At 33.0% G+C, this 72089-nt stretch overlaps 2 protein-coding genes across 6 annotated transcripts; both read left to right on the top strand.

Annotated features, from left to right (window-relative positions):
- The first annotated feature begins 6759 nt into the window (after positions 1 to 6759).
- LOC107904997 (protein ECERIFERUM 26-like) lies at positions 6760 to 10544 on the top strand. Of its 2 annotated transcripts, XM_041112600.1 has the most exons (3): positions 6760 to 7461; positions 8927 to 9704; positions 10233 to 10544. In XM_041112600.1, exons 1-3 carry the CDS (start codon positions 7144 to 7146, stop codon positions 10289 to 10291), a joined length of 1155 nt encoding a protein of 384 aa, XP_040968534.1. In that variant the 5' UTR covers positions 6760 to 7143; the 3' UTR covers positions 10292 to 10544. The 2 variants fall into 2 exon arrangements, with proteins under 2 accessions (XP_040968534.1, XP_040968533.1); XM_041112599.1 differs by lacking the exon at positions 10233 to 10544 and having other exon boundaries at positions 6765 to 7461; positions 8927 to 9997.
- Positions 10545 to 49279: 38735 nt separating this feature from the next.
- Positions 49280 to 55429, top strand: LOC107905444 (uncharacterized). 4 transcript variants are annotated; one of them, XM_016832204.2, is made up of 12 exons: positions 49282 to 49391; positions 49578 to 49799; positions 51671 to 52050; positions 52283 to 52441; positions 52817 to 52904; positions 53004 to 53101; positions 53329 to 53454; positions 53536 to 53679; positions 54246 to 54353; positions 54938 to 54989; positions 55073 to 55129; positions 55212 to 55355. In XM_016832204.2, exons 3-11 carry the CDS (start codon positions 51697 to 51699, stop codon positions 55096 to 55098), a joined length of 1155 nt encoding a protein of 384 aa, XP_016687693.1. In that variant the 5' UTR covers positions 49282 to 49391; positions 49578 to 49799; positions 51671 to 51696; the 3' UTR covers positions 55099 to 55129; positions 55212 to 55355. The 4 variants fall into 4 exon arrangements, with proteins under 4 accessions (XP_016687774.1, XP_016687693.1, XP_040968532.1 ...); XM_016832285.2 differs by lacking the exon at positions 55073 to 55129 and having other exon boundaries at positions 49280 to 49391; positions 55212 to 55429; XM_041112598.1 differs by lacking the exon at positions 55073 to 55129 and having other exon boundaries at positions 49284 to 49391; positions 53362 to 53454; positions 55212 to 55429.
- The last annotated feature ends 16660 nt before the right edge of the window (positions 55430 to 72089 follow it).

Here is a 72089-nt window from a genome sequence, read left to right as displayed (position 1 = left end):
ACGATCTGAAAAACTTAAAAATTATCAAAAACCGAGCTAAACTCTTACCTTGATTGAGTTTGATTGAATTCGAACCCTAGTTCTTTTCTTTTTTTTCTTTCTTATTTGTTGTTTCGGTGGATGAACAAATGAAATAACATGTATTTTAACTTTGGTTTTATTTAATATAAGTTTACTAACTAAATTACCTATATAACCTTATTATTATAACATTAAACTATTATCAACTATGGCCACTACCGTCCACCAATATTAAATATGGCCTATTTACCACTTTAAGGCTTCAATTTAGAAAGCCACTAACAATTCAACCCCTTTTAGAAATAGCCCCTAAATTTTCATTTTACGCGATTAAGTCCTTTTATTTAATCGGACACTCAAACAATAAAATTAAATCACGAAAATTTCATATATATAAATTCGCACAAAATAAACACAGAAAATAATTTTAAAATATTTTTCTAACTTAGATTCGTGGTCTTGAAACCACCGTTTCGATTAGGGTCTAAATCGGGCTGTTACAGATACCATGCCCACAATTGAAGAAGGAGTATGCAACCACTATTTTAGATTTTCCCAGTATCGTCACTCGACACATTTCTCAGTAAAATATTGCCAATGTTGTCGATCCCCAACTAAGTCATCCCGTTTCTCTCAAGTCAGCTAGTAGTAGTAGCCAATTCAAGTGTACCAAATTGCGAGATTTATCTGGCATTTGCAAACACCTGATCAACCTTAAGATGAATGTGCACGTGAATTGCTCCTTTCCAATGTCGCTCACTGAAGCCTCGATAATTTGGAAGTTGTCCTCCAACCATATCATCTCGATCTGGCTACCCCTAAACCTGTTCAGCACATTGCCCAATAGTTGCTCGCATGTTGCACTCCAATCGACACTAACAACTGGCCCCGCAACGACATCCCCATCGATCGGTAGATCAAGCTGTAAACTGACGTCCTCGAGTGTAATTGTACACTCTCCACATGGGAGATGGAACGTGTGCATCTCTGATCTCCATCTCTTGACCAAAGCACTGATGAATAGGGGATCCAATTTAGTCTCCCCGAGCATGCGAGTTACGTACAAAAAGCTTACATCTCGCAAGTGTCCATGAATGACCTCTAGTACACCTTCACTTAAGTTGTTTATGTACGTCTCCTAAATTCAATGTTTGGCTTGATTATATAAACATAAAAAATTATTAATCTGAACAATATAATAATTAACTATTTAAAATTAAATAATTTGATAATATTTTAATAACATCATAATAATTAAAGGATTAAAATGAAATAATTAAATAATATTTTCTTATCATTTGTAATTGAACGTCGGATATGTGTTGGTCTTCCAAATTAATAAACTGATATACCATTGAAGAATTAATAAAATAAAATCAAAGAATTAAGAAAAAAATTAAAAAGAAGTTTGGAATTGGGAATTTGGATTCAAAAATCAAGAATTAACAATTGAGAATAACAAATCAAGAATAAGAAAATTGAGAATCAAATTGTACAAATTGAGAGTTGAGAGTTGAGTTGAAAAAATGAGAATTTGAAGGTTTATATAGGGGAAAAAATGGTTGTTGGGGTCCCATAACCATTGGGATTTCTGCCTGTTGAGAAAACTTACCATTGGAGAGAAAACACGTCTTACAAGGTGTGTTTTCGTTGAACTGGCAAAGAAAACACACGATGTAGGACGCTTTTTTTGGATGGGGGAAAACTAGGGGTGAGCAAAATTCGATTCGACTCAAAAAAATCGAAAAAAAATTCAAATTTCAAGTTAAACGAATTGAGTTATTCGAGTTAATCGAGTTATTCAAGTCAACTCAAATTTTTTTTCGAATTTTGAGTTCGAATCTAGTTGAGTTTTCAAATTCGAATATCAAACTATAATATTTTACATTTTTACCCCAAATTCCCAAAATTTTTTATTTTTCCCTCAAAACTTTTACTCCTTCTCACTTTTCCTCCAAAACTTTTACTCCCCTCCTATCTCAACCCCCCATCTACCCAAAATCCATTTCCCACCAAAATTTTACTCTCCCATTTACTTTTCCTCAAAATTTTACTCCCAAAAACCCTGAAAACTTTTTATTTTCCCCCTAAATTTTTACTTCCTCCCACTTCCCCCAAAACTTTTACTTCATTCCCATCCCGCCCCAAATCTACCCCAAACTCATCCCCCCTATTTTTTTTAATATTTTCCTTCCAAAATTTTACTCCCCTATTTACTTTCCCTCAAACTTTTACTCTCCAAAACTTTTTTACTTTCCCCCTAAACTTTTACTTCTCATTCTTTACTCGCAAATAAAAAATCAAAATTATCTAAAAAAATCCCTAAACATAAGTAGTAATAATTTTATTTATATCTACTATTTATATTATTAAATTAAATTTCACATTTTATATTATTTATATTATTGAATTGTTTAGTCATATTGAATATTTATATTAAAATTGAATTATTAATGATGCCATAAAATATTCATGTTAAAATTTTATATTGGTATCAATTTCACATTTTATCTTTAAAATAACTTTTATTAAAAAAATCATATTTTTCTATTTAATATGTTTTTTAATTCCAAAATACATAGTGACAAGAATATGAAGATAATTGAAACAACTAAGAAAGCAAAGAAGCTAACCCGTATATAAAAGATTAAAATAAATTATGAGGTGATGAAAGGTAATAAAAAATTTGATTATAGTGGACAAATTTTATTACGATGGGTGACAGTGGTTACAAGGACCCAAAATTTTTTCTAAAATTTAACTTGAACAAATATATTCGATTCGATTCAATTCGAATTCCATCTCACTCGACTCGATTCGAGAAAATTTCAAATCAAATTAGGATGATAAAAAATGATTCGTTAACTCGATTAACTCGAAATTTTTTCATTTGATTCGATTCGATTCGATCGAACGCTCACCCCTAGGGAAAACACGTCCTATGTGGCGCATTTTCTCTGCCAATTCAGTGAAAATGCACCTTATAGGACACATTTTTCTTTCTCTTTCCAAAAAACAGTATAGATCGATAAACTTTTAAAAAATGGCATACTTTCTCAATTTTTTTTAGCACATTTAAATAAACTTGCCTTGTAGCTCTTCATTTACCAAAATAATAATAATAATAATAAATAAATTTTTTTTCTCATTTTCCTTTTATTTTTTTATTTTCAATTTTCAATTTTTTATATAATAACATTGTTATTATTTTTAAAAATATATATTTTTCACCATTCAGGAAATGAGTACCATGAAATTTTAGTATTCAAATAATATCAATTGAATATATTAAAAAATAAAACTATTCATTATATGTAATGATGGAATGATAAGTATTTATTTTAACAATTCATTAATTTGTTGGTTAAGTCTTAGTTCTATTGGCATGACATTGTTGTCAGTGCAAAAGAACGTGAGTTCGAATGTGCTGAAATACATTTAACTTCTTATTTAAAGGTCAAGGAAAGATTATGGGTAGTTCCAGATATTTTATAAAAAACAATTCATTAATATATTAGTGGAGATTGTACCAATAATAATAGTTGAGGCCTTGGTTCAATGGTATGATTGAAGTCTTGCTAAATTTTAGATCTTATGTTGGAGTTCCACCAAACGTAAATATCATATGTAAGTTATCCATCTAGATTTTATTCTAATTTAAGCACTATCATATTTGAATTTTATCTAAATTTAGTCTGATCTAAGTCTGAATGTTTGTTTTTACATCGTAATAATTGATTTTGGTTGTAGGCATAAAGATTTATTTTCCTTTCTCAAATTCTAATTTTAGTTATAGATGTATTAATTGTAATTATAATTAAAAACAAAATTATATAAAATTATTAAATGTTAAATGTTAAATAAAATTAAAAATAACATATTTTAAAAGAATTAGAAAAACAATATAAATCTAAATAAATTTGGTTTAACAGTATACAAATTTGAATCATTTAAACAAAACTTGAAGTTCATATATTGAATGGATAAAATTTAGATAAATATGTATTATACTTAAAACCTGTTGGTATCACAAGTCAATCAAGCACAGGAGAAGTCAAAAAAAAATTTAGGGGGGCCAAAATTAATTGTTATTTTTACAATAGTAAAAATACAATTTCATCATCTTAATAATCTATATTTTATAGTTTTTAAAGGATTAAATCAAAATTTTATCATTTTAGGGGGGCAAAGTGTAATTTTACCTTTGTTAATTTAAAATTTTAAAGAGCCTAAATAAAAATTTTTCCATTTTACGAGTGGTAGAGACCCCCTACCAGCCCCTTAACTATGCCCCTGCAATCGAGTACCAATTTTATTAAAAATGATTAAAAAATCATTTTTTATAAAATAAGTTATATTCTTATAAAGATATTTTTATCTTTTTAAATTTTGACAAATCAATAAATACTCATATATAATGAAATTTTTGTTATGAATATCTTATTAAGTGGATGTCCATCATGATTAAGATAAAGTTTTGATGTACTTTAAATTCTAATAGTCATTAGAATTAGATATCTACTTCTTTTATACTCCTTATGCCTATAAATAGAGACTTTGATGAAGCATTGTAAATCATCCATTTGATCAATAACGTACATTATTTATTGCTTTCATATTTTCTTTGTTCTTTATTCTCTCCGTCTCTCTTTATTTTATAACTCATTATCAGCACAATGATTCTCGATTTTTTTCAAAATCTTTCGAAGTCATCCCACAAATAAAATTCCTTTTCACCTTAAACTTTCTTCCTTACAACTTCATCTTTAGGATGTTGAAAGATTCAATCTCAGAATGGATTATGGTTCTTAAACCTGATCTTTGATTTATAATTTTATAAGTATAGGTAAAGAATAGATTTGTCAAGGTGATGATGATGATGTTAAAGATCTTCATGTATATTTTACTATATTTTATTTATTATATTATGTTTATTATAATTGGAGACTAATCATGACAACATGAATAGATAAATTCTAATTTAAAATCCACGCATGTTTGCGACGGTGATTATGAAATAAAGAATCAATTGAGACGTTTATAAGTTTGTCCTAGTAAATCTATTGCATTCCTTGAAGTGAATGTAAATATAAAGAAAATAAAAGATATACTCATGTACCACTAAAAGTGGGAACATACTAATAAATAAAAGAACAGTGAGAGTTCTCAAGATAACTTTTCAAAGGGTAAAGATAACTTATGTTATCAATCTGATATGAAAGATTAGTGGTCACATATGTGGCATATGCCCAAATATTTTATTTCTGTTAATATTCTTTGAGGAATAATATGAAAATATAGTAATGAATTCTATCATTACAAATAGAAAATATTTATCTTATTTGGTATTAAAACAAACAAATATTATTCCAATATTCGATAGTACAAAATTAGTTGAAAGCTCCAGAAGAGCTAATATATCACCATCTAAAAAGCACAAAATTTGTGATGGTTAATACATTACTTTTAAAAGTTATTTGTAATGGATCTCATATTGAGATTGTGAATGAGGAAAATATTATATTTCATATGAATAAAAAAGGGAATTGGGTGATTAATTTATATTTATTTTATAATCTTTATGATATTATTTTGTCATCATCCCTATTAAATGGCCGAAAACAAAATATTTGACTATGAAAGATATACTTATGAGCAATAGAATATGATAATTCTATCTAAAGCTTATTATGGTTGGATGCACCTAAAGTTGCAAGTTTTTTTAAAAACTGTGAGTATATCTCTACAATATTCAGAATTAGTTCTCAATTAAAATTACGTGGTAAAATATTACTGATGAGAACTTACAAGGGAGAAAACTTATGTATGAAAAGTCATTGGTTATGTATCTATTGTACATCTAAAAAATAAGATGGTCATATAGTAAATGAGCAAACATTCAAGATGGTCATATAGTGGAGGCAGGATTCTTGAAAAGACTCATGACATAATTAATTATAAAACTCAAGAAGAGATTCAGGTACCTAAAAGGGAAAATGGGAATGATGAAAATGAAGAGATCTCGATAAATTATGTTAATACGAGAAAAAAATGAAACCGAAAAAAAGTTGTCAACAACAATTTTACTTATAATATTGCTATTGAAATAATAAAAGAAAATGAGGATCTTTAGCCTAAATCTACTAAGGAATGTAAAAATAGAAAAGATTGGCCAAAATGGAAAGATGCAATTCAAGCAGAACTGAGTTCACTTTCTAAACGTGAAGTTTTTGGACCTGTAGTCCAAACACCTAAAGCTGTAAAAGCTGATAGGATATAAATAGGTATTTATGTGAAAACAAAATGAAATTGATGAAGTCGTAAGATATAAAGCTCGCCTTGTAGCACAAGGATTTTCACAAAGGCCCGGCATTGATTATGAAGAGACATATTCTCTAATGATGGATACAATCACATTTAGATATCTTATTAGTCTGGCAGTATGTGAAAAAGTTGACATGCATCTAATGGATGTTGTTACTTCCTATTTATATAACACTTGATAGTGAAATTTATATGAAAATCCCTGAATGATTTAAAATCCCAAAAAGATATAGAGTTCCTTGAAAAAATTACTCAATCAGATTAAAAAAAAGTTTATATGGAGTAAAATAATCTAGACATATGTGGTACAATCTTCTTAATGAATATTTGTTAAACAATACGTGATGGTAAGTCTACCCAACTCCCCAAGAAATACCCATAAGAGCAATCTTTTCCTCTACCCTACGCTAATAATCATCTTCTCAAATCTGGTTAGTAATTGAATGAATTCCTATTTCAAACCAATGAAGATTTAATGCAAAGTCGAAGTATCCAGCTGTTTTACATCCAACAAACAAATGAAAATGACCCTATTAAATGTTCCCCCATTAACTCACCCACCGCTCATGATTTAAGAACCAATTTATAAACCCCAAAAACCTCATTTCGGAAAACCATAAAATTTTCCAACCATAGTTTCAGTTCCATCTCCCAGTAGTCAAGTTTGAAAGCAAACCATGGTTCCCCCCCCCCCAACAAGGCCATGATCTTGTCTATAACCTTAGGCTCTCATCGGTTGGACCAGGTTGTGTCACCGGTTCGGACGTGATTCATGACCTAAGCGGCCTGGACTTGACCATGAAACTCCATTACCTCAAAGCGGTTTACTTCTTTTCCAGCCATGCAGTGGAAGGGCTAACTGTCATGAACATGAAAGAAGCCATGTTTTACCTGCTTAACGATTACTACATCACCTGTGGGCGGATCAAGCGGTCGGAGTCTTCGGGTCGACCGTACATAAAGTGTAATGACTGCGGCATAAGGTTCGTGGAAGGTGTTTGCGATGAAACTGTGGATGAATGGCTTGAAACTGACGACGATTCTAAGAGGAATTTGCTTGTTTATCATCGAGCCATCGGCCCTGAGTTGCCCTTTTCTCCTTTAGTTTACTTGCAGGTATCCTTTTTCTACCAAAATTCATCTTAACCTTTAAATTATATATATATATATAAATCGAAAAAAAAAACATTTAAGTCGCTTTACTAATACAATATTTACAATATCAACTTACCTAAAGCTCAAAAGGCGATTTTCTTTAAACATTATTAAATCACTTTACGATTATATTAAGATAAAACTAGATTATCTTTGGCTAACTATATGGTGAGAAAATAATTTTTTTCCTCCATACTTCATGCTTATAATATTTTTTTGGTGGTTATTTTTCTAAAGGAGTAATTACGAATTTCAAGTATTAATCATGAAAAATATCAAAAAGTATCCCTAATTTTGTAATCTATTTAACTGAATTTTTGTCCACTAAATTTTTGTACCAAATATACTATATTTATAAAATATTTATATGAAAAAAATAAATAAAACTTTAATTGAAATGGTAAATTAAATGTTTAAAATCATTATGTCTTTAGATCAAACTCCATTTATGTGTATTCTTTTTTATATATAAATTATTAAAAAATTTTAAAATAATATAATTTATTTTACAAAACAATAATATTTTAGTTATTATTGAGTTGGTGGTAAGTAGTTATATATAGTACAGATTAATAAAAATATGACAAATAATATGTGACATCAATACATAATTTTAATTTATATATTTATTCAAAGTTTATAAGTATAAAGAAAGTACAAATATAAATATATATTCAAGTAACTATAAAGTTTAGAATCAGTCAACTACAATACAGATGAACAGAGAAAAGTGTAGAATTAAACAATTATAATATAAATAGATAAAAGAGTTGAAACAATCCATATTAGAATTAATAACTAAACTAAAACTCACACATGATAAAAATAGATAATAAGATTCAGAGGTCTTAAACTTGAGTACTCAAGACTAAAAGTAGCCATGGACAGAATAGGATTAAGGCTTGATTTGAAAAAAAAAATTCTAAACCTAAGCTCATGCTTATCCATATCATTATTTTAAAATAATAAAATATTAAAAATGTAATATTTTAGATTAATATTTATATATTTTTAATAAATGAAATTCGGGGTGGATAAGATAGAACTTTCACCGATATTTTTAAAAAAATATATATTTAATTGATATATCTTATTAAAAAATGAAAATAAACTACGAATATATAGAAAATATTAAAACAATGCAGATAAAGTCAAAATGATAAACATAAACACTTATGCAAATTTATAGAAAATTGAAATAAAACAAAATGTTAGTTTAATTAAAATGGTAAAATTGAAATAATGAATATTATGGGTTCAAAATCTTGCAATTTTCATTATATGTTATCAAAATATAAAAAAAGATATAATTACTTTCAACTTATGATTGATAAGATACAACAATTCAACAAAAGCTTTATATACTAACAAAAATAACACATCCAACAACAATTCGATATTGAAAATTTTGTGCATGTTTGTGCAGGTTACTCTGTTCAAATGTGGTGGAATTTCACTAGGGCTGAGTTGGGCTCATATCCTTGGAGATGCATTTTCAGTCTCTAATTTCATCAACAATTGGGGCCAACACATGGCTAAGGTCAATGTCAATAGTTCCCCAGCCCTCGCACCAAGATCCCTAACCAATACTGCAAAACCTGAGGCACCCAGTGAACCACTTTCTGCAAAGCAAGTGAACCATGTGGGAGACCTTTGGGTGCTTGCCAATAACTGCAAAATGGAAACTTTTTCTTTCAACTTGACCACAAAACATTTATCAAACTTGCAAGCCAAGATTGGTTCGGTTTCGGCTTTCGACTCAATTTGTGCCCTACTTTGGCGAGCGATAGCCAAAGTCAGGGAAGGATTTGAGCCACAAATTATTACCGTTTGTAGAAAAGATCCATGCCATGACGATAGCAATGTTCTTGGTAACAATCAAATTATAAGATCAATCAAGGCAAGCTTCTTGGTCGGTGAATCGGATTTGAACAAGTTAGCAACGTTGATCGCCAATGATCAAGATCAAGTGTGTGATGAAAGAAACAAGATTGAAGCCGCAGTGGAGAAAGATAATGGGTGTACAGATTATATCATGTATGGATCAAATTTAACATTTGTGAACTTAGAAAATGCAGGTTTATATGAATTGGAGTTGAATGGAGAAAAGCCAAAGTTGGCATATTATTCAATCCAATGTGTGGGTGATGAAGGAGCAGTTTTGATTTTTCCGCTGCCGCACGGTTCCGCTGCTGAAAATGAAGGTGAACCAAGATATTTGGTAAACCTAACTTTGCCCGAGGGTCAAGTATTTAAGCTCAAGGCTGAGCTAAAAAGGGCTGCTCTTCTCTAGATTTCTCTATGCTAGGGATTTCAACATAGAACTTAAAATACGTTTCCTACTATTTAAATCTGATGGTAAAAATAAGTTGAAAAGGGTCATGAGGCTAGTTTGTGGGGATTTCTAGTGCAAGCTCTTATACAAAAAGTTTAGCCTAAGCTTTTACCCATTTAATGTAACAAGTCATTACAAAATGAAATATTATATTATAAAATATCTTATATGAGTTAGAATATATTACAGAATTTCTTACCAACATAACGTGATATCTTTTGTAACAAAATAACTTATCCTTGAGTTGTAATCTATTATGTAAAGCAAATTACAACATATTTTACCACCAATGTAATATAGTTAGTTTGAATGCATGATTAATTTTAGAATCCAATTATTTTATTTATTTACATTTTACTACTTATTATCATAAAATAATATCTAAATATTTGGACAGATCGATCTACATGCATAGAATGGATGACTAAACTCATTTCAAACTATTACAAGATGTGATACAATTGAGCCGTTGGAAAGCAAGCTGAGACAACGATGAAGCCAATCTTTTAGATTGACGAGGACTCATGTTATACGAGACAGGACTTAAGCCAATATTCTTTGTGGTAACAATATGTCGATATGTTATTAGTTAACACTTCAATTATGATTCTATGAAAGATATCGTTTACGAAAAGTTTATTGATAAATTGGTATCTATATTATGTATTTTTTTTCAATTTTATACTTCAATTCTTATTTTCATTAGAAATGATTCTTAAATAACTATTATTTCATCAATTCATCATTAGTCAACAATAGTCATTAATGACATGACTTAATCACACAATAGCACGTGGTATAAACACTGTCATTAATTGTTCAAGAGTTAACCCAACATTGGCTAACATTGATTAGCTTTAATCAATCAACTTTTAATTCGAATATTTTTTATTTATATGTATTTTGAATTATTTTTATATTAAATAATTATATATAAATTTTTATTTTATATAATAAAATTTCGTGAATTAAAAAATTAAAATTTTAAACTTTCATTTAGAACATTTGAATTTTTTTAAATTTTTTTAAAAGTTATATATATCTATATATATTTTTTTAATATTATATAATTAATATATTTTAAAAATATTATTTTAAATTTTATAAAATTTTCCTTTTTGAAATTATTTGATATATATACATAGAGTGCTTATGTGATCTTTTGTGCCACATGATAACTTTTAATTTATGATTGGCTTTTTTAATAGAACCTAACAATGATATTGATTTGGATAACAAAAATATAATTTAATAACTAATTCTGATTAAAATAAAATTTAGGTATCAATATGATAACTTTATGTTTAACAAATGAAAATATTTATGTTTAAAAGAAAGAAGTGATGTATTTTCTTCTGTATATGAATTTCTAATGTGGCTGAAAATTGTTTTTCCATGCATGTTTGATATTGAAGAAGAAGGGGATGAATCAAAGTAAATATGATCTTTTATTATTTTTATATTTAAATCTCTACAGTAATGGTATGAAACTTCTTTTACATAAATAGTATTATGAAATTTCCATTATTTATATTGACTTTTTATATATTGTTATACAAAATTGTCAGTGTTGTAATATTAAATTTTATTTTTTTTCCAATACAAAATTCTTCCAATGCAATTTGTATTAAAAAAAATTAATCCAATGTATTTTAAATATTTTACATTTTAATCCTAAAAATTATTATTTAAAATCCCTTGAATAAGTTAAGAGTTTTTTTTTTTTAATTTTATTTAATGCATCACTAATTGTGATTAAGTTTTTTTACATAATATTTCCATAACCAAATATATAGAATTTTTAAATAAACATTATATAATACACAATTAATTCATGATATTCTCATATATAATAAATTATCAAATTTATGACTGTTATTATCAATCAATAATCAATATTAAATAACTAAAAAAAACATTGGATTATTCCAGATAATAATTAGCGATCTTTTAATACAAAAAAAACGAGGGCTGAAAAACCCCTAGAACTTGTGCACACTAACGTATGTGGCCACACCTTTATTGATGATTATTCCAGATATGGGTATTCATATCTAATGCACCATAAGAGTGAAATCTTTGATAAATTCAAAGAGTTTCGTGCGAAAGTGGAGAAACAACTAGATTTACCCATAAAAGCACTTTGGTCTAATCGAGGTGGAGAATATTTTTCGGGTGAGTTCTTAACATACCTCATAGAGAATGAGATCTTATCCTAATTAATCGCGTCGGGCACTCCACAACAGAATAGCGTGGCAAAGAGAAGGAATCGAATGTTGTTAAACATGGTACATTCGATGTTAAGTTATTTGAAGCTGCCAATCTTTTTTTGAGGATATGCGGTACAAATAATGTGACAGCCCTAAAGTGACCCTAGTCGCGGTTTCGGAACCGCTAAACCGAGTCACCAAATTATTTGAATATGATATTTATTGTCTAAAATAAATGTGTGAAAATTTTAAGCTTCGATTTAGTAAATTGCATGTGAATTTAGTCAATAGGACTTATGTGTGACATTTTTGAAATGTGATAGATCAAAACATAAGGACCTATTAGTGCATGTTGAAAAAGGGGGGACTTGCATGTCAATTTCCCCCCATCTAGTAGTGGCCGGCCATGACATTAGGATGGACAAAGGGTGATGGGCAAAACATGTCATAGACATGTTGTGTTGGTGCATCATGGGAGGAAACAATAAAATAAAGAGCATGGGCAATAAAATATTAGTGTTAGTAGGATGAGAAACAAAAAAAAAAAGAAAGGATATGTGTGATTGTCCCCCCATTGCCGTGAGTTGAAAGAAAGAAAAACAAAAAAAAAAGTGTTCATCCTTTGGTTCATCCTTGGCCGAAAATTTTAAGGAGGAAGGAAGAAGAAAGGTTGAAGAGGTTCGGCCATGCATGTAACTAGGCTAAGGTATGTTTGATGATGTTCCATGAGATGCATGCATGTTTTAGTTGTTAGCTTGAGTTCTACCTAGCCCATGGTCTAAATCTTGCTATGTGATGGAAATGACACTCGGCCATGGATGCATCATTCTTGCTTGGTGTTGATGTTGTGTTGGTGAGATATCAAGTTATTTTTGTGACCAAGTTGAGATTTGAATTTTTGGAATGAGTAAGGTTTTCGGCTATGGTAAATATAAGGGTGATGGATGTTGTGTCATGCTAAATCTAGATGAACAATGTTAGTGCTTATATCTCGATATTCATGAGTTTCTTTCTTGGTTTTACCTCAAACCCATGAAGTATTTTAATTGGTGTTGTTAGAGGTTTCGGTCATGGGATTATAAGCTTGTTAGTTTTGATGATGAAATTTATGCCTTGCAAGGGTAAATGGTGTCTTGATGCATTCGGCCATGGTAGAAAGTAGATGTGAAATGGTAGTAAGATAAAATGCAAAATGTTAGTATTTGATTACTAGTGTATAAATGCGTATTAGCCGAGTTTTGAATTTGAAACGAAACGGTATATAACCAATACAAGTAACCATACTTGTGGGAAGTATTAAGCATATAATTGGCCTCAACATATACATGCATACTCGGCCACATGAGAAGATTAGTGTTGCATGCATTCGGTTAGAGGCAAGCATATTGATGCCTTTATCTTGGTTAGGACAATGGCTAAAAGGGAGTGTGGGTTAATATGTTGAGTTGATGCATGATTTCACATGTATGTGACTTTAATGTCTAATGTATAAATATGGGCTAAGTGCCTTGTGTTCCTCTTTTCGATGCTCAAATGATTAAATCAATTTATTTGTTTAATTAAGCTCAAGAGTAAAGAGGACCAAAGTTGGATAAAGGAAAGGAAAAAGTGATCGAATAGCCGCCGAAATCGTTCAACAACATCCGAGGTAAGTTTTAAGTGATTAAACGTTGAGTAAATTCAATTATAATAGGACATGATGAGTTGATTTAATAAGATATGATGTGTCCATGATATGTTCTAAGCTCAAATGGTAAGTTCTTAAATGTTTGAGCTTGGGAATTTAAGGGTAATTTGAAATAGTCTGCTTAGGACAGCAGCAGTAACGTGACTTTAGAAAATCATCATAAATTTATGGATTTGAATTAGAGGCTGAATGAGACATGAAATTAAAGCTTAATGAGTCTAGTTTCTTATAAAAGAAACCGTGTAAGCAAAGGAATTTCCGATAATGAGATACTTAAAGTTGTGTGAGACAGCGCAGAATGACACTGTAATCCTCTGTTCTGTTTTTAGAAAATCATTATAAATTTTACAAAAATGGTTATAAGATAAAATTTATATTCTTAGACTCCTTAATGAGTCTAGTTTCAAATGAAATCAAATACAACACATTTTTAATTCTGTAAAATGAGAAATTTGATTCGTAGTGAAGAGTGGTCAGATCAGTCAAACAGTGAAACAGGGGAAAATTTAAGAAAAATCTGGTATTGATTGGCCAAACCTAAAATTCTGGAAATTTTATGGATGGAAGATATACGAGTCTATATTTAGGAAAAATTAACGGAAAGTGATTTGGAGTTTTGTAGCTCCAGTTATAAATAATTTAGTGACTATTGCTCAGGAAAAACAGCTTGTGCTGAATTTGAGATTGTGTTGTAAACCTTGATAAACTTGTTTTAGTTGCTCATAAGCTATTGATTAAACCCATACGTGAATTCTAAATTGTGATATTGGAAAATGATAGATGTAGATTCAGCCAAGACAGTGTGTATACATGAAAGTGTATATATGTGATAAGGCCTAATGGCCGATGTGATGAATGTGAAAGTGTATATATGAGATAAGGCCTAATGGCCGATGTGATGAATGTGAAAGTGTATATATGTGATAAGGCCTAATGGCCGATGTGATGAATGTGAAAGTGTATATATGTGATAAGGCCTAATGGCCGATGTGATGAATGTGAAAGTGTATATATATGTGATAAGGCCTAATGGCCGATGTGATGAATGTGAAAGTGTGTATATATATGTGATAAGGCCTAATGGCCGATGTGATGAATGTGAAAGTGTATATATGTGATAAGGCCTAATAGCCGATGTGATGAATGTGAAAGTGTATATATGTGATAAGGCCTAATGGCCGATGTGATGAATGTGAAAGTGTATATATGATAAGGCCTAATGGCCAATGTGATGAATGTGAAAGTGTATATATGTGATAAGGCCTAATGGTCGATGTGATGAATGTGAAAGTGTATATATGTGACAGGGCCGAGTGGCCAACGTGATGGATGTGACAGTGTATAAATGTGATAAGTCCCGAAGGGCATTTGTGTCAGTACTATATCCGGGTTAAAACCCCGCAGGCTTTATGCGAGAATATTATCACTGATTAATGTCCGTAAGCTTCGTGCTCGTACTATCCGAGCTCTAAAGACCCGATGACTACGTGTGGGGATTTTGTCCGGGTAAGACCCGATAACTTCGTGTGGAGATTATGTCCGGGTAAGACTTCGTAATAAGAATTGCTTATAAATATATTCAATGCGAAAGGTTAAACAGGTATGTACTCCAAGTTTATATGTGAGCTCGATTTGCACTAAATTATAAGGTAGTTATGTGATGCATACGAGAGCAATCTATGAGACTATTCCTATGATTATGTGACATCGGATCAGTGTGAGAGGTTATGTGAAATCATACGATATATCTATGTCACATGAGCTCACTTTTATGTGAAAGTTTATCTGCCTATTGTATATGATGAGATGTGCATATTCGGTAAAGGGATGGTATGCCCGAAGGAAGAGTGAAATAAAAATACGAACAACTATGTTATAATTTGATTGTTATCTGTTGACACTGCTTAAAACTTACTAAGCATTGTAATGCTTACTCCGTTTACTCTGTTTCCTCTGTTTTATAGATCTCATTGCGAAGCTACAGGCTCGGGGATCATCAGCAACTAGTCACACTACCACTATCCATTGTTTGGTACTGCTACGTTTTGGATTATCTTATGGCATGTATAGAATAGACTAGTAGTGAGAGGATACTTTGGTTAATGTATATAAGTCATGCGAAAATGGCATCTTTTGAATGTTTACTTAGAGAAGTTTAAATTTTATCCCTGGCTGTGCTTAGTACTTATTTAAATGAATGATCTTTATTTCAAGAAAAAGTTCAAAATTTTACTGTTCTGACATGAGTTACAAGTCCGGTAATGCCCCTTACCTATTCCGGCGACAGTTACGGGATAGGGGTGTTACAAATAACTTGCTAAATTCTAAATGATGTGCCAACTAAAGCAACGTCGAAACCTCTATATGATTGTGGCATGGCAGGAAGCCAAATCTAAATCACAAAAGGATTTGGGAATGTCTAACCCAAGTAATGGACAAAAATGAAAGAAAGTTGGATTTACAGACAGAATTATGTATGTTTGTAGGATATCCAAAGGGAACAAAGGGTGGTTTGTTTTATAACCCGAAAGAGCAAACTATTATAGTGTCAACACATGCTACTTTCCCTGAAGAAATTTACATGAATGACTTTATACCTCAATGTAAAGAGGTACTCAAGGAAATTTCGAGAAATATACAAAACCCAATAGAAATAGATCTAGGATCAACTCCTAATAGTAGACCTGCAAACAATCAGCAGCATATGGTGCTTCGTCGTAGTGGAAGGGTCTCTCGTAAGCCTAAGTTCTTCCAATCTGGAGGAAAAGTTTTTAACACTAAGTCTGCTAAAAAGGAAGATGATGACCCACTCACATATGATGAAGTGATGCAGAGTGTTGATTCCAAGCTTTAGGAAATAGCAATGAAAGCTAAGATGGATTATATGGATTCCAATTCAGTGTGGAAACTTGTTGTTGGATCTGGTTCCCTAAGTGTAGTAATTTTATCTAAGTACACTTGTAGTTTTTTAAACAGATTGGTTAATAAAACTATTCAAGAATTACGTTAATACTTTGTATATTGTCATCATATGGTTTTTGCACGTAAAGCAAAATGAAGTAAATGTTGCTCTCTAGTTGTCTAATGTTTAACTAATCCTACGCGGTATTATGTAGTTGGGTCATAATACAGAAAGACAACTTAGTCTAATAAAAAATGAACAAACTGAGTGAAATACTAATATGTTGTCTATCAAGTCCAATTCAAGAGATGCTTTGCCTTAAGCATCAGAGTGAACGACTCCCAGAAGATAGAGGCATAGATGTGACTAGTTGGACTGACAGTACATCGGACTGGTCCCAAGCAAAATAGATCAATAAAATTTTTGGATTTATTCACTCATGACGTTCATAGTGTGACATACCAAAATCCTGAGTAGATGACGGACTATGTATGTGTGACTCGTACACTTTGATGTAAATAAAAGCCTGAGTTCAAATAGATAATAAATCAAAAAGTAGTGTGTTGGGTGTATGACTTCTGCAGTATGTAACATCATTCACAACAGTGAAATTCATAGCCTAAGATATGGGTAAATATCAACAATTTGATAAAATCAAGTTGAAATGGTTTCAATTGAGTCAAACATTTTCAAATGTGTTTTAGCCATTTTCGAACAAGTTAGAATTGCTCCAGGAAAAAAAGTATCAATATTTTACAAGATATCGATACCCTTCTAATAATCGATACCAAATTGACATTATGTTTCTTTCAAACCCTAGTAGGTATCGATTCAGTATCGATAATTTTCTTAAGGTATCGATATATTTCCTAAAGGTATAGATATTCCTACTCCAACTGTCACTGAAATCTATATTAATTACAAAAAAATATCGATACCCTTTTAGTAGGTTTCAATACTCATTGTTGCAAGTGCAGTTAATAACCTGGTATTTCATCTCCAATGACTACATTCACTTCTACAACAACCACAATAGATGGAAATCAATTAGAAGATATAAATACCATCTTCCAAAGGTCTAGCAACAACAAGAGTAATGTGAAAAGCTTAAAGATCAATTAAAACAACCTAAAGCTTAATTCTTTCATACATTTTCTTGTAAACACTTGTGAGCTTTCATTGTATTCATCTAGCTCAAGTGTTCTTTGTATTTTTGCTTCATTGGCAAACATCCTGATCTTATAAGGATTATTTCTTTGTTTGATCATTTGTTTCTCTTTGAGACAAAAGGTTAATCCTTAAGGTTTGGGTAGAAACCATAAGAGAATTGTATCTTAGGATTTTGAGGCATAAAACTTAAGAGAGATTGTAAGGTTAAACATTGTCCTCAAAGGTTTCCAAATTAGTAAATTTGGGGAAATCCTTAATTGTGGTAAGCTAAGGTAGTGGAGTAGGCAATTTGGGTCGAACCACTATAAATCCTTATGTTCTTTATTGCATATTTTTCATTACTTCCACCACAATTTCTCAAAGGTTAATTCAGCCTCCCTATCGACGATCTCGAGTTGATCCTTCAGAGCAAACAATTTGATACTAATTGAATTTTCATGAAGAAAGATGTAATGATTACCATGAGATAAAATAGGATCATATTAGGAGAACAAATATTATCCCAAAGAGATCAAGGATATCTTATGAAGGTAATACACTTATGACAATGTCATTAGACGAACACTGATTGAGTTACTTTCTAATGGTATGTCATTGGGGAGAGCTCAGTCACAATATTATAGTGGAATGACTTCTTAACTAAATGAGTTTATAATTAATAGGTGAAAAGCTAGAACTTAATTATAAATCATTTGAGCCTCAATTGCATATGCTCAATTAGCCCTCTCCGTCAGCTCATTGAAACCAGAAATAAATTACGTGTTTTAATCGAAATGCATGAGATGAATAGAAATAAAGAAATAGGAAACATTTAGGAATGATTATGATTTTATTCGAAATGGAGAAATAGAATAATTTGGAAATGAATGTAGGTTTCTCAAAATAGAAATGAAAATGAGAAATTATACATTCGAAAATGTACATGGATTGCTCAAAAATGATCAGAAGTATGAGTTTATGTTTTTTAGCTATTTTAAAGCCCGAAAATAAAAACAATTCATTCAGTCATGGTGGACATGTTAAATGGTGAAATATTAAACAAATTTTTTTAGAAATTTTATTAAGGGTAAAATCATCATATTTTATCGAGGGTAAAATTGGAATGAGAAAATTATTTAATATAAAATATTGAAGTTTATTTTGGGAAATAGAAAAATAGAGTTAGGTTAGATCAAATTACAAAGTACTGAGTCGAAAAGTCCGAAAAGTACTCGTCATTGAACCCGATGTGAAAGAGACTCAAAATCCCCTAATGTAATATGAAGAGGTGACCCTAGTAGGAATTCTAGGGGATGTCGTCCAGTCTAATCCTACTTAAAGGAGAAAGTTGTTTTTCTAATTGAAATAAACTTCTACAACTCAACAAGAGTTCTACCTTCTCTTCCTATAAATAGATGGCTCTATTAACATAAAACTTTGAAAAATTGTTACTCCGTCGAAAAATAGAGAGAATTTATTCTCAACTATTAAATATATTTTCCAAATTAACAATTCTACTGATTTCTATTAAAGAAGAGAAAACTTTTATTTTCACCCGAAAAAGAAAAGAAATTTTTTTCTAATTCTTTATTTTTATTCAATTGGTTCGAGCCCACACTTAAAGCAATCATGCTATGAGAATAGCGGAAAAGATCATTTAGTTGAAAGTTAGAATAAGGATTCGTTAATCCAAAAACACAGGCACGATTTCAATCTAAGGTTTATTGCTCTAAATATCACAAACCGAGTTGATTTTCAAAATTTTAATTTTTTGTTGTGCAAGAAAATCGTTTCAAACTAAATTTTTTCCACCAATTTGTATCAGAGCTCCAAGTTGTACTATGTTTTTAGTGTAAACTGAGATTGAATCTCTCTCTTCATCTTGTTTGATTAATATTTGATAAGAAGCCGCATTCTTATAATTCTTTGCATGTTTAGGGGAATGTTTGTGAATGAATGTATATAATTTTCTTATTGTTATGAATGATAAAGTAATTTTTCCAAATTCATGATTCTTAGAAATTTATTTATAATTTAATTTGTTTTTAAGGTATATATATTAGATCATGGATTATCAACTCCACGTAGGATTTTATTTTATTATTTATTTATTTAGAATAAAATATTTGAGCCAAAAATGAACATAGGAATTTTGTAACCTAATTCTTTCCTAACAAAACTCGAAAAACAATATGAGAAAAACCTGACCTAGTAGAGTCGACGGTGGTCCGACAATGATGGCTGATAGTGGTCCAACGACTGTGGTCGATGATGGCCCAATGGTGGTCAACAATGACCCAATGGTGGTCGACGATGACAGTGACGTGGAAACGACAACAAAAAGGCTGTGACGATGGAAACGTAAACCAGTACCGCAACAAAAGACCGTGGTGGCAACATTGAAGACCCAAAGTATGCTTTAGGGTGAATTTTGTAATTTTATAATTTAATTATTTTTTTAAGATGGAATTATGAAAACTTTGATTGATCAGACTCATTTAAATTTTGTGCTTGTATATTTATAAGGTAAGCATAATGATATTTATATGACTACGAATGTATGTTCATGTATATATGATATGAGCATTCCATATAGACTTGGGAAGAATAACACATGTATTTGTCATGTATATATTAATCCCTCATGATTGAAATCAAAAATTAAAAACCTTGCATGTTTTTAAACTATTGAGTTGGAAAAGGTTCTTAAACAATACCTACGACATCTGTAACATCTCGAGATCGGGCCTAGCAGTTTTGGCCTTGCAAGTGAATGTTCACCAATATTGGGACGAACAAGTACTTTGGCGAGCAGGAAAGTTTGCCAAAAGAGTGTCGGCGAGGAGTTCGCTAATATTTCAGCTTAGCAATGTACGCCAAAAAATATGGTAAGGGGTTTACCAAATTCATTGCCAAGTTGGGTTCACCAGTGTGTTTGGCGAACTGGAGTTTTCCAGTTGAGTTGCAAATTGGAAGTTCGCCAATCAAAGATTGAGTCAGACTCAAATTAGGAAATAGTGATATGGTGTATCTAAGAATACTTTTTGTGCAAGGAATACCTTTCCTAAGTCAAGTAGGGTATACTACGATATCCAGGACATTTAGGTTTATAAATATGACCCTTAATTCATGAGAAGTCTTTCATTGAATATTCTACCATCAAGTCTTTGTTCTGAACTAAGTTCGTTACACCCAAGTTAAGTCTCTACCCTGTTAAGTTTGATTGTCTAGAAAGCTAGGTTTACTTGCATGTTTGAATTCTGTAGGTTTTTCTGTTTAAGTAATCTTTATGTGTATCTATATTGCGAACTAGTATGTTCACTAATATGTTTTTTAAAAGAATGTTTGAAGGTTCATATCTTGTGTGCAAACTACAATGGTTTTCAAGAACTTTGTTTTTAAAAGCTAAGTCTCAATAGTAAGTTTTCGTCTATTTTCAAACTCTGAGGCTCTATTTTCAAGATATAGTTTTAAGCTATATTTTTAAACTAAGTTTGATGTAAGCTCATAAATGAGCTAATATTTTAATGTATGTTTTAAAGTATGAATTTATAAATTGTGTTTTACGAGCTTTTATATGAGCTTTATACAAGTGTTTTCAAGCAAGCTCCATATGCGAGCTTTCTATGATAAGTCTTTGTATGTGCTCCTTCGAGAGCCTTATGTTGGTATACCAAAGGATTGTGAGTGCTTAGAGCCTTATGTTGGCATACCAAAGGATTGTGAGTGCTTACCTCTCAGTTTCTGTGATATTGGGCATTGAGGCTCTAAAACATATGGAGAGATAAGGGAATATCGAGCTATACTCTATTCACCAGGACATGTTGCTATACAAAAGAGTGTATTGCTTCGCTGCACTTATGAGACATATTATAAGGACTCTTTGAGTCACTCTAAGGCATTATAAGGAGATCTGCATATCCAACGAGACTTAAGTTATATTATTATCTATTGGTATACCAAAGGATTATAAGTACTCACCTCTCAATTTTTGTGATTTTAGGTGTTGATGCTCTGGGACTTAAGTTCGTGGGCATGCCTCATGCTATATAAGTTTTATTTTCAAATGAGCACAAGCTAAGTTTTTTAAGTTTGATTTTCAGTAAGTTATGTGAAATTATTTTTAAAAACTTATGTTTTCTGACAAATAAGATGGGCAAACTACGTCTCATGACCTTCTCCGCGAACGCAACACTTGAAACGATTTTCAAATTAAGTTTTTTTTCTATTTTAAACTCTGGTTTTAAACATGCTCTATTGATTTCTAATTATTCACTAAGTTTGCAATGAACTCATCCACTCCTCTCTTACTTCATAGGTAAGTTGGTCACAGATGGCAGTGGCAAGGTAGATAACTTAACGAAGCTCATTTATAAACAAATATTAGCGAACTTGGGAAAATAGGTGATGGGGTTATATTAGTTATGTGGGTTTAGAATTACCATGAGTTAACTCTCTTTGAGATAATGTTATTTAAGTTTAAGTTTTTTGCGAACCACATCTTAGAATAAAGTTTGATGTTTATTCATGTATAAGTGTACGTATTTCCTTTGTCATAATGTACAAGCCAGGTTTATTATTTTCTACAAACTACTATTTTCTGCTACCTCAAAAATTACATGCATACCCCTATAATATGCGAACCCAGGTAGAATGTGTGAATCCATATATGTATGTGAACCCATGTATTTATACGAACCCTATTAAAGCATGATAACCCATGCATGTACGTTTTCCCTTTGTTACAAAATCTATTTATTTGCGAAGTTATATAATATGTGAACTATTTAACGAACCTATATTACAGTAGGCAAACCTTCCTTTTGTTTATTTTTGTAAGCTCGCATGTCTACATTCTGTGTTGAATATTTTCGCTATTGTTTTATGAATTATCATATTATTTGTCGCAAGTCAGTGGTGTGTTAGAGGTTAGGTTGGAAGTTAATAGAGAGTAACTTTGGTGGTTAATGTGGCACGTCGGATTCGGGTCGAACCTACTCGGTCAGGTTTGAAGTGTTAGAGCCTCCATCAATGGTCTTTTGTGGTTGCATGAGACAGACTTGGCCCAAAGTAGACATTGTGATATGGATCTCACTGAAGAAATTTCCTGAAAGTATACAGAATTTTTCTTATGATCGTATGATAGTTAGCCAGCCTCTATAGTAGGTATTATCATGCGATAGGTGTTGAGTTGATGGTTATACACTCAAAATCATCTAGTTAAGTAACTCTCCAATGAGCTATGCTTAAGTTAGAATGATGTTCAAACGTTACATAATTATTAATACGTGTGAATGCCCAAAGAATTAGGTTCATGTACTAATTGGATAAAAATCCATGTTCTTACTAGTTGATCATGATCACCCCAAGGTGGCTTGATTCAATGGGTGTAGGAATTATTGTTGAACCAGCTTACAAATGTTTTCAATGTTTAATGTAAGACACATGCATCATCTTAATGCATATTGAAATGTAGGAAAACGTTTTCAAACATTTTCTTAATACAAAGATATTAATATATGATTGCTTTATTTTCAGTTCGAAAATGACACCAACTCCCTTATTGAACATACTCATTGCAAATAAATAGAACAAAAATAACTATAAGAAATGAAAAAAGAACCTAATAGTTTTCCTAAGCTATGGAAAACTTAAAACAATTCTTAATAATAAGGGCACACCGACCACTCAAGCTGAGGCTAGAAAACTCTAGGAGGAGTTTGATAAGATAGCTCATTACTATATGCTAGCAAACATGACCAGCAACTTATATAAGCAATTGAAGAGTTGTAAGATTACCAAAATAATTTTGGATAAGCTAGAAGACATTGTTAGATGTCAAGCTGCCTTAACTCGACAGTCTACTATAACTAGCTTGATGAATGCCCAGTAAAAACTAGACATTTCAGTCAAATACCATATGATTACTACTATAGGATACTTTGCCAAGACCATAGATAATGAGACCAATTTGGACCAGAACACTCAAATTGAGATGGTGTTACAATCCTATGAGTTGATATTGAATGGCATCTGAAGTGTAGAAGCAAACATAGTTACCGTTTCTTCCTTGGAAGGGAAAGGAAAATGCGCTAAGAAAAGCAAGGCTAATGTCTCTAGGGCACCATAGGTGGAAAGGAAGAGAATGAGGAAGCCTAAAGACTTATCTAAGTTTAAATGCTTCTTCTGTAGCAAGAAAGGACACTTTAAGGTGAACTGTAAAGAGTGGAAAAAAATACCTGGCTACTAAAGGCAAAGGTATGTAACTCTTAATTATAGAAACTTGTTTAGTGGAGGATTCAATAGACCACTAGGTCATTGAGTCGGAAGTCGCTAATTATGTTTGTGCTGCTTTACAAAGGTTTGAGAAAATGAAAGACCTTAGAGATAAGAACTTATCATTGTGAACCGGGAATAAGACAAGTGTGGTAACTAAAGTAGTGGGAAATATACATCTTTATTTTGATAATTTAGGAAGATTATTTTAAGAGACGTTTTGTAACAACCCATTTTTTAGTGGTCCCAAAAATAATGGTTTCAGAACCCTGATTTTCGATAATCGAGTTAGTAAATATTATAAACGAGTCTATTATAGAATTATATTAAGTCTTGATCCACTAATTTAAGCGACTGAATAGTTAGTTAAGAAAAAAAGGATTAAATCATAAATTACGTAAAACTTAATCACTATTAAATTTTATTAGTTAAGTGGCTTATTTAGTAAATGTGAGAGGACTCATATGGTATTTAGACCACAGTGAAGCATTGGTGGACGGTTCATGCAAGTCTTGGGTGGAAATTTTGAATTAACTACAACGGTAAATTGGTAATTAAGTAAATAAAAACATAAACTAATGAAATCAAAGTCACCATCTTCTTCATTCTAAATTTCCCAATTGAAAAACACCATTTTTGAACAAAAGAGAATCGTTCAAGCTTAGTCCATTTCATGTAAGTGATTTTTTATTCTGTTTTTAGTGAATTTTATGTTTTTAAGATCGTTGTAGTTCAATCTAATTAACCCAAGGACTATTTCATAAAACTATTAAAGGTTTGAAACTTTCCATTAATGATTTTTAGATGTTCTTGAAGTTAAATGGTAGAATTATGAGCTTGGTTGTTAAATAGGATTACTTTATAATGGAATTTTTGTTAATTTTGAGCTTACGAACTAATATGAAAATATGTTAATTTTAGCATGAAATTTCTATAAATTTTAGTATTTGAAGGCTAGTTAGGGTTGAATATACAATCAGTTTTAATTTTGGTGTTTAAATGTGAAAGATATAATAGTTCCGACTTTAGAGATTAAATTGAATAAAGCGTAAAAGTTTATGAAACTTTGTAAAATGAAATTAATAGGTCATATTCATGAAAATAAGTATGATAATACAACTGGAATTGATAAATTGAATTTAACTATTACATAGATCAAAGATTGAATCATACAAAGGAAATTCAAGGAAAAGAGAAAACTGCAGAATTGTCCCTACGAATCAACTCGATAACCAAATATAATAGGTAAGTTCAGAGTGTAATGAAGTGTACTTATATATGTTGTTTGCTATTGAATTATGTTTATATATGTTGTTAATATTGTGAGTTGTAATGGAAATGTTATAAACAAATGCTAAGGTAATGATTAAATTAAAAATGATTCAATACTGGTGAATGTGATTCATATGGATTTTTGAAAGAACGTAACGTATTTACAGCATGTGTATTGATAACATGGAAGTGACCTAATTTGTAACTGCTACGAATCTTGTTTAAGTACCCGTTTAAACTTAGTAAATGATTAGGATATGATTAGCATGCAAAAGGGTTGGAATGTGCGCTTGTACGGGTTTGTACTTTGATGCCTCTAATTGCACAATCATACCTCTGTTTGCACTTTGGTGCCTCTAATTGTAAAATTGTGCCCCTATTTGCACTTCGATACCTCTAATTGCATAATCGTGCCTCTGATAGCACTACAGTGTTCCTTAGTATGGTGTAGCTACTCGAGTTCGAATTAATTTGTTATAATTCATCGAGCTAGTAAAACATGTGATTAATTATCAATTGACTTGTTGATATATGTGAATGCATATGAATAATCTTGATTGTACTATTAATACAAATGGGATTACCTTGTGATTTGAACTTGTGCAAAACTCACATGTAAATTGAATATCAGGTTGTCATCTTTATAATACTTGTTTAAATTTCAATTGCTTGATTGAGGAGATTTGGTTTATAATTTAGCTTTGAACTTACTAAGCTATTATAAGGTTAGCTTGTTTCATTTCATGTTTACTGTAGTTGATGTTTTGTAGAACAAGGTAGTTGGATCAAATTCAAGGCTCACATTATCAAGCTTTAGTCTCGGTAGATTTTGATTTGTTTTATTTTGATTTTTTTGCATATATATAGGCTATTTTCTATTGATGGTTTAAAGTTATAAGCTTAAGTTGTAATGTTTTATAATGATTAATATGTATAAGGTTGAATTTAATGATTCTTATGGTACACATTTGATAAATGATGATAGTATGTGTAGTGATGATATGTTTATCCTTGAATCATGGTAGATTATGTATTGGTAATTCTTGATGAATGGTTGATTGTTTGATGTATGATATAAGGTTAGTTGTTGGCTTAATATTTATATGGTCAACATTGGTAACTTAGATGCAGGACTATTGACACGGTTTGAGTTTCTCAAACGGCCCAACCACATGACCGTATAAATGTTTACAATGTTTTACAGTTATGTCCACACAGTCATAGTTTGTTGCATGGCCTAGTGACAGCCGTGTCACCTTATATTACATGGCATTAGCCTTGTACATGGTTAGAGTACACGACTGTGTGGTTCAATTTCATACGGCCTAAGCCTGTCACACGGTTTGACCACACAGTCGTGTGACCCATGTTTTGCATTTTTACCACACTTTTCTGAAAATTTTCAAATTAGTCTATGCTTAGTTTTGAATTGTTTTTAGAGCTTTCTTAAGCTCAATTTAGGCCCAATCATGCATGTATAACATGTTTTAATTGAATGTTTGATGATTAATGAGTATTTTAATGAATTTTTACTTAAAACTACTTGTTCATGTTCTATTATTTACTGTAGCATCTCGTAACCCTAATTTAGTGACGAAGACAAGTGAGGGATGTTACACGTTTCTATGTATCATGTCTCAAAAGAAACTTAATTTCTGTTGCATGTTTATATAAAGACGGCTTGATCATTACTTTTAATAATGAAATTGTAATATTTAGAAATCACAATCTTATCTGTAATGTATTTTAATAATCTCTATTTTATCAAATCAAATATATATACACTGCTTGAGACTGAAATATCGAATAAAAGACTTAAAACTTCTCACTCTAATGAGGCGTACCTTTAGCCATAAAACATAATTAAAAGATTTAACATGATTAGAAGGTTTCTAAACTTACTTTGAAGTTTCGTTAAAGATTTCTAACGTTTTAATGAATTTTTGAAAAATAACAATCAAACATGTCGAAAAAGTCAATACCATAAATTGAGTAGCTTTGTGTATTTTAAAGGTTGAGAATTAGTCGTAGGTGAATTATAAGATGAACGAAATTGGTTTTAGGCAAAAAGATTAGGTATAGACAGAGATATTCGAATTTTAAGTTTTTCATGTTAAAGGTTTCGATTACATAGGAACTTAGTTTAGGCTTATGTGTTTGATTGCTTGTGGTGAGCCCTTGGCTGAATTTTGAATGTATTGTTGTGTGAATTGTTGTTTTGAAGTTTCGGATTCAATAGGACCTTCTACAAGTAGAGATAAAGGCAAGAAAAAGTTAGTTTGAGTTTTCGACTTTAATCGGCAAAAGCATAATTGGTGAGTGTTTGGAATAATTACTTGTGGACATGATTCAATACGTTATTTGGGAATTTAGTAGTAGCCTAAACCCCTACTTTAAATTTCAAGCGTAAGCTTTCTCATACTTATGTTTATCTTGTGATTTATATACTTATGTGAATATGAATTTGTGAACTAAGATGAGATGATATAGCATGTGATATGTGGATATGATAACTATTGTGAAAGTCTAAACGTTTACATGTTATCTATATGTTAAATGTTAGTGACAAAATTTTGCTAAAGATACAAATATGCAGTGATAGTGCACGAATAATCGGTAAGTGATATGTGTTTGTTTCGAATATTTTGACCTGTGATCTTGAAATCGTTGGATATAGTTGGCTTGTCACAGAATTGTGAGTACTCACTTATATGTACAATAATTTTAGGCGTTGAGGCCCTGAGACATATTGGAGGGATAAGGGAATATGAGCTAAGCTCCATTCAACGGGACATGTGAAAGGAAATAAGGAGAGTATTAGCTTTATACTTCACTTTTGGGACATATTTGACTCTATTAGTCTATATGGTGTGTTGGAAATTTGTGTATCCAATGAGTGATGATAGAGCTCGTTTTTATGTTTCATAACAATTGCCAAATTGTCTTAAAATGTATATATATGTAATGTGATATATGCCCATTATGCAATTTATCTATAAAGATGTTTTAAATATTGTGATATATGCTTGAGTGTTAGGTGATTATATGTGTAATAGGATATATAAGAGAGGCTCAAAATCCCCTAATATAATATGAAGGGGTGGCATCCCTAGTAGGAATACTAGGGGATGTTGTCCACCATACTCCTACTCTAAGTAAGAAGTTTTTCTAGTTGAAATAAACTTCTACATTTCAACAAGGGTTCTACCTTCTCTTCATATAAATAGATGGCACCGGTTGAGCTATTAACACAAAACTTTGAGAGATTGTTACTCTGTCAAAAAATAGAGAAAATTTATTATCAACTATTAAATATATTTTTCCAAATTAACAATTCTACCAGTTTCTATTAAAGAAGAGAGAATTTTTATTTTCACCAGAAAAAAAAAGAAAATTTTTTCTGGTTTTGTATTTTGATTCAATTGGTTCAAACCCACACTTGAAGCAGTTCGTGGTATGAGAATAGTGAAGAAGATCATTTGGTTGAAAGCTGAAATCAAGGATTCGCTTATCAAAAAACACAGGTACGATTTTGGTCTAAGATTTATTGCTTTAAATATCACAAATCGAGTAAATTTGTAAAATTTTAGTTTTTCGCTGTGCAAGAAAATCATTTTTAAACTGGATTTTTTTCAACACTTACTGTAAGGGATAAAACTTATAGGGTGTAAGTAAACCTACGAGAAAAAAATGCGGATAAAAAAATGAAAACTTATAAGGCCTGACTTGGAGTAGAATATTATACTTAAAAAAAATGTATCGATTATGAAGAAATTTTCTTTCTGGTTGCCATGCTCAAGTCAATCCGCATATTACTATCCATTACAATGACTTTCAATTACGAAATTTAACAAATGGACGTTAAGATAGCATTTTTGAAAGGCTATATTGAAGAGAGTATCTATATGATGCAACCCATCAGATATATAACTAAAGGAAATGAGTATAAATTTTGCAAACTGTTGAGATTCATATATGGATTTAAGTAAGCATCCTACTCATGGAAACAAAAATTTGATCAAGCAATAAAAATTGTTAGATTTGAGAAAAATGTAGATGAATCTTGTGTTTACAAATGTTTAGGGATGGAAATGTGGTCTTTCTCATTCTATATGTCGATATCATTCTACTCATTGGAAATGATGAAGAGACATAGTCATCGGTTAAATTGTGTTAACCCAACAGTTTAGCATAAAGGATTTGGGTGAAGTTAATTTTGTATTTAGGCATTTGAATCCTAAGTGATCAAAAGAATAAAGTGATAGCACTATCTTAGGCTTCATATATAGACAAGATATTGGAGCGTTATGCAATGACCGATTCAAAGAAAGGTAACTAACTATAGAGGATTGTCCTAAGATAGTGGAAGAAAGAAAACATATGAAAGATTCCTTACACTTCGACAGTAGGAAGTCTCGTGTATGCTATGTTATGCACATGCTTAGATATCTATTTCACGATAGGATTAGTGAGTCGATATCAAAAGAATCCAAGACCAAGACACTAGCAGGTAGTTAAGTATATACTCAAGTATTTCTGGAGAACAATGGATTATATTCTTGTGTATTCCAAATGAGATCTTACTCCTATCTGATATACTAACACTGACTTCCAAATGTGTCGAGATTTGAGGAAATCAACCTCGGACTATATTTTTGTCCTAGACAACGGGTCTATTGTGTAGAGAAGTGTAAAGCAGAGTTGTATTGTTGACTCCACTATGGAAGTCAAATATGTGGTTGCTTCTGAGGCTACCAAATAAACAATATGGCTTCAGAAGTTCCTCACTGATATTGAAGTCATTCCTGGTATGAGAAAAATTATCACACTATATTGTGACAACAGTGCAATAATAGCCTAATACCAAATAGACGAAAAACCACAAGAGTACGAAACATATTGATAGGATATATCATATCATAAGAGAGGCAGTTGTAGACAGAATTGTGGATGTAGTCAAAATCGCATCTGATGACAAACTTGCAAACCCATTTACCAAAAATTTACTAGCTAAAAGTTTTGAAAAACACGTGGAGAGCAAGGAATGCAGAATATGACTCATCTACTTCATTAGGGCATGTGGGAGACTGTTAGATATGGTGCCCAGATTATAGTATATTTGTTTGTAAACTTGTAATTTTTTTCAAACAGATTGGTTGATAAAACAAATTCATTGATTACATTAATATATACCCTATATTATTGTCATCATATGGTTTTTGCATGCAAAGTAAAATGAAAGCAAATATTGCTTATTGGTTGTCTAATGTTTAAATTGATACTGAGCGGTATTACGTGGTCCGGTCCTAATACGAAAAGACAGTTTGTATTAGTAAACGAACCTAAACATGTCACTGGTCTAACCAGAAATGAGCAAACCGATTGAAAGACTAATATGTTTTCTATCAAGTCCAATTAGGGAGATGTTTTATCTTAAGTATTGGAGTGAGCGACTCTTAAAAGATAAAGACAAAAATGTGACTGACTGAACTAACAGTACATCGGACAGGGCCCAAACAAAATAGATCTTGAATCTGTTTATGAACTTATTCACTTGTGACGTTCATAGTGTGATATACCTAAATCCTAAGTATATGACAGACTATATATACGTGACTCGTCTACTTTGATGTAAGTAAAAACTTGTGTTCAAATAGATAATGAACCGAAAGTTGATGGATTAGGTATACGACTTCTGCAGTATGTAGCATCATTCACAACAGTGGAATTTATAGCCCAAGACAGGGGTATATGATATCCTCTTATTGACATTACATGATTGACAAAAAACAAAGGTGGCTACGGGTCATTTGTCTTTGTGATAGATAACTAGATTACTACTTGATAGTAATTGACTTTTCATGAAAAGAAGATATAATGGTTATTATGAGATAAAATAAGATTATATTGAGAGAGCGTATATTATCCCCAAGAGATTAAGGATATCCTGTAAGAGTAATACACTTATGATAAGGTCATTGTACAAGCACTAGTCGAGCTACTTTCGTAATGGTATGTCATTAGGAAGAGTTCAATCACGATACTATAGTGGAATGACTTCGTGACTAAATGGATTTATAATTAATAGGCAAAAAGTTGAAACTTGATTATAAATCATTTGAGCCCTAATTACATATGTCCAATCAATCTCTCTGCTAACTTATTGAAACCAAAAATGAATTGCGTGTTTGAATTGAAATAAATAGATGATAGAAATTGAGAAAATAAAGAAATGGGAAACATTTGGAAATAATTATGATTTTCTTCAAAATGAAAATGAAAAAAATGGAATCATTTGGAAATTAACATGGATTTCTCAAAAATTACCTGAAAATAAATTTATATTTTTTAATTAATTAAAGTTCAAAAATAAAAATAAATCATTTGGTCATAGTGAATCGTTGAATAAAAAAATATTAAATATATTTTCTCATAGATTCTTTTATGGTAAAATTATCATGATTTTAATGAAAACTAGAATTGAGTTAAGAAATTTTTTTTAATTGGAAATATATATTGAAGTTTATTTTGGGAAATAGAAAAACTAATACTAGGTTGGATCGAATTACAAAATACTTGGTTAAAGGTTTGGGAAGCAATTGTAATTAGATTCGATACGAAAGAGGCTTGAAAGCCCCTGATATTACAAACCCTGGTAGGAATACCTAGGGTTGTTGCCCCTTACTCCTACTTTACAGTAAGAAAACATTTTTCTAGTTGGAGTAGACTTCCATAATTGAACAAGGATTCTGTTTCTCTCTCTAAAAATAGATGGCATTGGTAGCACTATTAATACAACTTTTAGATATTGTTACTTTGCCCGAAAATAGAGAGAATTTATTTTCAACTATTAAACCTATTTTCTAGAATAATAATTTCTTATTTCTTTAATAAAAACATGTAAAATATAAATAAAGGGGTTTTGAATTTAAAAACAAAATTTAAAATTAAAACTATCAAAAGAAAGATTGCAAAATAAAATATACGAAAATCAATGTGATGAGAATCTAGGCAAAAGTAAAATATTAGTCTAGATTCATGGGTTTGATCATCAATGCATAGATAATTTCGATATTCTATGATAAATTGGTTATCGTTACCAACGATACGTCTAGCAATCAATCTCTCATTATCTTTTCCATAACCAAGAGGAAACTCATTGAGAGTATTTTTTTAATTAACAAACAACCCATGACCAAACACCTAGGTTCAGTTTATCAATATAATTAAGAACTAGAGAAACCCAAGTCTATAGCTAACACATGGATAAAGGTGTGCATGGGCCAGGCCGGGGGCCCGCCCGAAAAATGGGAGGGTTCGAGTAAAAATATAGGCCCGAAATATGAGTTTGGGCAAAAAATGAGGCCCGTTTAGGAAATGGGCTGAGCCTCGGGTAAAACTTTTTTGGCTTGGTCCCGGCCCAGCCTGGCCCGAATTATATACTAAATATATATAATTTTATTTTTAATCATATTTACATTTTATTTTCAATTTGAATATAACCACTTTTTATTATATTTTCAATTTGTGTATTGTTTTAAGAATTATTTTAGTCTCATTTTTTATTTCTTTCTTGTTTTAATATTTGTTTTTATGTTTTTAAATGTATTTGATTTATTATATTTTAAAATTTTTTATTTAATGAAATAAGCTAAAAAAAATTAATATAAGCTGGGCCGGGCCGGGCTCGAGCTTAACAATTTTATTTCAGGCTGGGCTTAGACAAATTTCTAGGCTCATATTTCGGTACTTGAAATATTTTTTTTGTGAAATGCTGGTAATTTAACATATTTAGGTACTTGAACTGTTAAAATGCATCAAAAAATTTTTAATCATTAACTTTAACCGTCAATTATTAAATTTACTAGCCCCCAATTTGTTCATTTTCAATTAACTTCGCCACTTTAGTTGTGAAACATGGCGAAAAAATTATCAACTTAAAAAAATCAATAAAAATTATAAAAATATAAAAATTTATAAAAAAATAGAAAAGTATTTAATTTAGATAAAATTATAAAAATTATTAAAAATATATCAAAAATATTATAAAATATAAAAATTTCATAAAAGTTTTCCTTAAAATGTACTTTACTACATTTTTATAAAATTTAAAGTTATTCTCTCCACCATGTGTCATGTTGTGGTTATGAATTGCGGATGGAAAACATAAAAAAATTGACTAAAATGAATAAAAACAATAAGAATATAGAAAATAAGTTATTAAAAATTATAAAAATATATAGAAAATTATTAAAAATTATTAAAATTTTTAGAAAAAATATATATTATAAAACAGAAAATTATAGTAAAATAAAAAATTATAAAAAATCATAAAATTGTAAGATACATAAGTATAACTTAATCATCTCAAACATAAAAAAAATGACATCACCTAAATGGCTTATGATTACTCCCTATTGTGACCATATTTCAAGTCGTTATTCAACATATAACATCTCTTACTCGTATCCTACATTGGGACAGGGTATGAAACGTTATTGTACTTAAACACATGCATACAAACATTTTCGGGTCATCAAATTTCGTTCAAATTTTAAAACTTTCAAACTTCCTCTTAACGTCCCTAATATGGACCTACGAGGCCCAAATCACCCTTTGGAAACGGTTCGGGACTAATCTAAACACTTTAGAAAACTTTGAAAAATTTCAATGCAAACAAGGGCACACGCCCGTGTGGAAGGGCGACACGGCCGTGTGTCCTCTTAACATGGCCATGTTGAAGACCCGTGTAGTTCACATGGCCTGAACATATCGAGACATGCCTGTATCCCTAGCCCGTGTGGATTTATTTCTCAATCCAAACCTACAGGGGTTTTCACACAGCCTGGCACATGTCCGTGTCCCTCACATGGCCATGACATGCCGTGTCTCAGCTCGTGAACAAAAACCTTAACATTCTGTTTTTGACGTCATCAACCATTTAGAGGCACACAGCAAAGGCATCGCCCGTGTGCTAGGCCATGTCCTCCACACGGTTGAGACACACGGCCGTGTCTCCACCCGTATGGTTACTACTGGGCATTCTGTTTTGCCAAATTTAGGTGCAGAGGACACACGGCCTGACTACACGCCCATGGGGAAGACCGTGTGTCACACGCTGTCTAGACACATGCCTGTGTGTCTACCCGTGTGGACAAAAACAAGACTATTTACCAAGCCTTTTTGTCACCCTTACTTACACCCACTTACAAAAACATCAAACAATACCAATACCACATAAACACATGACCATATCAGCCAATACCTAGGCATCCATACATCATTTCCAAGCTATTTCCTATCACATACAACATCTCCTACTTATCAACACAACCCATGCAACAAACAAATCCATGAGAATTCTCATCAAATGCATTTAATAATAATCAATATTAGCTAACATCAATAGCCTATACAAAATGAATATCACATCCATATGAGCCAACACTTATGGCTAAACCAACATAACACTAAACAAAAAGACCAAGTCCCTATACATGCCACGCTCAAAACATTTAAACTAACTATACCGAAAACTTTAAGTGATAGTGTGATCAATGCCTCTGACGTCCCTTGATTCCCGAGCTAGCTTAGCGGCACTATAAGAAAATGGAAAAGAGATGAAGTAAGCATAAAACTTAGTAAATCACAAGTAAATAAATAACATCACTTTACCAAGTAATATCATACTCATAACATATCATATACTTGCATAAGATTCTCAAATAACTATAGACATAACTTACTTATTTTCAACCTTACTACTCATATACACAACCCGAGCTTATTCTTATGAGTTTCGTGTAGTTACTTGTACCACTTGTAACATAATCGTAACTTGTCTCAATCGTGATATAATCTTTAAATCATCCGTTAAACCAGTTAGAATAATAAATGGATACCCAATAAGCCTTATACAAAAGGGTAAGATGCCGATGCCATGTCCCAGACATGGTCTTACACTGGCTCTCATATATCAGTGCCGATGGCATGTTCCAAACATGGTCTTATATTAGCTCACATATCGAGGCAAATGCATGTCCCAGACATGGTCTTACACTAGCTCTCATATTAATGCCGATGCCATGTTCCAAACATAGTCTTACACTAGCTCACATATCGAGGTCGATGCCATGTCCCAGACATGGTCTTATACTAGCTCTTATATCAATGCCGATGCCATGTTCCAAACATAGTCTTACACTAGCTCACATATCGAGGCCGATGCCATGTCCCAAACATGGTCTTACACTAGCTCTCATATTAATGTAAATGCCATGTTCCAAACATGGTCTTACACTGGCTCACATAACCCTAATATCACGGCATAGATATCCTATCTATTCCTATGGTTCCACCGCGAGTTTTACCACATCAAATCTCGCCATGCATATTCATAACAAAATCAAACATTTCATGCAATATCAATTATTTAATCTATAATAACAATAGAATTGTGATATTTACGTGCAACTTACCTCGGTATACAAAATATGGGCGACTAGTTTGATTTAGTCCAATAGCTTGGTTTTCCTCTAGTCTAAGTCTGGATTTCGTATTTCTTAATCTATAATGACAATATTTATTTAATCATCACATTAATCAAGACATTCCAAAATTTCTACTTTGGTAAAATGATCGTTTTGCCCTTAGACTTTCATAAAATTATGATTTTTCCCTTAGGCTCGTAAAAAATTTTCATTGAATTTCCACATTAACCAAGCTTAGCCGAAACTACTTTAAGCCTATAGCATCTCACAATTTCAAGTATTTCACAGATTTGCAACCTATTTCATAAACTTCACAAAATGATCCTTTTAGGTATTTTCATGAAAACCACTTCACAAAAGTTGTTTATTTAACAACCATGATTCATTTTCTTCTATAAAAATTTAGCAAACAACATGAATAATCTCATGGTAAAACCCTAGACTTTCAACCATTTTGACAAATAGTCCCCTCATTAGCTAGATTAAGCTATAAGAGTTCCAAAAACACAAAAATCAACAAAAATGACCATTAAAATCACTTACTTGCAAGGGATGGAAGTTGCTGAAATTTTGAGCTCTCAAAAACCTCTTCTTTGTTGAAATTTTCGATGGAGAGAAAGGAAAATTAAAAAGATAATCGCTAGCCTTTAGGTTTATTATTTTATTATCAATTAAGTCACCTAACCTTTGACCGTTCCATGAATTAAGGCTCCATGTCCAGCCACTAACATTTTATTGGTCTATTTACTCAATAAGGACCTCTACTTTAATGTTCCATAGCTATTTGACACCTTTAGCTAGTAAAACAAATCTTTCGCACTTTATGTGATTTAGTCCTTTTTCGAAATTAAGTAAGCAATCGCTAAAATTAGTTCACCAAAAATTTCAAACATTCATATAACCATGCTATAACACATAAAATAATATTAAAATAATTTCTCCGACTTCAGATTAGTGGTTCCGAAACCACTGTTCCGATTAGGCCCAAAATCAGGCTGTTACAATTCTCCCCATTAGGGATTTTTGTCCCTGAAAATCTTACCAGTGAAAAGATTTGGGTATTGGTCTTTTATGGCCTCCCCAGGCTCTCATATGACCTCTTCAACCCCATGTCTATGCAATAATACCTTCACAAGTGCTATACTCTTATTCCTCAATTGTTTAAACTTTCGAACTAAAATCTTAACCGGTTTTTCGCCATAAGCCATATCTGTCTGAATCTAAATCTCTGTTGGTGAAAGAACGTGCGAAGGGTCAGAACAGTAACGGCGTAACATTAACACATAGAATACGTCATGGATCTTCTCTAACTCAGACGGTAAAGCTAATCGATATGCTACCGATCTAATTTTCTCAATCACTTCATAGGGTCCAATAAAACGTGGACTTAATTTTCCTTTCTTACCGAATCTGAGGACTTTCTTCCACAGAGATACTTTCAAAAACACCTTATTACCGACTTGAAACTCAATTTCTTTTCGTTTTAAAATCGCGTAGGATTTCTGTCTATCTGAAATGGCCTTCAAATAGTCACAAATTACCTTTACTTTCACTTCGATCTCTTTGACTAAGTCAACACCGTGAATCTAATTTTCTCTGAGTTCGGTCCAATACGAAGGCGTTCGACACTTATGCCCATACAAAGCCTCATAAGGCGCCATTTCCAAATTCGACTGATAGCTATTGTTGTAGGCAAACTCTACCAGCGGTAAATACTTTTCCCAACTACCTTGGAATTCAATGACACAACACCGCAACATGTCTTCAAGAATCTGAATTACTCTCTCCGACTGACTATCAGTTTGAGGATGGAAAACCGTGCTAAAATTCAACTTTGTCTCCAAAAGTTGTTTGTAACTTTTTCTAAGACCGCGAGGTAAACCTCGGATTTCTATCCAAAATAATCGACAAGGGCACTCTGGTGGAGTCTTACAATTTCAGAAACATACAAATTAGCCAATTTTTCAAGCGGATAAACCATACGCACCGGTATAAAATGAGCTGACTTTGTTAGCCTATCAACCACAACCCATACGACATCTTTCTTTCTTGGCGTCCAAGGCAACCCGGACACAAAATTCATAGTAATACGATCCCATTTTCATTCAAGAACCATCACAGGCTGAAGTAAACCCGAAGGTTCTTGCTGTTCAGCTTTCACTTGTTGACAAATTAGACACTTAGAGACACACTCTGAAATGTCTCTTTTCATTCCCAACCACCAATACATTTTCTTCTTGTACATTTTCACACTACTCGGATGGATAGACATACAACTGCTATCCGCTTCATACAAGATTTTCCGAATAAGCTTATCGTCTTTGGGTACACAAATTCTATCTCGAAACATTAAATAGCCATCTGAACCAATCTGAAAGTCTGATTATATACTCATCTTGCACTGAGTTATTTTAGCTTGCAATTCTTTATTACCTTTCTGAGCTTCGTAGATCTCTTGCAAAAACATTGGTTTCGCTCTCAACTCAGCTAAAATTAAACCATTGTCAGTTACTAACAACTGAGTGTTCATAGCCCTCAAGGCAAACAATGACTTCTTACTCAAAGCATCGAAGACCACGTTCGCCTTCCCCGGGTGATAGTCGATCACTAGTTTGTAATATTTTATAAGTTTTAGCCATCTCCATTGGTGAAGGTTTAGTTCCTTTTGAGTCATCAAATACTTTAGACTTTTATGCTTGGTGAATACTCGGTATCTCTAGCCATAAAAAATGGTGTCTCCAAATCTTCAGTGCGAACACTATGGCCACTAACTCTAAGTTGTGAGCCAGATAGTTTTTCTCATACGGCTTCAGTTGTCTTGAGGCATATATTATTACCTTGCTTTCTTGCATAAGCACGCATCCCAATCCGTTCAAGGATGCATCGCTATACACTACGAATTCTTTTCTCGGTTTCGATTGCACTAAAATTGGAGCTTTAGTCAAGAACGTTTTTAGTTTCTCAAAACTCTATTGGCATGTTTCCGTCCATTCAAACTTGACATCTTTCTGTAGCAACCTCATCATCAAAGTAGCAATCATGGAGAATCCTTTAACGAATCGTCTGTAGTAACCCGCTAAGCCTAGAAAACTTCTAATTCTTCAGTGGTTTCTACTTAACAATAGCCGAGATCTTACTAGGGTCAACTCTAATTCCATCACCTAACACGATGTGTCCTAAGAATCCGACCTCTCGGAGCCAAAACTCACTTTTACTAAACTTGGCATACAACTGATTATCACTTAAAGGCTACAAAACAGTTCTCAAATGCTCTACATGCTCACTCTCATCACGAGAATAAATTAATATATCATCGATAAAAACAACAATGAACTTATCCAAGTATAATAAAAAAATATTATTCATCAAATCCATAAATATGGCAGGAGCATTTGTTAAGCCAAAGGGCATGACAAGGAACTCATAGTGCCCATACATCATCTGAAACGTGATTTTCGGTACATCTTGCTCCTTAACTCTTAGTTGGTAATAATCGGACCTTAAGTCTATCTTAGAAAACACCGTGGCTCCTTTCAATTGGTCAAACAGATCATCGATCCTTGGTAAAGGATACTTATTCTTCACAATCACCTTGTTGAGCTGTCTGTAGTCTATACATAACCTTATCGACCCGTCTTTCTTTTTCATAAAAAGTACCAGAGCACCCCACGGAGAATAGCTCGGCCTCGCAAAACCCTTATCCGTTAACTCTTATAGCTGAACCTTCAACTCTTTTAACTCCAATGGTGCCATCCTATACGGGGCAATTGATATAGGCGCGTATCAGGGACTAACTCAATACCAAACTCGACTTCCCTAGTTGGAGGCAATCCAGGCAACTCTTCCGGAAACACATCCAGGTACTCACATACCACAGGCACTGACTCAATCTTTACTTCCGACTCTTGGGTATTCAACACAAAAGCAAGATAGGACTCATACCTTTTTCGTATGTATTTCTTAGTAGTCATAGAAGAAATCAGTACAGGTAAGCTATCCGGTTCACCTGATTCTACCAGAATAATATCCCTATTTTCATATTTCAGTTCAATAAATTGCTACCACAGTTTACAAACACGTTATGAATAGTCAACCAATCCATGCCAAGAATTAGGTCAAATTAATCAAACAATAATAGTATGAGGTTAGCTGAAAAACAATGACCTCTAATCATCAAAGGACAGTTTCTACACAATTTGTCAACTATCACATGCTTGCCTAATGAGTTTGACACTTTTATCACAAATTCTGTAGACTCAATAGGCATATTCATGCTAGATACCAATTTCACACAAGTATACGAATGGGTAGACCCCGGATCAATCAAAGCAACAACAGAAATATCGTGAAGAGAAAAAGTACCCGCAATCACATATGGTGACGATGTCTCTTCGCGAGCGCGAATGGCATAAGTCCTTGTAGACGCTCGGCCCTCGGACTTCATGGCGGAAGCGCACCTCTGCTGCTAACCCCACTTCTCGGTTCTTTTGTGGTCTACTCCTAGGAGCGTTACCCGATCTCATACCTTGATCTCTATCTTTCTCGACCATCTCGAGAAAGCTACGGATAAAATAGTCTAACGACCCACATTTGAAATAGCCTCTTTCATTTCCTTGGCACTCACCAAAATGACGTCTACCACACTGTGAACATTCTGGTCTGTTCGGTCGAGGACTACCAACACTCATTATAGAAGTGGTTTGAGCTTTAGACATTGTATACTGCTTATTCTTATTTCTACTTGAGAATCCTACTAACGCATTTGATCGAGTAGGAAACTCCCTCGATCTCTTGGATGAGGTCTGAAATGATCTCCCCATTTGTCTTTTCTTTGAGTCACGAGACTCGTTATTAGCTTTTCTCTTCTCTTTGACCAACTCTTCTGCCTTGCAAGCTCTCTCAACAAGCATCACAAATTCCCTTAACTTTAAGATGCCAACTAATAATTGGATGTCTTCGTTCATTTCATCCTCAAATCTCTTCTACATGATGGCTTCGATAGATACGCATTCCCTAACACATTTGCTGAGCCTCACGAACTCACGCTCATATTCTGTTACTATCATTCGGCCTTGCTTTAATTCTAGAAACTCCTTTCTCTTCTGGTCTATAAACCTCTAACTAATATACTTCTTTTATAATTCCTCTTAGAAAAACTCTCATGTAATTATTTCCCTTAGTACAACCGACACAAGGGTGTTCTACCATTGGTAGGCCGAGTCTCGCAGGAGTGACACAACACACTTTATGCACTCTTTAGGTGTGCAAGATAATTCATCGAATACCCTAATGGTATTTTCTAGCCAGAACTCTGCCCTCTCTAGGTCATCATCTATATTCACTCTAAATTCCTCGCCCCTTTCTTTTGAATTCTGTCAACTGGAAGTTTTTCCCTTCTTAACATCTCTACCATTTGGGGAGCTACAGGGCTAGACTAGGGGATTGGAGGGGGTGGAAGAGGTGGAGTTTCAGATTTTCACGAACAAACTCTGAATACCAAGCATCCATCATATGAAGGTAGGCTTCTCTAGCCCCTCCGCCCTGATACAGTGTCACGGGCCCACTCTCGACTAGCGCGGTCCTCTCAGCTAGAGTTAGCATATTACTCTCTACATCATCCGCCACTGCTCTGTCGAGATCTATTTACTAAATGAAAACACAATTTAAGTTTGTAAGGAGTCGTCATACTATCATATTACTTATATGGCATGTATAGCTAGACTGGTACACAAACTAGGTTAGTCCGAGAATCGACTAAAATATAGCTCTGATACCACTAAATGTAACACCCCTTATCTGTATCCTACGTCGGGACAGGGTACAAGATGTTACTGTACTTAAACACATGCATACAAACATTTTCGAGTCATAAAATTTTGCTCAAATTTTAAAACTTTCAAACTTCCTCTTAACGTCCCTAATATGGACCTACGAGGCCCAAATCACCCATTGGAAATGGTTTAGGAATAAACTAAACACTTTAGAAAAACTTTGAAAAATTTCAACGCAAACAGGGGCATACGCCCATGTGGAATAGCTACACGCTTGTGTGTCATCTTAACATGGCCATGTTGAAGGCCCGTGAAGTTTGCATGGCTTGAACATATCGGGACACGCCCTGTCCCTAGCCCGTGTGGATTTATTTCTTAATTTGAACCTACATGAGTTTTCACACAGCTTGACACGCCCGTGTCTATGGCCCATATCCCTCACACGGCCACGACACGCTCGTGTCTCAGCTCGTGAACAAAAACCTTAACATTCTATTTCTGACGTCATCAACCATTTAGGGGCATACAGCCAAGGCACCGCCCGTGTGCTAGGCTGTGTCCTCTATACAGTTGAGACACACGGCCGTGTCTCCACCCGTGTGGTTACTACTGCGCATTCTGTTTTGCCAAATTTAGGTGTAGAGGACACACGGCCTGACTACACGCCCACAGGGCAGACCGTGTGTCACACACTGTCTAGACACATACTTGTGTGTCTACCCGTGTGGACAAAAACAAGACTATTTACTAAGCCTATTTGTCACTCTTACTTATACCCACCTATAAAAACATCAAACAATACCAATACCACATAAACACATGACCATATCAGCTAATACCTAGGCATCCATACATCATTTCCAAGCTATTTCCTATCATATACAACATCTCCTACTTATCAACACAACCCATGTAACAAACACAACCATGAGAATTCTCATCAAATGCATTTAATAATAAATAATATTAGCCAACATCAATAGCCTATACACAATGAATACCACATCCATATGAGCCAACACTTATGGCTAAACCAACATGACACTAAACAAAAAAACCAAGTCCCTATACATGCCACGCTCAAAACATTTAAACTAATTATATCAAAAACTTTAGGTGATAGTGTGATCAATGCCTCTGACGTCCCTTGATTCCCGAGCTAGCTTGGCGGTACTATAAGAAAATAGAAAAGAGAGGAAGTAAGCATAAAGCTTAGTAAATCACAAGTAAATAATTAACATCACTTTACCAAGTAATACCATACTCATAACATATCATACACTTGCACAAGATTCTTGAATAACTATAGACATAACTTACTTATTTTCATCCTTACTTCTCATATACACAACCTGAGCTCATTCTTATGAGTTTCATTTAGGTATATGTACCACTTGCAACATAATCGTAACTTTCTCAATCATGATATAATCTTTAAATCACTCGTTGAACTAGTTGGAATAATAAATGGATACCCGATAAGCCTCATACAAAGGGTAAGATGCCAATGCCATCTCCCAGACATAGTCTTACACTGGTTCTCATATATCAATACTGATTCCATGTTCCAAACATAGTTTTACACTAGCTCATATATCGAGGTCGATGCCATGTCCCAGACATGGTCTTACACTAGCTCTTATATCGATGCTGATGCCATGTTCCAAACATGGTTTTACACTAGCTCACATATCGAGGCCGGTGCCATGTCCCAGACATGGTCTTACACTAGCTCTCATATTAATGTCGATGTCATGTTCCAAACATGGTCTTATACTGGCTCACATAACCCTAGTATCATGGCATGGATATCCGATCTATTCCTACAGTTCAATTGGGAGTTTTACCATATCAAACCTCGTCATGTATATTCATAACAAAATCAAACATTTCATTCATTATCAATTATTTAATGCATAATAACAATAGAATTGTGATATTTACATGCAACTTACCTTAGTATACAAAATACGGGCGACTAGTTTGATTTAGTCCACTAGCTTAGTTTTCCCCGGTCTAAGTCTGGATTCCGTATTTCTTGATCTATAATGAAAAAATTTATTTATTTAATCATCACATTAATCAAGACATTTCAAAATTCCTACTTTGGTAAAATGATTGTTTTGCCCTTAGACTTTCACAAAATTATGATTTTGTCCCTAGGCTTATAAAACGATTTTCATCGAATTTCCTCATTAACCAAACCTAGCCAAAACTACTTTAAGCTTATAGCATCTCACAATTTCAATTATTTCACACATTTGCAACTTATTTTATAAACTTCACAAAATGATCATTTTAGGTGTTTTCATGAAAACCACTTCACAAAAGTTGTTTATTTAACAACCATGATTCATTTTCTTCTATAAAAATTCAGCAAACAACATGAATACTCTTATGGTAAAACTCTAGACTTTCAACTATTTTGCAAAATAGTCTCCTCATTAGGTAGATTAAGCTATAAGGGTTACAAAAACACAAAAATCAACAAAAATGACCATCAAAATCACTTACTTGCAAGGGATAGAAGTTGCTGAAATTTTGAGCTCTCAAAAACCACTTCTTTGTTGAAATTTTCGGTGGAGAGAAAGGAAAATGAAAAAGATGATAGATAGCCTTTAGGTTTATTATTTTATTATCAATTAAGTCACCTAACCGTTTACCATTCCATGAATTAAGGCTTCATGTCCAACCACTAACATTTTATTGGTTTATTTACTCAATAAGGACCTCTACCTTAATGTTCCATAGCTATTTGACACCTTTAGCTAGTAAAACAAATCTTTCTCACTTTATGCAATTTAGTCTTTTTTCGAAATTAAGCAAGCAATCGCTAAAATTAGTTCATTAAAATTTTCAAACATTCATATAACCATGCTATTACATATAAAATAATATTAAAATAATTTCTCTGACTTTTGATTAGTGGTTCTGAAACCACTGTTCCGACTAGGCCCAAAATTGGGCTGTTACACAACATGGAGCAGATTTGATAGGCTTCAGCCTAGGTCTCATAAAACTTGCTTCCAACTTCTTCTCCATCACCAACGATTTCAAAGTACCTAGACTGAAATCTATCAAGCCTACCCCATCATTGAATAACAACTTAAAAAATGCTTGTGGTGGGGAGTAATCACAGGCCAATTAGATAATGCCACTATTTTTTATGTTTAAGATGATTAAATTTTTTTATATGTCTTACAAATTGTATGAACACTTACGAAATTTTAAAAGATTCTAAAATTTTTTCTATATTTTAATGAATTTTAAATATTTTTTGACATTTTTAATATTTTTTTACAAAGTTTTAATAACTTTATATCTATATATGTATTTTTATCGTTTTTATTGATTTTAATAATTTTTATCTTTTTCACACATGTTACAATCACGACGTGACACATGGCGCAAAAAATAACTTTAAAATTTATAAAATGTAGCCAATTACATTTATAAGGGAAAAATTATGTTTTTATAAACATTTCTATATTTTAATAAATTTCTATAGTTTTTAGATTTGTTTTCTAATTTTTATTGATTTTCATCATTTTTCGTCACATGGTAGAGTTAACTAAAATAATGGAGGATCGTTAACTTTAATGGTCAACTGCTAAAATTAATAATCAAAGAGTCTTTTTGATGGATTTCGGCAATTGAAGTAAAAAAAAGCATGACTAGTTGCTTTCTTTTAAAAATTTTGAGAGCTTTTTACACCATTAAACCATATATTTATTTTATAAGTTTTTAGAGTAAACTGCATTAGTAGTCATCAAACCATGATTTTTTTGTCTCCTAAATATGAAAAGTTACAAAATGATCGCTTAACTATTCAATTTTATCTTTTTTGGTCACTTAAATATCTGAGAGTTTTGGGTGATTCCATTTATATATTATCTTGTTAGTAATAAAAAAAAACAAAATTGAATAGTTGAGTGATCATTTTTTAACTTTTCATAATTGAGTGAGAAAAAGAACCATTCATAATTGGGTGACCTCTATTGTAGTTTAATTTTTAAAAAATGGTCTTAGTGTCATGGGGTTAAACCTTTTGTTTCTCAATTCATGTGGCTTTAAGTGATTTCTTCAATTCAAATGAGCCTAAGTCAGCGTAACTCTTACAAAGTTAGGATTATCGCAGGATTTCTCTAAGGCACCGACAATATGGTGGAAGCAACTCAAAAGAACAAAATAACCACAATAAAGTAAAAGCACACCAAGTGTTTGAGTAAATGCTCTCAATTAGCATTCCCTTATTAAAGAAGTGTAACAGCCTGATTTTGGGCTAGTTAGAATAGTGGTTCGAGACCACAAATCCAACATAGAAAAATTTATTTTTATTATATTTTTATGGTCTACAGTTTTACGGAATGATTTCGTGAAAATTCTGTTCGAAAATTTTGACGTTTGAGCACTCAATTTAGTCGAAAGGACTAAATTGCAATAAGTGCAAAAGTTGATTTCTACATGTTAAAGGTGTCCAATTGCTATGAGATTTTAAATTAGAGGTCCTTATATGATAATTAGACCATTTGTTAAGTTAGTGTACAAAAATGAACATAAGGTAAGAGAATTTTAGTGATGTGGGAGAAGGGTATTTTGGTCATTTGGTTAATAAAAGAATAAAAAGGGAAAATAAAGCCAAAATTTGCTCATCTTTCTTCAACCTTGCTTGAAACTTGGAAGAACACCATAGCTAGGGTTTTGTCATCTTTCAAGCTTGATTGTAAGTACATCCTAGCCCCATTTTTAATGCTCTTTATGTTTTTGAAGTCGTATTCACCTGATCTTTCTATTTCTACCATTGTTTTGAAGTAGGGTTCATGTTTAAAATTTTACCCATGTATGGCATGCATGTTTTTTGATTTTTTATGGTAAAAAAAATGAAAGTTTGATGTGTAATAAACAACTTTTACTAAGTGATTTTTGATGAAAATACATAAAAGGACCTATTTGTAAAAAATTATAAAATGTGTAGTAAAGATGTGATTTAATGAAAAATTTAGGCTAATATGAGTATGTATATGAGTCAGCTAGGTTTGGGTAACAAAGAAATTGAATACATTTCAATTTATGAGCTTAAAGACTAAAATGTAAATATGTCAAAGTTTAAGGGACAAATGTAATTTTGCCATAATGTAATTTTTGGACTAAATTGAGTAATGTGAATAATAAGTGAGTTAAATTTGCTATTATAGATCAAGAGAAATGAGGTTTGGACCTAGATCGGGGGAAAAACAAAGTATTTGACGATTAGGTCTCATTTCTACTATTTTTGTACCGAGGTAAGTTCTTATGTAAATAATGCATTGTTTTAATTATGTTTTGTATGCTTTACTATTATATGAATTATGATTGACCATTGAGTGTGTTCGACAAAGTTACGACAATCTTGAAATCCCAATTGAACCTTAGGAATAGATGGGATACAAATGTCATGACATTAGGGTTACTGAGACTTTGTGTAAGACCATATCTGGGATATGACATCATTATGAGATTTCGTGTAAGACCATATCTGGGATATAACATCGATATGAGATTTTGTGTAAGACCATAGCTGGGCTATTGGCATCGAAACGAGATCTTATATAAGACCATATCTTAGATATGGCACTGGTGTGGTACTATGTGCGCGAGATACTTGAGTATCCTTTAGTATTGCAAGTGGTTCAATGGGAAATGAAACGAGAATGTCAAAGTTGTGAAAGACTATAGTATGCTGTAAATTGATACAAGTATGTACATAAAACTCATGCTTAATAAGCTTGATATATGATTAATCCCTCGGTAAGGTTGCGATTGAGTAAGTTGGATTGTGAGATTTATAATGACATTTATGTTAATTTACTTCAAGTTAATTGTATGTTAAATGTGAGTTTATAATGCTTATTATTTGTTGCTTATTATTTGCATGGGAACTTATTAAGCTTTAAAGTCCACTCCTCTTTCTTTTTCCCTTGTCTTATAATGTCACCAAGCCAGCACGGGGATTGGAGATTGTCGGAGATCCAGTCACACTGTCAACTTATTATTTTGGGTACCAATGATTTTAACATTTTGACTTATAGCATGTACAGGGACTTGGTCGTTTTGTTATGTGTCATAATTGATTGGCCGAATGTGTGGGCTTATGATGGTTGATAATTCATTTTGTAAATGGCTATTGAAATTGACTAATATTGATTTAAGTATATATGCATAAGATGATGTCTTTCATGGATGTGGAAAATTGCATGATTTGAGTTGAAATATATGTGATGTTTGTGTATGATAAATGATAGTATGTGAATGAGGTATTGATGCCTTGGTTGTGGTTGATTTGGTTGAATGCATATACTTGGAATGGTGCTATGTTTTGTTGTGTAGGTTTGTGCATGGAAGAGTGACAATATGGCTTGGAAAATAGCCTTATTTTTGTCCACACGGGTAGACACAAGGGCGTGTGTCTATATCGTGTGTGACACGCAACTCGCCCCATGAGCGTGTGATCCAGCCTTGTGTCCTCTACACCTTAATTGTTGCAAAACAGAATGCTCAATATTGAGCACACGGGTAGAGACACGGGCGTTGCCCTGGGCGTGTGAAGTCTGCACCTATTTTATGAGAAATTATGAAAATTAAATCGACCACACGGCCTAAACACACGGGCGTGTGCCTTTGCCGTGTGACTTCAATTTATTCTTGGATGTCAAACAGAGAGTTACACGGGTTAGGGACACGGGCGTGTGTGACCATACAGCCTGCCCATACGGGCGTGTCCCAAACCACACAGGCATGTGGCTTTTAAAATATGAAAAAATTTCTAAGTGTTGTGAAATTTTCCAAAGCTCTCGGTTTAGTCCTGAACTACTTTCAATGCATATTTTGGGCCTCTTAGGCTCGTTTTAAGGACAATTTGAATGTATATGAAAAGTTTTAAATTTGGATGGAAATTTACATTTCGGTTTTGTATGTTTGCTTATGTTTAAGTCTGGTGATGCCTCATACCCTGTTCCAGTGTCGAATACGGGTAAAGGGTGTTACATTAGGATTAAAAATGAATTCAATGACCGATTACAAAAGAGGGGAAAACTCTCTATTTATAGTTTAGCTTCCTTGAATCCAATTGTACTACTAACTTTACATTGATGGACTCGATCAAAGTCTATCTAACATTTGACTATTTAATTTACAATCCACATGTTATCATTGATTAAAGATAAAATAATCCTCAAATCAGTGATGAATTTTGAGACTAAATTTTGGGAAGTTTGACTAAAATTTTAGGAGTTTAATAAGATTGTTTTTAAAAAATTAAAGGTATAATTAAAATTTTAAAAAACTTTAAAAAAATAAATGAGCTTAAATTTAAAAAAATTAAAAGGAATAATGTAAATTAAAATTTTAAATAAATTTAAAGGGAAAAAAATAAAAATTTCTAAAATTTTTGGGGAGTGATCTGGATCTACTTGACTTCTACAAATAACGGATTGGAATTCATTATTTGACTTGACTAAATTAGAATATTTAACAAAATTAGATATTCCATAAATAATTTTATTAATTCATATTTTAATTCGGATAGTAGTAATACTTTGGTTTAAAGAGATATTCAAAATTTAAAGCAATTATGCATACGGGTTGAGATTTTAAAGCAGTTATGTATAATAGAATTATGATACTGCATAAACTGATACCTGCTGTAATCTCTATTCATATAAAGATGATTAAATTCTTGGAAAAACGGATTTGGAGATTGAAATTTAAGAAATTTCTCAGAATAAAATAGCAAGTTAAGGATTCATTCATCAAAACCCATTGTGAGTTTTTATCCCTTTCACGCTTTCTCTTTCAGAGTTTGTTTAATTTCTTGATTAAGTTTTTTTTTTCATTCGAAAAATGGAATACGAAACCCATTTTCAAAATGGACCAGACTTTGGGTATGATTTTGGCTCAGGCCCGGACCAAATTTTTAATACTGATATTTTAATTACTTTAATGTTTAGGTATACCTCCCAGCCTCCGATCGAGTCACCTCCCCTCCCTTCCCCTCCCCCTTAATCCCAAATTAGTTCCGTCGACAGCCGTCTCCACTCCGGCTGCCACTTCGTCTCCCACTTCCTTTATCGCCAGCGCCCACCTGATTTCAGCCCCAATCCCTGTCTTCTGCTTCCTCTGTTGCTTGCTTCCACTGTTGTGGCAGGACTGAGAACTTGAACCCAACTCAGGTAAGGCTTTAAATATCATCACCATCCTTCCAAGTTGCCAGTATTTCTCTGATGACTAGACTTAAACTTAATTTTGGTTGTCGGGTGCAAACTTGACCTAGCATTTCACTGTTATGGGCCCATCTTTTATCCCTTTGTGCTTAATTTGTATGTTATGTAAATATCAAACTCAATAGTTGTTTGCTGCAGATATATATATTTTTGTTGGTATGAACTTTGGAATTTCCAGCATGATAATGTACAGAGAAAAAAGTGGGATAACAGTGTATATTCTGCTATGTGAATGACAAATTCGTTTATTATTGCTTTGAAGTTTGATAGAATCTTGAAGTTCCTTGATTTCCCAAAGTAAAATCCCTGAAAGAACAAACGAAACAGTGGTGCATTAGGGAGGATCCCACTGTAATCTCCCTTTCCCTCTCATTTTGCACTGGTTTGGTAATCTGTAAGCAGTAACAATAAGAATAATAAGAATAAGAAGAATAAGAAGAATAATAACAACAATAACAATAACAAGAAGAAAAAGAAGAACAATAACAATAATAACAACAATAATAAGAATAATAATAATTATAATATATAGTTATTATTATTATTGGATTTTAAAATAATACCGATTTTTTTTAAAAAAAAAAAACTTTGCAAACATTAATTAATAGGATTTTAAATCGAATTCATGAAGATTTAGGGGGTTTCAGTTTCATGGAATAAGTTCTATTTTTATCAAAACCGGAGAAAAGATAAAAGAGAGCACCATCTTTTGTTTTCTTTTTCTTTTGTATTACACATGATTTGAGATCACTAATCTCAGACAAGATTGTGAGAGTTACACATGATTCTTTACTCGTTATTGGAGTTTACTATGATATCTAAGAGCGTAAAAAACATATATACTTGCAATAGTGTATTAATTGACTTTTGTTAATAGACAGGTTTTCTTTTCTCTAAGTTTTAATCCATATTTTAAGCTTTACATAAGAACCAGTCTTTCATATTGCTTAATGATCTGACAGTAGGTACTTGATATGCATATATTAGGGTTTAGGATATTCGTATGGCAGTATGTGTATATGTTTGGACTATCTCCCAAATATATGCATCAGTATATTTAATGAGCATGTAAGTATAATTTATTTGATAATTGAGTTGTTTATCCCATGAAAGCAATGTTTTTATTTATTTATTTAAATTTTATTAAAAAAATTTTTAATCTTTTATTAACTTAGGATGGAGACGAAAAGTGCTGGTGAGATATCTAAATGGAAATTCATAATTACGAAATTCTGTTTGATTGTTGAGAAATTCTGGGAAATGAATAGGAAAAATCAAGATTGACCCATAGGATTTCTAGCCTAGATTTCTTTTCTCCCTTTTTGGGGTTCTTTTTTTTTTCTTTGGGACTGTAGGATTTAATGACCTAGGGTTTGTATAATTTTCCAAAGTGAAAAGCACAAATAGAAAATGAAGTTAATAAAAATCAATTTGAACTGGTTTGAATTAGTTGTCCTTTGGGCTTATCAAAGAAATTAAAATTTGGGTTCTTCCTGCTTTCTACATGTTTCCTTATCGATTGATTTATTCCTTTTCAAAATGAGATTTTGGTTATTTTGATGTTTCATTTTGTACTAATAAGAAAAGTAAAGTATTCAGCATTCTTTTCTAATGATTTTGGTCTGGTTTTGGCATTGTTTTTGTTAAGTTTGTTTAGTTAAGGTTTAGGATTGTATGATAGGAAATTTTCCCCCTAACCTTTATACGATTTAACAAATATGTTATCCGAGTGTTGGACATGGATATTCGTTCAACACGGATATTCAGTATATCAGTTATTTAGTTGGAAACTTATATTTGTTTTAACTCTATTAATTTAGGAACTGTGGAGCACTTTTACTTTCTGATGAACTGCCCGCCACACGTGCATACTTATGGTTCAGCTTTATTTAGAAAGGCTGGTAATTTCATTTCAACTTCTTTGAACCAATGCCATGTTCCCTTATGGAAAAGAAATTTTGAGCACGCGAGTGTTAAGACTGTGGATTTAGAGTTCTTGTTGACAAGATTTCGCACTCAGTGTTACTCTTCCCGGAAAAGTAGTAGTAGTACAAAAAAAACATCCAGGACTAAAAAATTTGATCCAGAACAACCAAAGGTGATGGAAAACGAGAAAGATGCATTCTTTGTAGTGAGAAAGGGAGATGTTGTTGGTGTTTTCAAGAGCTTTGCTGATTGTCAGACCCAAGTTGGATCCTCAGTAATTCTTCTTCCTTTTTTTAATGTCGCCTAATGTTGATTTACTTTTAGGCTAATTTTGTGCTATACTGTGTTATTCAAATTGCAATATTGATAGTTATGTGCTTTTTAGATTTCAATGAAATGACATAATTGTAATGCAAATATCATAGTAATCTTTCAAATTTAGATTCTGTGTTTCTTCTTTTTCGTTGTTCTGTTAACTTTGACATGTTATTATTCTTTTGGAGTAGATATGTGATCCTCCGGTCAGTGTTTACAAAGGCTACTCTTTAACAAAGGAAACTGAAATATATCTTTCTTCCTATGGGCTTAAGAATGCTCGCTACACTATTAGAGCTGCAGATGTGAAAGAGGATATTTTTGGAGCGCTCATGCCCTGCCCTTTTCAGGTGAGACCTTGCGCATAAACCTTATGCATACTGCAAATTTGCTGTTTGGTTGAACAAGTCTATCGAAAAAAAGAAAAGAAAAGGAAAGAAAAGATTTTGATGTTGCCTTTCTTTTTTTCTGCGCCTGCACCCATGTCTCTGTTTGCTTGAATGTGTTCCTGTGACAACAATTGCACCTAAAACTTGCATCTCCCAATTAATGTGATCTGCTTGGAGGTTTTGAGGCCATCGATGATCAATCTATTTGTTCTTTGATTAGTTTCATTCTTTCACATGTTAACTGTATCACAAAAGCTGTTTTATACCATCCAGAGAAGGTGAAGATATTGACTTTTATAGATTTGAAGGCTAATGTTTCTATTTATTATGTTTCAGGAGCCATCTTCTTCTAAAGGTGAAACATCTCATAATGATGCAACCAAAAAGAGACCACAGGATATGCTTCAGTTAGAGTATGGGGTAGGTTAGTTGTTTTAATGTTCCCTGAGCACATCATTATTAATATCAAACGAGTTTGGGTGTGACATTATTTTTCAGTATTTTACCTTTAACCTTTTGTAAGGACTGGGATCACTTGGTTCAATAGCCGTAGCTGATCTTGCGAGAAAGCATGTCAAGTTGGATCCGCATGCTGGGGCTCAAATAACATCCTCTGGTCATGTAAGTAGATTTGGTAGTGACAGTTGATTATGTTGGTGAATATTGACATTAATTTCATTCACAGAATTGAACATATAGTCTTGAAGGCCATTGTTTCTTTTTATCATTTTATTCAAGATGATTGAATATAGTTCCTCAAACAGCATAAGAGGGTTTCTTGTGAGAGAGAGAAGGGTGTCTGAATTAATTTAACAAGATTAAGTGATGCTTTTTTGCTCTGAAAATAGGCTTTTGTGCCCGTACTTGTGTCTTTATGGCAGCAATCTTGTACTCTTGAGTTTGATGGTGCATCAAAAGGAAATCCTGGACCTGCTGGTGCAGCAGCTGTATTGAAAACTAATGCTGGAAACGTGGTATGCAATTAAACATTTAAAAATTAGACCTTTTCCACACATTAATCTTTCCATGATGCTGGAAACCTTGAGTTTGAACAGATCTGCAAATTGCGCGAGGGTTTGGGCATAGCAACCAATAATGCTGCTGAATATCGCGCCCTAATTTTAGGGTTGAAACATGCTCTTAGAAAAGGTTATACAAACATTCATGTCCGAGGTGACTCGAAACTCGTTTGTATGCAGGTAATCCAACTTTCTATCTGTTTACTGTTGCTTTGTCGATGTTATTTTTCTCAGAAAGAAAAATCTGGATGATAATGCTGAAACTAGGTTAATGCTTCAGAGTTTTAGCCTCCGGGCAATTTGTCTCCTTAGCAACTTGGTTCTGCATGGAAGCACTGTCCCTTCTCTCTTTTTCCTAAAAATTTTCCAAACAAAAAAGTTTTATAATTTTCCTTCTTAACTTGGTTCTAAAAGGGATGAGTATTTAATATGATTAATGGAGTTTCCTATTAGAATGCACACCTGTTCTCTACCTCTGTCATGCTTTCTAAACCCAATATTTTTCCCCCAAAATAAGAAAATTTTTCTTCTCTTTTGGCTGGTCTGTCAGCTGGGACAAACTAAACTGTCTCTGGACAAATTATAGCTCAACTGTTGCTATTCCCGGGCTTCAATAATGGCCTAAATCTTGGTTGACCAAAATAATAATAGTGCCTAAATCTAGGAGCTGTGTTGTTTATTTTCATTTTATTGAAGTATTGTCATTTCAAGTTAAGGAGCTTAGCTTCTGTTTTGTTGTTGAACAGCTGCAGGGTTTATGGAAAGTCAAACATGAGCACATGTCTGAGCTGTGTGAGCAAGCAATGAAACTGAAGGATAAGTTTCTTTCATTTCAGATCAATCACGTTTTAAGGGTATGACCAATTTTTATACTTGATAGCAAAGTAATGGGCAAAATTTCTTTTTCTTATGACTACTATGGCCTCTTTGTTGTGCCAGCATTGTTAGGTCTTTATGATGTTATTTTTAAAGTTTGGATCATTGCTTGCATCTACAATTTTCTTTTTACTTATATTTAAGCTCTTTTATGGGTAGTGCATGCTTTGGCTATTGTACCAGCTTTTTAGCTTGGAACCTGTAGAACATAAATTGATGGCTGATGTTTGTTTTTAATGCCATTTGTATTTCTCTTGGATAAATTTGTATTTCTCTTGGATAACACAGAATAAAAAATAAGACCTTGTAAATAATTTGCAGTGTTAAAACATCAATTTTGATCAGTCTTACCAATAATTCTCAAGTCTCAAATCTAAACAACTTAGACGAGTCTTTGCAATAATGCTATTTTACTGTTGTTTCTTACCTTTCATTGTGTATTCTAATTTAGTCAAATCAATTACTCCGAAAATGCATTCTCATGAATAAGATCTTTGGTCACTTTTTTTGTCTTTTTATTGCATTGCATGATTTTAACCTTTCTTGCTCACCTCTGTGAAAGGAATTGAATGGCGAGGCTGATGCTGAGGCCAATTTGGCTGTCAAACTTGCTGGTGAGGTTTGGTTTGAACCATTTTGGTATTTATCAAGATCAATTAATTGCTGGATGTTTATGAGATCTTTCTAACCCTTGCAGAAGGTCAAATCCAGGAGTTGGCCTAACTCATTGATTGTGCTGGCAGAAGTTTTTTTGGTTTGTTATGGAATATATTTATAAAACACGAATGAGGTCTAGGATTTTGTCACTCTTTGGCTAAAATTTTGATCTTGTGTAGGTGCAAAATTTTGCATTTAAACCCCAGAAGATCATGTTGTTGTTGGCCTTCAAGCTCAGCTCTTCAATGGAGCAATGCAAATATCAGAGGCATGTTAATGGGGATATCAAATTCAAATGGCATACATTTTGGTTTTATTTTAAACCCTTATTCTACAGATTGTTGTGGGAACCTAAGATCAAATTATTTTAGTAAAGATGGACAAAGTGTAAAATCAAATAATTACAAGGGAAGAATTCAAGTTAAAATTAACTAAGTAAACTAAAATCCGTATATAACAATAATAGAAAATTCTTATTTAAATATATATATTTAAGATACAAAGCTTGTGCCTTTTATCAATTTTAGCCAGAGTGTATTTAAATGAAGAGGAAAGGAATTGTGAAAGATTTAATATTAACGAAATTTAATTTTAATTATTGCATTAGTTATTTTAATTTCGGGAGTTGAGCAGTATCTGTTAATGGTTGGGCCCGAATTTCAGTGAGAAGCAAGTAAGCTGACGATGCCCAACAGACAGTTTCCTTAGTTCTATATTGTATCCATCATCGCTGCCATTATATCCGACGGCTAACGGCATCCTGCTTTCGCATGCCAACTTGGAACCATGTAACTCAATTTCAATTACCAAAAATGTAATCAAATGAAAGAATTAAAATGAATTAAATTCAACTCCAAAATGTTTTAAGTGTTTGATGCTTCATAAACGGGGAATGATAAAACCACAGCTAAACCCTCCTCACCTTTTTAAAAAACTTTCTAATATTTTCCATTCCTTCCCTTTCTTTTGCTTAAGAACAAATCCTTGCCGGCATTGCCACTGATGTCGTCGATATTTCTAGAGAAAGCGATCTGGTGTACTCAGGCCCACCTGTATCAACCATCGTCAAGCCTCTTCTGCCTGATCTCCTTTAACCATGCATCCTCATCTATGATAGGGTCTGCCATCTTTGTCATCGAGGTTTTTCCTTTTCTCTGTTTTCCCTTTTTTACTTTTTGCATTCTTTGATGAAAAATAAGCATTTTCTAGGGATTGGGTTTTGTTTAGCTTCAAGTTTTTTTTGCTATTGTTTGTCATTTTGAAGGGGTTAAGTGAAATGTGGATTTTTCTCCGTACTACATAGAAAAAAATTAGAATGTCAAAGAAAAAAAAAAGAAGAAACAACCTTCAATAGTTTACCTATCTAGGCAACTCTCTTCTGACAATAGGAAGCTGAGTATTCCCTTCAACAATATTCGCAAGTTTATCTTGGAACTGAATCACAAGCGGTGCAATATCCCTTTCCACTACCTCACAAACCACTTCCTTAGTATTCAAGTTGCCAAAATTGACAATGTTTATTTTCAGTTCTTTTCATTTGTGTTCAAAGAATGTAACTTGTAAACGAGATCAAATGTTATTGTGGTTTTCGTGCTTCATTCAAATACATTCCAGGATTCTTCTTAAAATTTTTTCTTGATTTGTTCTTAATGTTGATCTTATTTATCAAGTTCATTATGTTTATGAGATCCATGAGGAACTAATCCTCTTATGGGGGATTAGTGAGTGGAGGTGTGGTTAACTAATTGCTTTGTAGGGTTTTCTTAGCGGATCAGCTAATTAGGAGAGAAAGAACTTAAACCCTAGGCTTGACGACTTTAGGAAGTCATTTAGGTGAGAATTAACCCAAAATTGGTATGACATATCAGTGAACACCTTAGCCCTCAACTAATCTGGACTGTAAGGTCAAGAGATAAGTAGTTTTTGCTGACTCGTTAGTTTAGTAAAAGATTGGGAGATTCTGCTAGGGCAACGACTAGTTGATTGAATAAAAACCCGAAATAAGAATTAGTTATGACCACTGAAGTGAGCTAATCATCCATGTTTAGATTTGGCTAAGTTTATAAGTTAGATTTCTGAAGTCTCTTTTGTTTATGTCATTTTTAATTCTATTAGTTTTCCGAAGTCTCTTTTGTTTAAGTCATTTTTAATTCTTTATTTATAAAATCCAAAAATACTTATTTATGTTTTTTCGTAATATAATTTATTTAAATTACTAATTACTTCTATTCACATTTTGGCTAACTTTAATTTAGTACTCACCTCTTTTGGGTACTACTCTTGGAGCACTCACTTACTTCATTGTAACTATATTGTAACCTAACCTGTATACTTGCAGACACCGCCTCAGTTCCATACATTTAGTTGTAGTATTCACACTTTGGACGTTAGTACGTCTGGAGGCGATCAAGTTGTTCGCGCTGTTGCCGAGGAGGCAATGTTAGCAACTTTCAAAACTTTAACAGTTTTGCAAAATAATGTATGGGTTGTTGGATCTAATGCCCTGAGTGTAGTATATTTGATTGTGAACTTGTAATTTTTTCAAACAGATTAGTTGTAACATCTTTTACTCGTATTCGACGCGGGAACAAGGTACGAGGCATTACCGGACTTAAACTCAAATAAACATTCAAAACCGAGACATGAATTTCCACTCAAATTTAAAACCTTTCACATGCATTCATATCGTCCCTTAAAAGAGCCTACGAGGTGCAAAACATACATTAGGAGTGGTTCGGGACTAAACCGAGAACTTTGGAAACTTTTGCGAAACTTAAAAAATTTTTCATGCAAAAGGGGTCACACGCCTGTGTGGGCTCAAGACACGCCCGTGTGACCCTAAGACACTTCCGTGCTTCAGGCTGTGTTCAAAATAGGGGGCATTCTATTTATAACCTCATCACCGAAATGAGGTAACATGACCAAGTCACATGCCCGTGTGCTAGGCCATGTAGCACACACGGTTGAGACACACGCCCGTGTCTCTGCCTGTGTGCATAATTCTGGACATTTTGTTTTGCCTAAATTAAGGTGCAGGGGACACACGGCTGGATCACACGCTCACGGGGCTGACCGTGTGTCACACACGGCCTAGACACACGCCCGTGTGTCTACCTGTGTGGACAATAATAAGGCTGTTTACCAAGCCATTTGCCACCCTTACTCATGCATGCGCTCACATCAATTCAAAGGCACAAAACATAGCATACTTATGCAACCAAAACATCCAAAATCATGACTAACACATGCCAAACAATTTACATTCATGTCATAAATCATTCTTCCATCATTCATCAAGCACAGTCACCAAAGCCATTGGCACATATATAAATATACTTAGGTTCACAACCATGTTAGCCCAAAAATAAGTCAATTTACATGGCCAAATATCAAACAAGCCTTTGACAATTGCAAACCAATATATTGGCTACAATCATAAAGACACATATAACCAAATGACCAAGTCCCCATACATGCCATAGACTCAAACAACTTGAATTCATCAATACTCGTAGTGATAGCTTGATAGTGTGATAGGATCTCCAGCGATCTCCAACTCGAGCTAGCTTCCTGGCTCTATAAAACATAGGAAAGGAAGGGGGTAAGCTATATAGCTTAGTAAGTTCATATGTAAACAATAAGCAACCTCAACCATACATATATCATACAATTAACATAATGTAAAACCATACGAATATCATTTAAGTCTCATAAATATAACTTACTCATTCACATCTTACCAAGTGTTTATCATATTCAACAATGTGAACACAATTTATGATAATCTACCATAATCTCATGGTTATAATTTTATTCAGTCATAATGTTTGCTCTATCAACTTATAAGCATAATTTAACATATTCAAGCATTAGCCCAACAACTGAAATCTTTTCGTTGTAACATATTACAACAATTAACAAATCATTTTAAACCACATAATAAACATGCATATTAAATATGAGTATTTACATTTCGAGCATATACTTTAACATCTTTCAATTTTTCAAAGCTCATATCATCCCATAATCATTTTAATACACAATTATGCCAATTTTTCCTTTTTCTTCATATTCGATAAATCACAATTTGTGTGAATCAAACATGCTAGATCATAACTCAATTTGGCCCGAAAGCCAATTACACGATCGCCAATTGAATTTACCATACATTCTCATTGAAATCATGAACTCACCATATCTTAAAATCAATGCGTATAATTTATGTACATACTTGTACAGAATTCGTAATACTTACAGGCTCTTTCTCTTCTTTGACATACCCATTTAATTTCCCATTGAACCACTTGGAATACTAAAGGATACTCGAGAATCTCGTACATATAGTATCGTTCCAATGCCATATCCCAGATACGGTCTCACATGGAATCTCATATCGATGCCAATAGCCTAGCTATAGTCTTACACGAAGTCTCATATCAATGCCATATCCCAGATATGGTCTTACACGAAGTCTCATATCGATGCCATATCCTAGATATAGTCTTACACGTAATCTCATTAACCCTAATGTCATGACATTTGTATCCTATCTATTCCTAAGGTTCAACTGGGAATTTCGCCGTATCGAATCTTCGTCGAACGTATCCATAATGATTATTGTACAATTCATGCAATATCAAAAAATTAAATACATAATATAAAGTTGCATTATTTACAAACAAACTTACCTCGATACCAATGATAACAAAAAGGGATCTAACCGCCGAATACTCGTTTTTCCCCTGTCCTAGGTCCGAACCTCATTTTCCTTGATCTATAATATCACATTTAGCTTATTTATTAGTCACATTATTCAATGTGACCCAAAAATCATATTATGACAAAATTATATTTTTGCCCCTAAAGTTTCACAAATTTACATTTTTGCCCCTAAACTCGAAAAATGAAATTTATTCAATTTGTTTAACATACAAGCCTAGCCAAATCATTTTCATAACCATAACAGCCCACAATTTCCATTAAAACTCACTTTTACTACATATTTTATAACTTTTACAAATTAAGTCCTTTTAGGCATTTTCACCGAAAATCACTTAGCAAAAGTCGTTTAACAAACAACTAACATGCAATTTCTACCATCAAACATCAAAATACACAAATATTCAACATGGGTAAAAATTTAAACTTTGACATCTCTTCAAATCAGTGGTAGAAATAGGTAGATCTTGTCATGAAGATTTCAAAAACGTAAAAAAACATTAAAAACGAGGCTAGAACGGACTTACAATCGAGCTTGGAAGCTTGAAAAACCCTAGGCATGGTTTACCCTTGTGAAATTCAGCCATGGGGTTGAAGATGGACAAAAATTGGCTTTTAATTTTGTTTTTAATTCATTTTAATTACCAAATGACCAAATTGCCCTTAATGAAAAACTTTAGAAATATATCAAACCATGTCCATTTTTGTCCACCAACTTAACCAATGGTCTAATTACCATTTAAGGACCTCCAATTTAAAATTTCATAACAATTGGACACCTCTAACATGTAGAACTCAACTTTTACACTTTAACAATTTAGTCCTTTTGACTAAATTGAGTGCCCAAACGTCGAAATTTTCGAACGAAATTTTCACGAAATCATTCCGTAAAACTTTAGGCCATAAAAATATAATAAAAATGTATTTTATTACGTTGAATTTGTGGCCCCGAAACTACTATTTCGACTAGATTCAAAATCAGGCTATTACAACTCTCCCCCTTTAGGGATTTTCGTCCCCGAAAATCTTAGCAGAAGAAGTTGTTTTTGTGACAACCCTAAATTTACCCTAGTCGAAAAGTGGTTTCGAGACCACGAAACTGAGTCATAAAAAAATAATTAACAGTCATATTTGATGCTTATTATATATGAATATGCATGTGTGAAAATTTCATGCTTAAATTTTGTATATAGTATGTTAAATTTATTAAATAGGACTTGTGTGAGAAAATTTAGAAATGTGCTAGGCAAATGTTAAAGTGGCCTATTAATGCATGTTAGAAAATGCTAGTACTTGCATGTCAAATTAGCCAAATTTTAGATAGTGGCCGGCTATGTTATGGATTAAAACATATTATAAATATTTTATGTTAATATTTTGTGTTAAAAAAAATAAAATAAAGAATATGGATAATAAAATAATAGTGGTTAGTGGGAGGAGAAACCAAAGTTAGCTTATGTTGCTCCTCCATTGCCGTAACTAGAGGAAGAAGAAGAAGAAAAATTCGGCCAAGGTGGTTCTCTAGATTAAGGTATGTTCAATGTTACTTTTGGAAGTTTATACATCCTTTGGATGATTAGTCTAAATTCTATCTATCTCATGGTTGGATTTGGGGTTGTTGGAGAGTTAGGATTCGGCTAAGAAGCTTAAAAATTTTAGTTGATGCCTTGATGTTATTAGCATGTTAGTTATGTGGATGTGTTAAGTTGCTGGTTATGTTAGCATAAAAGTTGAAAATTTTAACTTATTTTGTTTGGAGGTGCCGAATTTAGATTTAAGAAGAGAATGGGTAATCGGTTGTGCTTGGTAGAATGGTGGATGAAAGTTGCCGAATGTGGTCTTTGGTTTGGGCATAAGAAATAATATTATGCATAGGTTTCGGTTTTGGTAGTACTTATATAATTATAATTAGTTCATTTTGATAGTTTGGTATGAGGGGATAAGTAAAAGTTTAAAGGTAGCTTAAGTCAATTGATATTCGACTAATGATTTCGAATTGAAGTTTTGTTAGGTTGTGGAATGAGTGGCCGAGAGAACTATAGGCTATGTAAGGATGAAATTTGCTTATAAGCTGTGTGTGTATGGCTTTATTTATTGATGACATTTAACATTAATTTTTATATTAAAAGCATGCATTATGTATATGTATTGAAGTTTATATGATTGTCTATTGTGACTACTAAAAAGTAAAGTCGAGTAAGTAATTTAAATAAATTTATTTGTTCTAAATTAAGCTCAAGAGCAAAAGGGGTCTCAATCAGATAGGGGAAAGGAGAAAGCAGCCGAGTAGATTATCCACAACTGTTCAAAACACCGAGGTAAGTTTTGAGTAATCACCTTTAGTAAATGATTGATGATACTTGGATAAGTGTAAAGCTGGATCTTTTAGTCTTATTTGAATAAAGTGTATGATTAATAACTTATTTATATGATTCATAGATGATTGATCATTATAGGATAAGTTGAATGATAGAAGGAGTATGTGAGAATTTTCTATGATGTTTGAACCGTAATATTAACAATGGTACTCGTATGAAGCTTATTTTGAATGTGGAAATGACTACTGTTGTGATATGTAGAATGAGATGTGGTAAAATATGAATATATATACATGATATATGGTGATTATATCCGGACTTAAGGTCCGTAGGCTATATGCGGGAATTATATCCGGACTTAAGGTCCGTAGGCTATATGCGGGAGGCTATATGCAGGAATTATATCCGGACTTAAAGTCCGTAGGCTATATGCGGGAATCATATTCGAACTTCAGGTTCGCCGGCTATGTGCTGGAATTATATCCGGGCTAATAGTCCTGAAGGCTTTATGCTAGTGATCGGACTCGGGTTTTAAACCTAGCAGGCTTAACGCCGGTGATTTGAGTAAAATCGTGAATTTGAATATTCGAGAAAACCACTATTGATTTGGTATGATACACTAAGATAGCCAGGTACGTACTACGTACTCATATGTCGATTGATGTTTTTAAAACAAACTATTAATATAAAGAATGATAATTAGATATATATATACATATGTATTTATCAGTTTGTATATATATATGTATGTGTGTGGATGAGTACCGTATCTACGAATAAGAGAATGGTCTATTTGGTTGATGTTCATTGTTATAAGGAAGTATATGTCTAAATTTAATTGTATGAGCTAAATAGTACGGTAAAGTATGTGCTAAAAGCCTTGTGAGTATACATGTATGTATTAGGCCAATCAGCCTTATAACTAGTACGCTTGTGTTCAACCGGTCAAATGATTTACAGTTTAAGTATGAACTTAGCGATACTTAATGTTTGATTTTAAATTAAATGCTTAAAACTTACTAAGCATGTTAATGCTTACTTTGTTGTCTTAATTCTATGTTTTGTAGATTTTGTTCGTCAGCTACGGTTTTCAGGGATCTCAAAGTTGAAGTCATCCACACTATCTAAGCCCCTTTTGGTACTCTTTTAGTTGAACTTTGATAATGGCATGTATAGGACTGACCTTTGTTGTTAATTAAGTATCTTTTGGTAATGTATATTCGTATAGCCATGCGAAAATGGCTTGTATATTTTGAGTATAGCATTATAATCATTTTGTATATATGGTCTTATGATATGGTTATTGAGTGGTATGGAAATGCTTGGTAATGATTAGCCATTGGAATGGCTAATCATGATCATATTTGGTGCTATGTATGTCAAATTGCTAGCTAATCCATGGAAACCATGAAATAGGTAAAATTTACCACAAAATAGATTCAGACAGCAGTAGTGACGTGAATTTGAAAAATCACTAAAAATAGTAGAAATGAAATTAAATAATGAATAAGTTATGGAATCGAATCCTGATGAGTCTATTTTCATATGGAAGAAGCAAAACAGGTATATGAGCTATATTTTATGAGATGTTTAAATTTTTGTGAAACAGGGCTAGAGCGATTTCTGGATCCCCTGTTATGACTTTGGAAATTCACCATAAATTTTAAAAAGATAATTATAAGTCATGATTTATATGTACAGATTCAGTATTGAGTCTAGTTTTATTTGAGACAAACGGCATAGTCATTGTAGCTCTGTACAGGGAGATATCTAATTCGTAATACAAAGAGGTCAGAGTAGTCGAACCCTGAAACAGGGGAGACTTTAACTAATAAACTGTACTAATTGGCCCGACCAAAAATTCTGAAAAAAAAATTAGTAGATATATGTATGAGTCTAGTTTCAGGAAAAATTTACGGAACTGGATTTCGAGTTTTGAAACTCGAGATATGATTTTTAAAGAGACTGTGATGCAGTTAGCCAGCTTGTCTGAAAATTTTAAAATGAATTGTATGAGCTGTTTAAGAAATGAATTAAGTCCGTTAACACCTCGTGTTCGACTCCAGAAACGGTCTCGGGTACGGGGCGTTACAGTTTTCAACTCTCATGAAACACTTTCACTAACTTCTCAGAATCACAAATCGATTTAACCTCGTATATCTTTTTCCAGTAACCTCTGAACTTTAGCACATAGTGCTGAAGTATATTGCCAAAGATCTAAATTACTCTCTTAAGAACCCATATACTCAGTTGATCTGTCAAATAAGAACTCGGTAGATACTGAAACAATCATGTGGATTTTATCAAATGATCAACATTCAAACAACATCGTCCATTTCGGGAATAGAGGTAGTCTCGATATGAAATCTATAATGACTCTATCATATAACATACTAGTATTATCACTGACTGCAATAGTCCTGAATGCTCTTGATGTTCGGCTTACTTGCTAACAAATAGACATCTAAACATAAATTCTAAATATCATGGTACATACTCAATCACCAGAATGTCTACTTCATATAACTGTACATTTTATTACTCTTGGATGAACAGACGTGATACTACTGAGCCTCGTACAAAGACTTCTGCATAAGCTTTAGATTCATTTGCATGCAATATCTATCTCAAAACAATAACATCAGTCATCAAGTCAGACCTAAAATTCAGAATCAAAAATTGACTCATACTGTACTCATTTAGCTTGCCATTCACTAACACATTTCTGAGCTTCTTAAACTCGCAAGGAAAGCATTGATTTAGCTTTTAACTTAGCTAGAATCAGACCATCATCAATAAGATTAATCATGTAACCAATAATCATAAAATAAATAAAGAATTTTCAATTCAGGCATCTGTAATTATACTTACTTTCCCAAAGGTTAATCAATAACTACTCACAGTCCTTGTAACACCCCTATCCCGTAACCGTCGCTGGAATAGGTAAGGGCATCACCGGACGGACCAAACATTTCAGAATCATAGATATCATATATCATTAATACAGAAGCATTCATCACCAATTCATTCATCAATGTGGTCTACAAGATCTAAAACATACATTTAAGGAAAGGTTGGAACTAAACCGAACCTATTTAGAATTTTTAGAACTTAACCAAATCTTCTAAAATAGTTAAAGTCACACGCCTGTGTTGACTAGGCCGTGTGGCACACACGGGCATTAGACACACCCATGTGAACCAGCTGTGCCAAAAATAGGTCCAATACTGACTTTTTCCAAGGCCAATAGACACGGCCGTGTGGTACTTAGCTAGCTACTAACTTAAGCCCACGGCCATCAGGCACGCACGTGTTCCCTAACCGTGTGGCACAATGCAGGCTTGGTTTAAGCCAATTTGCCACTTCTCTAAGGGCCAATCCTTCAAGTAATAATATACAATATTCATACCAAAATTTTCAACCAATTTCATGCTCAAAACATGCTTAAAGATGACCAAAACACATTAGAATATAACACATTACAAACATACACCAAAACTATGCACAAACTTATCATTTATTAGCCAATTCACATGGCATAACATATATACATATCAAGCTTACTTACTTAAACATTCTAGCCTATACATGCCATACTTAAAAAAAATATTTACACTTTCAAAAGTACTAAAATGAGTTTGATAGTGTGGTGAAGATCCTCGACTATCCCGAGCCTTCAGTAGCTACGATAACTGTAAAACAGACAGAAATCACACAGAGTAAGCTACAAAGAGCTTAGGAAGTCACATACAGCTAGTCCATCTATTAAAACATATAAGTAAAATCAATAGTAAGAATTTCAGAGTTATTTCAGGAAGTAATTCATGGTTTCGTACATACTTCACAGAACCGAGTTTTTTATATTCAGAGACTTAGTATGATACATACTTAACTGTATAGATTATACATTTCATAATACATTCATTCCCATATCTCGTACTTAATCCTCAGATGGTTCAGAAATGAAACAGATAATCATAAACAGGTACAATGCCGACGTCCTGGACGTGGTCTTACATGTAATTCAATGTCGATGCCTCTGTCCTAGATAAGGTCTTACATGAAATCAGATACGATGCCGATGTCCCAGACATGGTCTTATACGTAAATCTCAATCGAGGCCTGTGTCCCAGACACGGTCTTACACGATATCTCAAATAGATGTCAACTTTCCTTTAGAAGTATACAGAGCTTTTCGGATACTAACATATTAGTATACTTTATTCCAAAGATATTCATCTGGCACTCAAGGCCATCCAATACAGATTAAAGTTTATATGTGCAGAATTTATTCAAATTAACACAAAATTTTAATTAGACTTACCTTGGACGGATTTCGGACGGAACGAGTTGACTATTCGGCTAATTTGGACTGCCCCCGATCTAAGTCCGATTTTCTTTGTTCTTGATCTAATACAATAAAATTTCAACCATTAAATCATTTATTACATTCAATTTAATCCATATACATATATTTAGGGAACTTTTTATTTTAGCCCTTATAATTTCACGCTTTGACAATTTAGTCCATTTTCACAAAATCACAAATATGCAAAATTCACCAAGACTATAGCTTGGCCGAATATACATGGCTTCTATACAAGCCCAAATAACATATTTAATTTGTAATTTAGTCTTTTAAAACCCTATTTTCACAAATTAGCTCAAATAGCTCAATTTCATCAAAATTCAAAGACAAAACTTATAACTCATCTACCAAACCTTCATAATCCATCCAAAAACATCACAAAGCTCATGATATCAACAATGGCATTTCATGAAATCTTTAACAGAAATAGAAATTTAGACATGGGCTTTGAAGAACACGAAGCAACGATCACAGAAACGTAAAAATAAAAACTGATAAAAAATACTACCTAATTGATGCTTGCAAATGCCGAAACCCTAAGGCTCTTTTTCTTTTTATTTTGCTTGGTATTTTCGGCAAGAACACATGGGAAATGGCTAATTTCATGCATTTTGTTTACTTTAATTAACATAAAATACTAAATACCAATTTTGCCCCATTTATTAAGCCATTAATAAATCATTATAATAAGGCCATAATAGTCCACTCATGTTTCTAATGGTTTAATAACAAATTAAGGACCTTTACTATAGAAAGCCAAGCCAAATAGGCACTTTAACAATTAGCATGCAACTTTTGCGTTTTACGCGATTAAGTCCTTATTCATAATTAAGCATAGAAACAGACAAATTAAATCACAGAAATTTCGCAGATATAAATTCACATATCACAGACACAGAAAATAATATTAAAATATTTTTCGAACTCGAATTTGTGGTCCCGAAACCACTATTCTGACTAAGGTCTAAACCAGACTATTATAATTCTCCCCCCTTAGGGATTTTCGTCCCCGAAAATCTTACCGTTAAACAGATTCGAATATTGTTGTTTCGTTACATCTTCAGGCTCCTATGTAGCCTATTCTACTCAGTGTCTATGCCATAGCACTTTGACTAACGGAAGTCTCTTATTACGTAATTCTTTGATCTCATGAGACAGAATATGAATTGACTTTTCTTCATAAGTCATATCAGAATGGATTTCAATATCAGATGGAGAAATTACATGCGAAGGATCAGATCTGTATCGTTGAAGCATCAATACGTGAAACACATTATGTATCTTTTCTAACTCAGATGGTAATTTCAATCTATAAGCAACCGGCTCAATTCGCTCAATGATTTCATACGGTCCGATAAACGTTGGACTTAACTTGCCCTTTTTACCAAATCAAAGCAGTTTCTTCCACGGAGATGCTTTCAGAAACACTTTATCGCCGATCTCAAATTTGATATCTTTTCGTTTTAAATCCGCATAAGATTTCTGACGATCAGAGACATCTTTCAGACTATCTCGGATTACTTTGACTTTCTGTTCAGTTTCTTTTATCAGATCAATAGCGTAAATCTTATTCTCACAGAGCTTAGACCAGTATAACGGAGTTCTACACTTTCTATCGTATAAAGCTTCGTACGGTGCCATTTTGATGCTCGACTGAAAACTGTTATTATAAGCAAATTCAATCAAGGGTAGATACTGTTCCCAGTACCTTCAAACTCAAGAATACAACATCTCAACATATCCTCAAGAATCTGAATAATCCGTTCAAATTGACCATCTGTTTGCAGATGAAATGTAGTGCTAAATTGTAATTTAGTACCCAGAGCATCTTGCAATTTCTTCCAGAATCCGATGTAAATCTCGAGTCTCTATCTGACACTATCGAGAAGGGCACACCATGCAATCTCACAATTTCAAAAATATATAACTCAGCCAATTTATCGAGTGAAAAATTAGATCGTACTGGAATAAAATAAGCTGAATTTGTCAACCTGTCAACTACAATCCAGATCGAATCTTTCTTTTTTGGAGACAGAGATAAACCTGACACAAAGTCCATGGTCACACGATCTCATTTCCACTCCGGAATGATAATCGGTTGTAATAAACCAGATGGCACCTTATGTTTAGCTTTAACTTGTTGACAGATCAAACATTTAGAAACAAAATCAGAAATATCTCTTTTCATTCCTGGTTACCAGTATAGTTGTTTCAAATCGTTATACATTTTCGTACTTCCCAGATGTATAGAAAATCTACTACTGTGAGCCTTATTCAAAATTATCTGAATTAGCTCTGAATTTCTCGGGACACAAAGTCTATTTCTGAATCTCAAACAGCCATCAACATCAACCCGGAATTCAGAATTACATAGAGTTTATTTTTCTATCAATTCATTATCATATTTCTGAGCCTCACAGATCTATTGTATAAACAAGGGTTTTGCTTTCAATTTAGCACAAACCAAGGTATCATCAGACAGTGTTAGATGAGCGTTCATAGCACGCAACGCAGACAACGATTTCCTACTCAGAGCATTAGCAACAACATTAGCTTTGCCCGGATGATAATCAATCACAAGTTCGTAGTCTTTTAACAATTCTAACCATCTTCTCTGTCGCAGATTCAAGTCTTTTTGCGTCATTAAATACTTCAGACTTTTATGATCAGAAAATACATGACATTTCTCACCAAACAAATAGTGACGCCAAATCTTCAAGGCAAACACAATTGCAGCTAACTCAAGATCGTCTATCGGATAGTTCTTTTCATGCAGCTTTAACTGTCTCGAAGCATAAGCAATAACTTTTTCTTCTTGCATTAGAACACATCCCAGACTAATCAACGAAACATCACTGTAAATTATAAATTCTTTACCCGATTCAGGTTGTATTAATACCGGAGCTTCAGTCAATAAAGTCTTCAATTGATCAAAGCTATTCTGACATCTTTCAGACCACTCAAACTTCACATCTTTCTGGAGACACTTTGTCAACAGAGTTTCAATCATCGAGAAACCTTTTAAAAATCTTCTATAGTAACCAGCAAGTCCTAGAAAACTACAGACTTCAGATACAGTCCTTGGAGGTTTTCAGTCCAAAATAGCTGAAATTTTGCTCGGATCAACTCGGATACCGGAGGCTGATACGATATGACCTAGAAAACAAACTTCTCTCAGCAAGAACTCACATTTACTGAACTTTGCATATAACTGTCACTATTCTTAAATGCTTGGCATGTTCAGTTTCATCTCGTGAATAAATCAATATGTCATCAATGAATACAACCACACATTGATCTAAATACGATCTGAAAATTCTATTCATCAAATCCATAAAAATAGCAGGTGCATTCGTTAGTCCAAAAGGCATAACTAAAAATTCATAATGCCCGTACCTTGTTCTAAAAACAGCTTTCGGAATATCAGAATCCTTTACTCGTAACTGGTAGTAACCCGGTCTCAGATCTATCTTAGAAAACATAGTAGCACCTTTCAACTGATTGAATAAATCATCAATTCTAGGTAGAGGGTATTTGTTCTTTACAGTCACTTTATTAAGTTGACGGCAATCAATACACATTCTCATTGTGCCATCTTTCTTTTTCACAAACAGAACAGGAGCACCCTAAGGTGAGAAACTCGGTCTAGCAAATCCTCGATCGATCAATTCTTGTAACTGAGATTTCAATTCCTTTAATTTGGTCGGAGCCATTCTATACAGAGCTATTGAAATCGGAGTAGTACCAGGTACCAATTCTATGCCAAATTCTACTTCTCTAATTGGAGGTAATCTCGAAAGTTCTTCAGGAAACACATCAGAGAACTCACAGACAACAGGTACAGATTCTATTTTCTTTTCTAACACTTTCGAATCAATAACATAAGCATGGTAGGCTTTACAACCCTTTCTCACAATATTCAAAGCTTTCATCGAAGATATCATAGTAGGTAACCCATTTAAATCACTAGATTCAACTCTGACTATTTCATCATTCTTGCATCTCAAATCAATAGTTTTCTGTTTTCAATTCACTACAGCATCATGCAAAGTTAACCAATCCATTCCTAGAATAATATCAAACTCATCAAAAGGTAATATCATCATATCAGCTGGAAAACAATTATCTCAAAACATTAACGGACAATTCTTACAGACTTTATCAACTAGAACACATCTGCCTAGAGGGTTTGAAACTCTAATCACAAATTCAATAGACTCTACAGAAAAAGTCTTACTGTTCACTAGGTTCATACATATATACGAATGTGTTGATCCATGATCTATCAAAGCAATCACATAAGTATCATAAAGAGTAAAAGTACAGGTAATCACGTCTGGTGACGAAGCTTCCTCACGAGCTCGGATAGCATAGGCTCTGGCAGGTGCTCTGGCCTCAGATCTAACAGCAGTATCCCCAGTAACTCTTTGACCACCACTTGCATTTCTCAAATTTCTGAAAGGTCTACCTTTAGCTGAGGTGTTACTCGATCTCGGATTTTGTACATTTTCTTGCTCAACAGGTTCAGAACAATCTATTACAAAATGATCCAGAGATTCACATCGAAAACAAGCTCGGTCATTCAATCTAAAATTTCCTAGATGTCTTTTACCACAATGTTTACATTCAAGTTTCTCAGATCGGACATTCCTGACACTTGCAACAGAAGTAGCAGAGACTCTGAAGTTTGAATGCGATCTAGCTCGATCTCCGTTTGAATGTCCCACATTAGCATTTGGACGGCTTTGATCATCTCAGAATTTCTTTGACATAGATTGAAATGATCTACTTGAAGATCTCTTTCTAGCATCTTTAGCTTCAGAATCAACTTTTCTTTTCTCTTTACTTAATTCTCCAGCTTTACATGCTCGCTCAACGAGCACTACCATTTCTTTAATTTCCAGAATCCCAACTAATAGATGGATATATTCGTTTAGTCTATCTTCAAACCTTTTGCACATTATTGCTCTATTCAATACACATTTCCGAGCATACTGGCTCAATCTCACAAATTCACGTTCGTATTCAGTAACAGACATACGACCCTGTTTAAGCTCGAGAAACTCTTTGTGTTTCTGATCGATGAATCTTTGACTGATATATTTCTTCCGGAATTCAGATTGAAAGAAATCCCAAGTAACCCATTCACTTGGGACTACAAATATTAAAGTTTTCTACCAATGATACGCTATATCTCTCAGAAGTGAAACGGCGCATTTAACACATTCCTCAGGACTTAAAGACATTTCATCAAACACTTGTATTGTATTTTCTAACCAGAATTCGGCTCTTTCAGCATCATCATTCGTTGTAGCTCGAAACTCTTCAGCCCCATACTTTCTAATCTTATTGATACAGGGTTGCGCGCGGACCAAGATCGAGTTGCCAAGTCACGGGAAACTCCTACGAAAGCTCTAAATGAACAGATCTGAAATCAAACAAAGAACGAGATTAAATCTGGAAAATTAAAATCTGGAATAAGAACCCTAAAAATCAGCAAGATCTAATCAAGGAACGAAACACTTATGAAAGAGGTTTCTTGAAACCAAGAACACGAAATTGATTCCCAAGAATGAACTCCCACAAGCCGAATCTGTCAAAGAACACCAAATCAGCAAGCAAATTAGATCGACCAGAATTTCTTGAAACAA

Source organism: Gossypium hirsutum, chromosome A05, assembly GCF_007990345.1.
Source record: "Gossypium hirsutum isolate 1008001.06 chromosome A05, Gossypium_hirsutum_v2.1, whole genome shotgun sequence".
NCBI classification, from domain to species: Eukaryota; Viridiplantae; Streptophyta; class Magnoliopsida; order Malvales; family Malvaceae; genus Gossypium; species Gossypium hirsutum.
Note: the sequence above shows the minus strand (reverse complement) of the source record. Positions and strands in the feature narration are given on the sequence as shown.

Excerpts from the sequence above, each read along its gene's own strand:
- LOC107904997 (XM_041112599.1), top strand. The coding sequence starts at position 7,144 with ATGAAACTCCATTACCTCAAAGCGGTTTACTTCTTTTCCAGCCATGCA. Across the intron at positions 7,462-8,926 it reads CTCCTTTAGTTTACTTGCAG|GTTACTCTGTTCAAATGTGG; the intron begins GTATCCTTTTTC and ends ATGTTTGTGCAG.
- LOC107905444 (XM_016832204.2), top strand. The coding sequence starts at position 51,697 with ATGAACTGCCCGCCACACGTGCATACTTATGGTTCAGCTTTATTTAGA. Across the intron at positions 52,905-53,003 it reads TCAGTTAGAGTATGGGGTAG|GACTGGGATCACTTGGTTCA; the intron begins GTTAGTTGTTTT and ends ACCTTTTGTAAG. Across the intron at positions 53,680-54,245 it reads CGAAACTCGTTTGTATGCAG|CTGCAGGGTTTATGGAAAGT; the intron begins GTAATCCAACTT and ends GTTGTTGAACAG.